Genomic DNA, 52208 nt, shown 5'->3' with positions numbered 1-52208 from the left:
AGTCCTGAGATCTTCAACTTATTTTTGCTCTGCACCACAGCCTTCTGTCAGGCTTCACTGCTTTATCTAACAGTCACCTTTCATTCCAAGACCTGAGACTTTGTGACCCACTCTACAAAGCCTCTTTATTCCTGTATGTCAGGCTTTTGCAGCTCCACTCTTGTAAGCTCCTACCAGACACAAGATTTTACATGAGCATCTTTTGTTTCCAACTCTGTTGAGCATGTTGGATTCACTAGCCCAAACAGAGAACTAGTGAATATTACGAGTACTCACAGTAGCTATGTAACACACATTTGCCTGTTCTTCCTTATTGTGATTAGCATATTTAATAAGCATTCAGTGTACAAATAATAGCCTAAATATGGTTTCTCTCCCACACAATTTGGAAGCTTTTCTCTCCTACAGAGACTATTTTTTCATCTGCATTATACAGATTTTTGTTGTGGATCTCCATTTGTATCAGTAATTCCTGACCTTAACATGAATGATTTTCTCCCTTGAGGAAGCTGACATTCCTCAAGATATAGTTTTTATCTATCACCACGGAAAACTACACATCTCTTATTCTTGCACATTGCCTTAATGTTCTTGACCCTGGGAACACAGAATTGACATAAATATTGGCTCTGACAAGACTAGACCCCTACATATTACTTTCTTATAATCAACCTCTGTGCTACAAGAAAAATACAGTACAGAATCTTGATACAACATGCACAGACCCCAGAGAACTGCATTAAACTTAGCTAACATCTCCAAATGCTGCAAGCCAGAAGTGGTAAATTTTGTTTGTATGTCTTCACAAACATGCTTTATTCCCGTCTCTCTTTTTGCTTCTACACCCAGAGTTTCTTATTATTTGAGATACAATCCCTTCACTGTGCTTCTCTTCACATGCGCTCAGATTTAAACCAGAAATATCTTAACTGCAGCCAGTAGACTCAAGATAGCAGCCGTAGTAGTAATAGTGCAGAGGCCTTTCCTAGTTTTCTAGTTATCCATCAAAATTTTTGCCCCAGTTTTATGGAAGATGGGAAATTGTAGTCTTTATAAACCTCTCTTTTAGAGCCTTCAGAAAAGAGATAAATGAAAATGGAAAAAAAAGAAGTTATTTTAATATGCTAACCATTACAAGACACAAGTCTTTGAACACCACTAGTCCAAAGTAGAATGTCCCAAAAAAGGCATGTTTGGGACATATTATCTATGACAGACATTTAGCATCAAAGAGGGAAGGTATTTTTAAAGAAACATTCTGGAGAAAAGTTTTTGAGTGAATGAGAGAGAGAGAGCAGAAAGGAGGAAGAAAAAGCTGGTTTTCTTCTTTCCTACTAGCTCCATGACAGAAAACATCACACTTTTTGATTGCAATTATAAATCAAATTACCAATTATTTCAGTATCTTGTAAATAATTAAATGAAGATTTTGATCTTGGCAGCCCTGGAGTTCAAACTACCCATTAGGACCCCACCATAGCCTTTTTTCCTTAGTCCAAACTGGTACAAATATGCATATTTTCTCATCCTTTACAACAACCATTCCAGGTAGCTGCCACTCCACACCACACCACTCATGGTTAAGCAGCAGCAATAGCAAATCCAGTCATTCATCAGGCATAGGGCTTTGAATGTCTTGGTATTAAATATAATCAGAAGAACTGTTTTATTGGGGTGAAAAAACCAGAAAAGATGCCATAGCCCAACTGCACAGGCTGAGGACAGCTTGCTTAATGGACTGCTCTGTTTCAATGCAAGACACCATCGTCTTCATTTTATAGTTAAAGAAGCAAAATCAAACACAGAATCTCACTGAAGAAAGAGTAAATCGTTTACACGGCTTGAGAACTGGAACTTAAAGAAATCCTACAGTACTTGGTGAAAAAGACAAGTGAGAGCTGGGCAGGGTGAGCAGAACCTGAAGAGGTGACTGGAAGGGTAGTCCTTGCCCCTTCCCACTTGCTTGGCAATGAACCAGAGCTTCAGGGGCACTGGAATAGGACACATGCAGTGGTGCTGTCATTTAGAACCAGCCCAGGCAATCGGAGGCAATGGATGCAGAGGTAATTGCAGGGAATTATGTTAAATACATATAGGATTATTGTTTGTTTGTTTTTATACCTTCTGTTTTCCAGTCCCATAAGTAAAAACTGGAAACCAAATCCCATCTTTAATTGGATTGGTCTGAAGGTTAAACCTCAAGTCACACTTCAGAAACTCCAGTCTGGTCTTACTGGCAAGCCCTGTATGCTTGGTGAAGCTGAGCATTGTTGAGACAAATAAACCCAAGAAATTAGGATACCCATCCTGCCTGAGGGATGCCTCCTGTCCAGTTACAGAAGTCTGGGAAGGATAAAGGGGCTTGGAACAATACCAAATACCCAAGTATAACTGAATACTACTATATAACTTCTAGTATCTCTTCTTCAAACACCCATGTTTCCTGGCAAAGCTGTCTTCCCTGTCTTTTACAAAGAATCTGACACTTGGATTCACACTTACTGTCTTTACAGACATATCCCAAGTTTCTTTAACGATCCCTATGTCAGTGACTCATACAACATCACGCAGGGAGACAGAGGCGAGGAGAACTGGATGAGGGTTTCCTGAAGCTAAGGATAGTCCTCTAATTATGAGGAGTTTACAGATTAGAAAGCCAGAAAGCAACCTTGTGATTAGCTATTCTCTCTTCCTGCCAAACACACGCTGTAGACGCTGCCTAAATTAATTCCTCTCTGAATTATCAGGAGTTGTCATATTTTTCGGTTCACAGACCTGCTACAAATTTTCCAACAGTAATACAGATTGCTGTAAAGTTTAAGCTTCCTGACAACATGTAGTTTTATCCTAGCTACCATTTGTTATTGCTGGCAGGTAATCCATTAAAACAGGCTGCATTAAAGATATTCTGAAGGAACCGCTGAACTTGATTTAAATGTTAGAGAGCTCACCACAACTTCTGGCAAATTATTTTGACAGCTGATTACCCTCACTTCAATACATAGCCTGGATTTATTTTTTTAACTCTAGTACTCAGTAAACATAATTTATTATTTCCACGATGTATTTGAAGTGTCCAGAATGGTGACTATACATAGGTCACATATATTACTCCAGAGAAGAAGCCCAGATATAAGAAGAAAAAATGTGATTTATGCAGGTTTATATAAATATATATATATATATATATATATATGGAGAAATATAAATTCTAGTGCTTCTACTGCATATGTGGAAATTCAAACACACACTGAAACTTCTTGGTGATGAAAGATTCAATGTATTTCCAATCCAAAAAAAAATTTACACCTAGTAAAGTAAAAAATTAAAATATTAACCATCAATGTGGATAATCTCAAACTTAACCATAATTTCACCAAAAAAATTTCCCAGATCCTAATAAATATTTGTTAATAACAGTGTGAAAACAGAAAGGATATTACCTGAAGGTTTACAGTTTTTGTAACTTCGGCTATTAAATTTTCAGAAAGAACAACGACCACATAAGCAGGTTTCTAGGGAGTGTCTCAGGAATTAGTTGCAGACCCACCGTTACACATAACAAGTCTCAACAAACATAAAATCACTGCTGGAGAAATGTGCAAACTATAGTACCCTGGAAATGCACGATGAGGACAGGAACAGATGGAAGGGATTCATTGGATGGTGCATTTTCAGCCACAGCCCCACTGCATCCAGCTCTCCAGAAGGTGATAGTAGAGGAACAAAGACTTGTCACACTTCCAGCCCAGGGAGATGTAGCCTAGAAAGCACCAGCTGTAAACCATTCACAGAGGGCCTGCTAGAAAGGGTTATGAACCTTGTTCAAAAATGCTAAGGGGGTAGGAAAAGGAGGACAAGAGAAAGATCTGTCATGGTTTTGTGATTTTCAGATGCACAGAGAAAAGTATTCCACTGCTGTAGGGAGCAGTGGCTGCATACTGTTTCACACTGTGAAATAGACAATGAAGTCTCTGGAACCATCTCCACTAACACCAAAAATGTTGGAGTAAAAATGTTGTTGTAAGAATGTGGAAAAATTTCTTACATACACAGATTATAGTAATTTAATTGATGTATTTAAAAAAAAAAAAAAAGTTAGAATTCAATGCAATAAAAAGTACCCAGGTCACTATTCCACTGATAAAGTCATAATCCAGTAAAACTGTAAAAGTGAGAAAAAGTAGCTTGTCTCTTCTACAAGACAGCAGAAAAAAAATATAATCTATACAAATGTATGCAACTCTGGGATTATTTAACAGAGCACGAGGTGTGAGAGAAGCATAGAGTACCACATAAACTTCAGATAAAACCACAAGAGTACTTAGGCAGCTTTGGCTAGGTTTAAAGGTGAAACTCTACTTAAATCACTCTACCCAGAGGCTGAGAGTAAAGAAACTTGTTAACTTCTTTTCAAGTTTAGGTTTCTGACATTTGGTGTTGTTGCACTTACTTTCAATGAACACACATAAGGAAATACATGGCTTAATTACAATTTCTCTTTCTAAAGAAAAGGACATAAAGACTAATAAGCTGTAAATGCTTGGGTTAGGAGAAGTATTAGAACCATTTGAGAGATGAAACAACAATATCAAATATCATTATCCCAACATAAGAATGAGACAACAAAAAAGCTTAGAGTTAAAACTTTACAAATGAGATTAAAAAGCTTGTGGATATGCCTTGAAGACAAAACCAGTGAAAATAATCACCCTCATTGGTCAGGTGACTATTTTTTAGTATGGGTGGATTCACTCTTGCAAACACTCTTGCAAAGGTCAAGCATGGATGCTTCAGTCAAGCTCAAATCACCAACAGCATAGAGACAGCAGCATTAGATTAAATGTTAATTGCCTGTGTAATGCAGAAGGTTATGCTGCATTGCATAATCCTTGTTTACTCTTCAAAACAGGGGAAGGAGTGTGTGAATGCTATCACCTGACTACCTTTTGTTTATTTTTCTGAGATTTTTCTAAGAACAGACAATTGAAAAACCAATCATGTTGTTTCATCTTTCTTTCTCCACACAGTTATGAGAGAAAAAAGTGAAGAGTTTCTTAAGTAGGTCACTCAAGCACAGAATATGTGTAAATAAAGAGGCGTGGATTTTCCCCTTAGCTATCTGGAGAGAAATTTCAGTGATCAGTTCAAATACTGTTTTGTCAGAGATGTGCCAGGAAAAACAGTAAAAATAAATTTAGCAGAAAATACAACAGCAACAACTTCTGAAGTAGTGTTGTTAAGTTTTTAGAAAACACGTAGTAATAAAATAGACTAATTACATTCAATCTTTTACACACAACAGAAGGAGCAAGCTAAGAAAGGATCACAGTGCTAGAACTAGGTGCAGTGCTAATGTACTCTGGGAATGTGTCATAAATCCCAACCTTGGACTTAATTAAGGCTTAAATAAGATTACTTCTGCTGATGCTGTAACTAGTTAAATTATAGAAGTACTACCTAAAGAATTTACAAATTAAATAAATGGAAAGACTGACAGGAAAAAAAAACCATCAGCCTTGTCTACAAGGAGGTAAAGAGATACTGTTCAAAGGCAGACAGAACTAGAAGCATCTGCCCACTCCTGACACCCTCAGCTCCAACTACTGCAGCAGAAGAAAATCTAGCACCTCTCTTTCGGTGCAAACTACTTTTACCTAATGTATATCTACAGTGAAGACAACTTTTAAAACCAGATCTTTCAGCCAGGATATTGACACCCCTTAACATGCCTCCATGTTATATTCCAGAGAGGAAAGGGCAGTATTTGCAGATAAGTTCTTTCTGACTGCTATTTATTAATAGAGTCCATAAGGGAAACAAAATAAAGCGCTTAATCCATACTTATTTTCCATCCTTCTCTCCTTGCACTCACAAACCTCCAGAGCAAGCAGACTTATTTACTGCTCAGATAAAACAATCCTGGCCAATTCAACAAGCATGAAGATAGATACCTGTGACCTCTGGTCCCAGCTAGGCTTTCAGAAGAGACCTTCACAAGTCTGATTTCTGTGCAAAACATGACTCTGCAAGTATAATTCACTGTACCCACTACCAGTAAATAACTGGGGCCCCTTAAGTCCAAGAAAATGGTGGTCATTAGCTAACACAAAACCATTTTATATGTCAGAACTACTGTGGCTCTACCCTGAGTATATTTGTGGCTTTTTCAGACCATCTCTTTTAGGGCTTTTTTCCCAGTCTTCAATGTTTTGTTAGTCTCCATGCCAAAACATGATGAGAACACTAGTTCTGACCGATTTTTAAGTGTGTGTTTGAAATACATGTGTGAAAGTCTGGCAATGCTTTAGTGTTAGATGTGGAGGTACTGTGCTTAAGCTAAACTATCAGAAAGTCATTATTACATATTAGCCAATACAGAAGGTGATGAAAACCACCTCACGAATGAACAAAGACACAAAGACACAAAACCTGTGGATGAAAGCAGAAAGAGAAGAGGATGGGAATGATTTTATAAACATATGTGGATGTTCTTACTTAGAGATGACACAGAACTTCTTTTTTCTTCATGAAAGTTCTAAAAATTTTACTGAAAGAATAAGGAATAATCAGCTTTAATGTACATATTAACAATGTATGAAAGGATTCAGCTGCAAAAGGACTGAGCAAGAAAGAAGCATCAATATGACAACAACCAAAAAAAACTGTATCAGACATCCTGGAAACATGAAGTAAGTACAAACTGTACATCATCAGCTCTCCTAACAGTCATGGTACCATGTTCTGAATTAAATATTACTGTATTTTGATACATTATTATGCATAACTGGCTAATGATTTCTGACTTTACTTGACTAATTATGACCTCGTTTGAACATCGTGCTCACTCTTCCTAGGTGGACAAAAAGATGGTTACACTCAACAAAGGGAGAAGAAATGTTGTCTGTGATACAGTTCACATAAAATATGGCAAACTGGAATACTTTAAGTGGCAGATTTGTGGCTAATTTTAGAATTTACACTTCTCAACCAATCTAGCTATACAGAACTATCATACTCAAACATTTACATATTACCCAAAATCTTCAGAACGGATTCCCAAAAATATATGCATGAATATGTGTTAAATTTTTTCCAATAGAAAAACCTGCATATAAACTCCTAAACCACTGTTAGACCCTTTAAAAGGGACTTTTGGCACAAATAATTTCTTTAGGCTTGGGAATACTATGGCTCCTATTAGAGATGAGTGCTGGGACCCAAGAAGCTGGTACCAGAGGCCTGTCTAGGTGAGTTCTGGTTCTGCCTTTGGTAGAACCTAGATTTGGTCATTTTGAAAAACAGGTATAGGTTAGATAGCCAACAAGCAAAAGCTGATGTGCCTGAATTAGAAGTAGCAGTGTGACATCTAGTGGGCTCTTTTGGGGACAGCAATAGGCTTATTCCTTTTTAGCAACTCACAGATCACAGAACATTCTGAGTTGGAAGGGACACACAAAGATTATCAATTGCAACTCTTAAGTGAATGGCCTGTACAGGGATTGAATTCATGACCCTGGCATTACTAGCACCATGTTGTACCAACTGAGATAATAGGTTTCAAGAAATTGAACAAAAGGAAAAAAGAAACTAATACAAGCAACAAAGACAGCCACACACTATACAGGTGAGGCAAAAATATTTACAAAAGCCAGAGGTGGAGAAATAAGTTTTGTGTTCACTGCTATTGCTTTTAGAATGTATTCAAGTATGACTGACAGGAATTGAAAACATCTCATGTTGGATACTTGGGGATGTGTGTTGCAGTATTTGAGGCATTTTCAACATACATCCCATGCTGCAACAGAAGTATTAACCAAAACAAGCACCAAGAGAAGATATCATGATAAAGAAAGTGACTTTTTCTCCACAGAGTGCAACACACCTCTTTCACTTCCAGTATGCTGAAACTTGGGATTCCCCCAAATGCTAAAAATTGCATTATTGCATCAGGTAGTGGGGCACTTAAAAACACGCAAATAAAACCTAGACTTTATTCTCCTGGAGTTGTTAATTTCCATGTCCCTTCTACTACATGAGTCACATGCAAATCAGCCCAAGACATTTTCCCGGTAATTTGGCCAGTCTCATTGATTATGGAAATTACAGATCAGCAAACAAAAATCAATCTGGTAGTACCACACTGGTGTCAACTCAGCTCAAGCACTAGATGAGGAGAGAATATCTGCCTAAATTCTCAACAAATTTTGGAGCTAAGGATGAGAGCTCAGATGGACATCAGGCACCTAAATGGGTGACAACCATAGAATTCAGACACCTGAAGTATAATTTCTATGCTCTGTATGCCGTTTTTGGTCCCAGAAGTACTGTCCCTGTCCCACCACTAACTAGGACAGCTAACTAACCAGCTATGAGCTAATTTCTCACCTATCACCAGTGGTGGTGGTGCAGAGCACAATGCCTAAATCGTCAGGAATGTCCCTTTTATAGCTGGATACCCATGACACTGCTTTGGAAGAATAAGGCTTCAAAGCAATGCCTTCCCATCTGCACACGGGAGTTTTACAAGCCTTTGCTTACCATCCAGCCCATATAGCGTAATCTTAGCCTTTCAGAAGGTAAAGTAGCATAATATATATTCTGATTTATATTAGAATATATATGCTGACACACAGGATTGCAAAAAGTATTGTACAGAAATAATCAGATGCCTTATTGCTGAACTTGTTCTGTGCTTCAATCCTTTATACACAGTTCATTTACACATTCTGGCTTCTGCCCAGCAAAAACAGAGACCTGAATCCCGACCCCATGTTATTCAACAAAATAATCAGAAGAGCTTGTATGACTTGCTTTGGTTGTTATCAATCTGTTTGAAATTATCCAAGCTCTTGGTATTGAAGGTTTTGAAATAAGATAAGTGGACAGTAAAGGAATAAAATCAGTTAAAAAGTGATATGCAAAGTAAGCAGCATTGTAAATGTCTTTTTCAAGCCACAGGCACAGATCACTGTTATCAGATAACTTTATATTGTAACTATATCTTTAGTTAAAGACCATCTTGGGAGCCATCTGACTGCAACGTACCAGATCTAAGAAATCAATGTCTTTACTGAAAAACTGCATTTCAGCTTTTGCTCTGTAAAGAACTCATGCCTGGGGAATGTACAAACTGTTGTATTTATAATTAAGTGGACGTGGTAAATTGTGTTATTGTATAAATTGTGTTATTGTACTGCATTGAATAAAGGCTGACAGCCTCCAAAAATCTCAATATCAAAACCTCACTAACTGTACCATCCACAATTAAGGTTATCTTGTTTTAGGCCTTCAGTGATACTCTTGCTGATGCCCAGGGAGTGATGAACAACTTCCACAACTCTGAACACAGAAGAAACAAAGAAGGGAATGAGTGTGGAGCAAGACAGTTGGTCACCTCTGAACCATCTATTAAAGAAGTTACAGTTTGGAGGGAAAAGTCTGGAAGGTGGATAAAGTTGAGAAAAACTGAGGTATTTCAAACTAGGTGACTAAAATCTGCAGAAAATTTTGTTCTCCATATTCTCTGTATCTATAAAGTGACAGAAATGCCTTCCCCTTGTCCCCTATCCTTTCAACTACATTACATGATGAATCCAGAAAAAAACTTGGTTATTAAAGGATATCTTGTACAAAATAGTTGGCTGCAGAACTGAGCATAAAGTGTAGTAAATAAAATATGAAAGGGTGGCATCAAAGAGAAAAAAAAAGCAGCAGAACACAGAAACATCATTCCTTTGGTCACAAATTCAGGCATTATATTAGAGACATCTGGTCTGTACTACATTTATTTTTGCACTGTTTAAAATTATGCCTCTTCTCAAGTACTGCAGTTAAAAGGGTGAGGAGATTATTTCTTGGTCTTCCTTAAGTAGTATATGTATTCCAAAATTTTTATCCCCTCAGCTGTGCTAAGTAAACACCTCAAGAAAATGGAACTTTACACTTTAATTCCCTGTCTCCTCCCTAGCTTTATTGCAGTTGTCAGGAAAGTGTGATGCCTGAGCACACCAGCACCAAGCTCCCAGCCACTACACCAGATGGGAATGTGACTGGCAGCACGATCCAGCTGAAGGCTTTCAGTCCAGGGTGACCGAATTCCCACATCATGTGTGAGCTCATGTCAGGGTTAAATGCACCCAGACTTAGAAGGAACAGAAGCAAAGCAGATGGGCAAGCAGAAAGTCTTTGACTTGTCATGGGTTACTGCTAGCCTTGGGTCACCGTGAGGAAGCATGGCACACATAATGAATATGGCTTGTGACCAGAGTTTAAGGCAATAACACTATTGCTGTAGCTCCGTTATGAATTCTTTCTTAAAATCCTACAACAAAGAATCCAGAAAAAGCTATGAAATGAAAACTGTGCACATAATTTTCCTTTTCTAAACAAAATTCTTTTACTTGGGCCTTTTCTTAGGAAAATACATTGAATTATTAAAAAAAAAAAAAAAAAAAAAAAAAAAAAAAAAGAGCAATAGTACTAGCACCCTGTGTTGCTTGACTTCAGTTTTCCCACTAGAGGGATCACACACTCTTTGAGTTCTGCAAAATCAGAAACTATTCTACACAGATTTCTTACTGGAGTGTTTGTAATATGATGAACTTATCAAAACTTAAAAGGTTACCACAGCTCAGTAGCCCTTCAGAAGGCAGATGTGTACTCATTAATCTCCTTGAACAGCCTTCCTTCGCAGCCTTCGTTTTCCTCAGATAAGGAATAAGCAAATGCACCGGTGCAAATAAAATGCCTACCCAACTATCCATTTAAAACACATCCCTTGGTTACATCTGTCTCCTAGCTCTTTTGCTCTTGTATGTTTAAATATAAATAATCTTGCAAATGCTAACAACTGAGTGCAGTGAATTTGGGGCCCTCACTACAAGAAGGACAATGAGGTGCTGGAGCGAGATCAGGGAAGGGCAATGGATGGTGTGGAACATCATCATCTGGAAGAGACGATGAAGGGTCTAGAACACAAGTCTGATGAAGAGCAGCTGAGGGACCTGGGTCATTAGCCTGGAGAAAAGGAGCCTGAAAGGGGACTGCTTGAAAAAAGGTTGTAGTGAGGTGGGAGTCAGTCTCTACTTGCAAGTAACAAAAGAGGAAATGGACTCAAGTTGTGCCAGGGGAGGTCTTTGGATATTTGGAGAAATGTCTTTATTGAAAGCATTGTTGAGCATTGGAAGAGGCTGCCCAAGGAAGTGGCTGAATCACCATGCCTGGGAGTATTAAAAGACATGTAGACGTGGCACTGAGGGACATGGTTTAGTGGTGGGCCTGACAGTGCTGGATTAACAGGAGGTCTCAATGTTCTAAGAGATCTTTTCCAGCCTAAACTCTATGATTTGATGAGTTCCAGGAGTCTCAGTAGAAGTACTGAAAATGGAGGATGGCCAGATATTCATGCTGAGTTAAAGTACAGAAAAACCCTACCCCAAAATTTGAAACACATCTTCCTTTTCTACACAGCTACAGCTGTACAGTTTAGTGTTTTTATCTACCAACTGCTATGAATCATATCTGGTTTCTTCTCACTGAAGCAATCAAAAGTTCTTTCCTATTATTAACAATACATATATACCATTTGACATTTTGTTTACCAATGTGTAACTCTTCAAATCTTTTCACTTATATTCTTTGCCACTTATTTTCAAGCTTTCCAGCATTTAATATTTTTAATTATTTTTAAATATAAGGTCTTATTTTAATTAGGAGGGCTTTTTGCCCAGACATTAATACATGTACTCTAACAAAGTTCAGCACAGAGCCTGCACATGATTATGTCTGGTCAATAAAACTATTTGACCATCACACAGCTTCATATCTATGCACTTAGTTAAATACCCTTGTGAGATAGGTATTTCTTAAGAAAAGAAACTAGACAGTGTCACTACTTTGTTTCTCAGCTGCTTCATAGCTTCAAATATGCTGTTCTGGGTGATAAAGGTATTAAACAATAATTTGTCTTATTTGGCAACTCTATTAAATTACACAGAACACCAGTTTTGTTTGGATGTCATTGTCAATTGTTAGCAGTTATAAGGTGCAATTAGTGCTGAAATAATACAATATATGCCATACAGATAATGTCTGAAAGCCCTGTTTACTGGATGACTTGGAAGCTGAGAAGGGTGACTCACTTTTAACGGAAAGTTCACTATAAATTAGCATAGTTTAACTTTGGTCCTACTCAAATTTACAATGTTCTTCAAAAATTATGTTAATAAACAGAAAAATAAAATGTTATGCTTCCAGATTCCTGACAGCAGGCCATTTACCCTGAAAGGTGTCCATTAGATTTGTTTCAGTCATAGACTCCAGCAACTGATTTCTCATCATCCTGCAACTGAATTAAATAGCTCTCACTAGGAGATATTAGAGGAGATATTAGATATTATAGAGGGAGTTCTATGTTTTGCAAAGTCGCAAGACCAGCTCGGACCAAGCCGTGGCGATTCCGGCCCATGCTGCGCCCTGGGGTATTGGGTGATGAGTGGGAGCAAACCACGGGCTGTACCAGCGAGTGCCGCCAGCCAGGAGGAGGCTGTTGGATCAAAGCTGGTGCTCTTCCAGAGAATCCCGAAACCCAGAGCGGCCCCCGACTGAACACAAAAGGGCTCCCTCGCTTTAGTGGCACACGGGCATTCCTCCAGCTCCTACTCCAGAATTCGGACCTACAGACCCAAAAGAAATCATACAGCCTGTTCTCTGCCTTTGGAAACAGGGACGGGTGGTCAGATTCTGAGGGAAAAGCAACGCTACCAAGAGAGAACACGCGTTCTAGGATACACGATACAGAGACACGAGCTGCTGAGTCTGTGAACCTTGCGGCCTTTTGGTAAATCACGAGTCGGTGATTCTGAAATAATCAGATATCAACTCAGCCGATAAACCGGCGAACACGTCGAGAACTTTCCTGTCGCCTTAGCGCCACAAAACAGCGCTTTCCCAAGAGCGGCAGTCCCGGGATGCGCCGGGGACCGGCTCCACCTCGGCCTCCACCTCGGCTGCCCGCGGCCGCTGGCTCCGGGGAGCAGCCTCCTCCTCCTCCTCTTCTTTCTCCTCAGCGGAGCGGTTCCGTCCACGGGCGCTGCCTCCCGCGGGTGTCTGACAGCTGCTGGCCGGGAGCCGCCGGCCACCTCACCACCCTCAGCGCTCCCCGCCCGCAGCCCGCACTGACAGACCCAGTCCCGCCCCGCGGTGCGGGCGGGCCCGAGGCCTGTGCCGGGAAATGCCGCCGCGGGGCCACGGGCCTGTACCACCGTGCCGGAGGGGGAACTCGGAGGGCAGGAGATCGGAGGGGGTGGTCCCTCAGCTCCCGACGGCACCGGCTGGCACCGCCCGCTGCCTGGTGACGGAAGGTCGCCGCTTGCCCCGCCCGGGAGCTGGTGGGACGCGGGCTCCGGGAAGCGCCGGGGCTGGAAGTCGCCGCCCTCCCTCCGTATCCGGGTGGTTGCTCCCGGGCGCAGCCGGACCGCCGGAGCCGGTGCCAGGCGAGAATGGCGTATCCCGGGCAGCCGGCGGCCGGCGGGTTCTACCAGGGCGGGGTGAGTGGGGCTGGGGCCCGCGGGGGGACGTGGCCGGGGACGGCGGTGGATGTGGCCGGGGCCCCGCGGGGGATGTGGCCGGGGGCCCGCAGGGGATGTGGCCGGGGACAGCGGTGGATCCGGGTGAGGCGGGGCCTGCCCGGTCTCCGGCACCGCTCCCGCCGGGAGGGGCCGCAGGCGCCAGCTCGGGGCCGCGCCGACGGGAGAAGGGAGGGAAGAGGCAAATCCCCCGCAGCGGCTGTGGGGGGAAAGTCAGTGCTGAGGCTATTATTAAGTGACTTTCACTTAAGAATCAGTTTTATTTAAGGATTTTCACACTTGATGAATATTCTTCCATGTATTTGCCCTAGACATCTGTTTCGCTCAACTTTCCTAAAGTGGAAAAAACAATTTGCAGTGCCTTGGTATTTCTTCAGCATGCGGTTTCCTGCTAGGGGTAGAATAAAATGAAACCGTGGTGAGATAGACCAGGCTATATCTAGAACAGTCCATTGCTCCTATGCAAGATTTTACACTGATCTGCTTACATTACAATACATTAGTATATCGGTACTGAAATTTAGAATTGGTTTGGGTTTTTTTTTTCATGAGGAGTTTTAGTTTTGGTTGATTTCGTTATTTTAATTTTTTTTTTTTGGTGCAGTGTGTACATAAAAATGTAAGTCAATACGTATAGATCCTTAACTGAATGATTCATTTTAAATTCATTTTCTTTTTGATTTCCAAAGTATGGAGGGGCTCCAGGAGGACCAGCATTCCCTGGACAAGCTCAGGATCCTTTGTATGGTTATTTTGCTGCAGTAGGAGGGCAGGTAAACTTATAAAATGTTATTTACTTCTTGGATTTATTTTTTTTTTCCTGGGGAATATGCTCTGCTTTTGGAAGGAGGAATGCCTAGTATTTGCAGTGAGGAAAACTGATGTTTCTAGTTAAAGAAAACCCAAATGCATAATTGTTTTACTTAGCTCACTTGCTATATATAGCTATATTGGTCTGTGTTATAGTTGCATCCATACAAGAGCTATACATTTTGAATAATGCTGTTAGTTTCTGTATATGTAAATACATACATACATATACAAACATAGGCATGTATGCCTCAATTTCCTGTATAGGTATATACAGGGAATATATAGATGCTTGAAGTTTTGTCATGGAATTGTGACTCAGCTCTGGGCTGGTGAATGCTGCCAGGTTTAGGAGAAGGAAAAGAGAAACTGTAGAAAGCATGGGCTGTGGAAATGGCCTGTCTAAGAGCAGGAAATGCTAATAGGAAAGAGGTCATTACGTGATCTTAATAGACTCAAAGATGGAAAAGCAATTATGGGTTGTGCCATCATCTGGGTTTACTGGTAACAGAGAGTAATTATTCTTCTAGAGGAAAGGCATTCACAGCTTTTTTTTTTCCTTCCCTGTCATTCTGCACTGCATTTTTAATTTCTTCCTGTAATTTTGTGGTATATATTGTTTTTGTATGATTGTGTATGTTGTTAGAAGTTAGTGCTGTTTGGACTGTATTAGAGTTTAGGAGCAGTTAAGTTAGGTTTATTGAGTTGAAGGTCCTTGTTTGTTGGCCATATTACAGCTATTTATTGCACACTTGCAGGGTGTGTGCAGATCTAAAATTCTGCTCTTGGATATGTTATCCTCAAGTAGATACAACCACAACATGAAAATTTGAATTCATCAATATTAGCAGATGTTCAGATTCCCACCATAACTTGGATTAGTTTTGTTCTCTTTGTCACTCTTGAATTAATAATGCATCTTGCAGTCTATATCTTACTTCCTTCTAACTGCTTATGAAAATATTTAGACTGTGTGTTTTTCTAGTAAAGGACAACACTGGAATGACCTCTGTGTAGTGAGGCCTTTCTGAGAAGGTGGAGCCCAGAGCTGAGTTCTGCTGAATGTACTGACAATTTGTCTGCCAGCTGAGATGCCTCTACGTGCAGGTGCCACCTGGATGTGCGCCAGGAATCAGCAGTGGAGCCAGTAACTGATGCTGGAAAAATGAATAAGCTCCTATTGTAAAGAGAAAGGGAGGTAGCAGCAAACAGGATATGGCGCTGTGGAGAAGAGGTGGCAGGAGCTGGATCTCAGCTAAAAGTAGACCATGCCCAGGTTTCTCAAGTGAGGCATGGATACTGGAAGCTGGGGAACCAGTGGATTGATGGGTTTGATCAAGTTAGCACTTAAGAATACTTAAGTTATGCTAATACTTAAGTTATACTAAAATGCTTTCTGCTTGTAGAAATCATTCCTTACTGAAATTAACTCAGTAGCTTTTGAAGTTATCCTTAGAATCTGAGGTGTCTTTTTCTGGTACCAGTGGCTGTGCAGAAGCCAAAACCCTGTAAGGAAACAGTACAATATAACAGATAAATTATCAGTTGCTTTTATGGCCATCCATGCAACTCTGTAAAAGGCTGCATCTCAGTTACCTATATGTACTTATTTTAAAATTAGTACATTTTGGTTATGGTTTGCTGCTCTCTGTGTTGTTTTTATGCCTATATAATATATAATGTTCTCTCTGAGCTTTCTTTGAAGCAGTTTACAACAGGGATCTTGTCTTTGACTTGATGAATTAGTTTCCTTTGTTTACAGAAGAAAGTCAAAAGTATTGTTTCAAATCTATATTCAATTGAGTCTGTCTTTGTAGGAAGTAGTAGTTTATTTTTTAGCCTGTTTGCAAAGCCTATATGCGTTGTCTAGTTTAACCTGCTTATGTTCTACTAAAAAAAGAAACAACAAAGACAAGCATCTTTTTGGTAATGTTAATCTTGATTACAGTCATGCTTCTCTATCTTCTCTATTTTAAAGTTATGCAGTTCCTATCTTTATTTCAGAAGGTATAGAGCTATTGAACAGATTAGTTACTTAATATTAGTGGCTATTTCAAAGCTCTTTCTTTTTCCCCCATGTGAATAAAAAGTATTAAATACATCTATATTACTAGAGTGATGGAGTAGATTGGAAGCAAATTTGAGTTTAGCTGTCATTAACTTTACCTAGAATCAAAACATTGTTGCCCTTTTTTTCAGATCTTGTCAAGTATTATTTAACATAGAACTACTATTTGTCTTATAAACAATGATACTTAATATCTGAAAGTTACCAGGCTGTGCTGTTCACACCTTTTCATTAGTAGCATATTTCTGTTCTTAAAAAAAAAAGAGCTTTCAAAAGTGGGTTTAAATGCATTAGGGCAAACATAACATAACATTCTGTAACAAACAGAATCACAGAACATGCTGAGTTGGAAGGAACCCACAAGGATCATTGAGTCCAACTCCAGACCCACTAAAGATACCCCAAGAGTCACACCAAATGCCCAAGTGTGTTCTTGAACTCTGTCAGGATTGGTGCTGTGATCACTTCACTGGCTCAGCCACTCTATGGGCAAAAATCCTTTTCCTTATATCCAACCTAAACTCCCGTGCCTTGACTTCTCATCTTCTAATGCTCTACAGAAGTGTCATGATTTTTTATGTCTACAGACATAATGTTCCATTCCTGAATGAGATTAAATTGAACTCTGTGTGAACCAAACTTCATGTTGGGGATGTGAGGAATAAAACTTAGAATTCCACCTCCACTTCTGGCAGCTCTTTGCTTTCTATGAATTGGCAGTTGTTTTCACCATTTGGCTCTGAGCAAGATTTGTTGGAAATGAGGCATTTTCCAAGCTATGTGGATTGGTATATTTTCTGAGTTTGTTTAGTTTTTCTTTCAAAGTTTATTGCTTTCTACATTTGCTTGTTCTGCTAGCAACTTAATGTTAAAAAAACACCAGGAATTTTTATATGTGTGAGTTACGAGGATGTCTTGAAAAGGATAACTAATTGAATACCACTGGAAAGGGAGTGGGTACTGGGAATAAGCAGCCTGGGAGAGGGTATTAATAGCTGATACATCTTCTGTTATCGAAAGGATGGACAAATAGATGCTGATGAGCTACAGAGATGTCTCACCCAGTCAGGGATTGCAGGAGCATATAAACGTAAGTTAATGATTTAAATAAACAAGCAAATCTAAAGCACACTAATTCTTCTTCCCATTACTAGAAAACACGTGTAGTTGTGCCTTCTGCAGAGCTGGGGTTTTTCCTTTGCATGGCAAATGGGTTTCCTTTCCATCTCTTGGACATGTGAATTCTCTGTATTCAGTTCTGTGTGCCAAGGACTTGCCTTCTCAGCCTCCTTAGTTCCCCACTCTGCTGGGCTGTGGAGTTGAAGTGGTTTGTTTTGTAATGGACAGACAGTTCTTAAAAAGGTGCTTTGCTTTGGTTTGAACTGAGCTTTGATACTGACCAAAATCTGTGGCAGGACTCCTCTGCTGGGATACCTCCTGTTTGCAGCTTCTGTGAGTGAAACTGGCTTCCTCAAGTGGTGTCTTTTGGGGGGAACGTAAAAGATTACTTTGAAACCCAAAATGGTTGTGAATTAAGAGCAAGTTAATTTTAAATATAACTTGAATTGCCTCTAAATTGTCTACTGTCAGTTTTTCTAACAAATAATGGCTCTTACTTGGATCAAAAATATGGTATGGCTGTATATGGGGGGAACCAATTACATAATAGTTTATATATTATAATATATAATCAGTATATAATTTAAATTTATAATAAATCTGAAATTGTATGTTTAGATAAAACTGAAGATTATGCTGTTAACATAATTTATTTTCCCTTTTTCTAATTTTAACAGCTTTTAACTTAGAGACTTGCAGACTTATGATCTCAATGCTGGATGTATCCTTTCATATGAAAAGTAAACATTTTTGCATTATGTAAGCAAAGATGAGACAGCGCCAAACATTTGGGAAATGCTTTTAGTTTCCATTCAGCCTTCATGTGATCAGTTTTGTGATCATTGTGATTGGGAAGCTACAAAACTCCATTCTCACTAATTTTAACAAATTAAGAAATAATAAATAAATTAGGCTCTTGGTGACCAATCATTTTACAGCAAGTGGTATCCCTCTAACCCTGGGGAACTGTTTCTTTATAGAATGTATGAAGAGTCACGTCTGGTGGCCCAGAATAAAATATTGTGCAAATAATTTATTGTGATTTTCAAATAGGACAACTTTCAAATTTCTCATCCTTCCTAATGAATTTAAAGCACTTGTAGTACACAGCCTGAATACAACCTAAGTCCCGCTAAATCCTGTTCCATGAATGAATCATGTTTGAGTGTCTAATGGAACTGTATATGGCCTTCAGCAGTGGGACCTGTGGAAGACTTAGGTATACTGTGTAAGGTTGGTATATTTGGAGTTTTTTAAGCCAAAACTTAAAATGAAAGCTGTCCTGCTTAAAAAGAAAAAAGCAGAAATTAAACTGGAAGGGCTCTTAGCTCATCTTGAACAAACCACTTAGAGTACAAGAGAACTGATATTACAACAATTTATTCTTTGGCATCTATTTTTATTTCAGCTATGTATTTAATTGGTTACAATTATGTAGCAGCAGGTAAAACAGTAGTGTGTCAATTAAAGTAGAATTCACAAAGAGAAAATGGCTTTAGCAGGTTTCACTGGGAAGAAGTGGGGAGAGCAGGTTCTCTGAGGTTCTCTGACCTTAGGTTTTGGGTATGATTACCTCCATCTGTGCTGGGGCATGCTTTAGTTAGTTTTCTACAAGATAAATTAATAATAGTAAAATTGTATTAATATTGGCTGTCAAGTAAGAGTTTTTAACTACAGAGAGATGCCTTTTTTGATTTTTGTTTGTCACTTATTGTTGGAGGTTTTGTTTCGTTAAGAAATGTTTGTCTTAGCTTTGAAATCAGAGGGATATGTCTGGCACACTGGGATTTAATGAGTTTAAAGAACTCTGGGCCGTGGTCAATGGCTGGAAGCAACACTTTGTAAGTTTTGACAGTGATGGAAGTGGCACAGTGGATCGTCAGGAACTGGAGAAAGCCTTGATGGCTATGGGTAAGTTGTGAAGTGTTCTTGCCTCTGACACTGACTTACACCATTTCCCAGTTATCATCCTGCAGTAACTAACACATGATATTTCCAGTGAAAACATCTTGAATTCTGTTAACTTACCTGCCTTTTCAAAGTAAGACTTTTTATTTTCAAATAGGATTTAGACTGAGCCCACAGGCTGTGACTGCAATCACAAAGCGATACAGCACTCAAGGAAAGATTGCATTTGATGATTACATTGCCTGCTGTGTCAAACTCCGAGCTCTCACTGGTATGCTGGATTATAGCCTTGCTACTGTCATCCCCATAATTTATTTTTATTTAATAAAACCTGATTGTTCACTTATCTCAAGTTCAGCTTTGGTGTACTACGAAAGAGGTTTCTATCAGTAGTCTACAGACAACTATAGATCAGTATTATTTAAATTCCCATGAAAAAAAGGACTTTATACTAATGCAGGGTTTACTTGAGAGACTGGAAGAGTTATGTTACCAATATTGGGGGAACTTTGTTTATTAATAGAATATAAAGGATTGTATATGATAAATAACAAAACTTTTGAATGGGAAATTAAGTCTTGGAATGAATTGCAGTATTCTCCATCATGTTCTCCTTCATGGGATTTGGGGAATTTTAGTAAAGTACTATACACTTTTAAAAAATTGTTTATTTGTAGTTCTTCTTACCTGGTTTCTGTTTTCTTAATGAATTCTTGCAGAATGCTTTAGAAGAAGGGATGCAACTCAGCAGGGTTTTGTGAACTTCCACTATGATGATGTAAGTAAATTTTAAGGAATCTATTAAAACTCCAGGGTAAAACAAAAGAAAAACTTACAACAATCAGTAATGATTTGAGTTTGTGTCTATCCTTCCTACACATACAGTGAGAACCCAGAAGTTCTGGGGCTTGTTGAGTATTGTCTTGAAAATCTTTTGTGTATTTTACAGAGTTCTATAAAATGTTTACTTTTCTCTGAACTTCTCACCAGCATGGTTCAAGAAGATCCAGGAAGCTACATCACTTGCTAGTATTTTTTTTTTTTTTTTTTTTTTTCATTTTCTATTTTAAAGCTTGGTAGGCATTTTTCCTGGGCAAGGTTGGTAGGAACAGACATGAATCACACTGTCAGACTTGTGGGTCTTGGCTTTCTAGCAACACCTGTGCAGCAAAAAGAGAACACTAAAATGAAGTCATCCTGGATTTGGGTGTTTTGGGGTTTGGTTGGGGTTTTTTTTGGAGCAGGGAGTGAGGAGGACCATGCGTGATAATTTTTATTTTTGTTGTTTTCATTAAGGAGATGCTTTGCTTCAATTAAGTATTTGCTTATTTTCATATGTATTTTAAAGCTTTACTATTCATGGGCTGAATTTCTTTACAGAGAAGTGTAGCAACAATGAGTATTGTAGGAGAAAAAGTAAAATCTCGTTCTCTACCATACATCTAATAAGTGGTTATTCTCTTTTCAGTTCATACAGTGTGTTATGAGCATCTAAATCAAAAGGAAGCAAGCTGTGGATGATCATGATTTAATCAAAAGGAAACAAGCTGTGGATGATCATGATTTAACATTCCAGTATGTGTTTTACTTTGCCAAGTCCTCCAATGATTGTGTATCTCAATATTGGGAATTGCGTATTTTATGAAGGTATCACTTTACACACATTTTTTTAGTCTTGATAATGAATATAAACTACTTATGTACTGTTGTCTTTAACTTCCAATCTGTGATTATTAAAGATGCTTTTATTTTCATAAACCTGCAATTCACTATCTATAACTCAGATCTCTCAAATGGTAAGATTTTCAGTCCTGTGTCTCCTTTTTTCCCATGATTCACTAAAATCATTTTCTGGAGTGCAACTTACCTTTTTCTGACTTAAACAGTAACATGTGTATGACTTCAGAGGATACGTATTTTCTTGTCTTTGACAACATAAGACAGATGTACAAACTGAAAGGGTTTTTGGTATGGTCATTTTGCACTGGTCTGTTTGAACATCAGTAAGTTTTGGTTACTTACTTCATCAGCTTTTTTGGAGATGAAGCCTGTGACACTATGCACTGAGTGTAAGAAGTTTTAGAACTTTTTGTAAGCAGGGATGCAACAAAACATAGCAGAGAACTCTTCAAGCCTTGTGCTTTGGTACAGGGGGCTTTGTTCCTGTAAGATTCTTGTTTTGTTTGTGTCACTACATAAAATGCTTTTAAACATACAAAAGCTGTTCTGTGTCAGTTTGTGCATCAACTGTCCCTTCACAGGCAGACAGACTTCAGTTACATGTAAGTGAATGTTTTTATCTCCTCCACTTTAACACCTAGCAAGTGGCCTTCAACTAACACATAAGGGCCAAAACCCACTTGGAGAAAATTCTTGCTAGGTTACTCTTTCAGATCACAGCAGTTGTTACCAATGAAGAGAGAAACAGGCAAGGTTTACTTGTCTGAGGCTCTTCGGGGGAAAAAATGGGATTTTTGTTTGGTGGGGGTTTTCTTGTTGCTTTTGCTGTAGGGATTTTTGAGGGGAAGATGGACATTGTATGGAAAGAGAGAGCAGCACAACTATGCATAGGAAGTACAAACTTTTTTTCCAATGAAGTAAGTTAATGAAACTTTTGTTAATTTTGATCACTTCTGCATACCACAGAGGAATGATATATGTTGTTTTGATGCTTGTGAATATAATGCCAGAAGAATACTAAAAGAAATGTATTTCTTAAATAAGTACATTAGGGCAATTTTGGGGAGGAACCTTTGCATTAAGGAATGAAAGCAAAACTATACATATGTGCATATATATATAAACACACATGCATACACATCATTGGACAAACAAGAGTTCCTCAGAGCAGGAATCTCACTCAAAGCTACTGTATTATACCCTGCTTTGCTTAGGAGATGTCTATTAAATCCAGGTCCTTAGTTTCTAGGCTGTAAATTCAAAGCGGGCTGGTTTTCCCTAAAGAAGCAACTTGTACTTACTGCTTAAATTTAGAATCCTTTGGATATTGCTTATAGTTTCATTTCAGAAGCTAGTTCTCTTTCTACCCTCATAATGAATTTCAAAGGCATGGACAGCATTATTCATCCACATTCTGATAATACATTGTTCCATTGCACGTAAAGTTGGGAAACAGATAGAATACTACCAAAAGTATTTCTAATGGAATGGCCAAAATTCATACAGGTTTGTCTGAGTGTAGCAGCCAACATCAGTTCTGCTGCAGTTCAAAACTTTGACAGCTGAGGAGGTTAATAAGAGTATGAAAAAAAGGCTGTTCTTCCTATAGGGGTTGAATAGACTATTTTGTATAAATATAGTGCTCATCCTTACACTTAATTTCACCCTAAAAATAGTAAGAGATCTTTACGAAAATGTTCATTACCCACACATCTTTACTTCGGCTTAGTGTGTTTCTGGTCTCATAGTGGCTTTGCTGGGATAGAATTAATTTTCTTTATAGCAGCCCAAAGGTTCAGATTTGTAACTAATCAGCATCAATAACACAGCAGTGTTTCAGCTGTTGCTGGGCAGTGCTTGCCCAGCATCAGGGTCTTCTCGGTTCTCACTCTGCAATCATAGTAAGTAGGCTGAGTGTAGGCAAGAGGCTGGGAAGGAATTCAGTGAGGACAGCTGACTCAAGTGGGCCAAAGGACTCAAGATCCAAGGACCCAAAACTCAAGTCTTGCTCAGTTTTTTTCCCCAGGCTGAATTGGTATTTTGGCACCAGCCAGCTACTGGCCAGTGAAATGCTTCAGGAAAACAGTGTGAACCAATATGGTTTTCTTCAGAGATCTTGTAAACAGAAACCAGAGTAAACTGGGAAAAAAAATAGTTCCAAAGCCAGGAGAAAATTCTGGCTTCCTTAAGAAAAAATAGCTTTTTGTTTTACATCAGCATTTCAAAAATCCAGTGTATTCACATGGAATGATGAGATACATCAGCTTTCAAGTTTAGGGAGAAACTAAGCTAACACATAAAGATGCTGAGGAGTTACTACAGAATTTGCTGTCATAGCTAAAAAAAGCCATCTGACTGCTTTGTGAAATTTGCTTCCCCATTAGGAGTAGATTCAGTGGACAGATTGAATATGCAAGTCACCTGCTTTAGAGAAAGTTATTTTCAGAATTAATGGTTGCTCTTTCCTGCAAGGCTGAGAAGAAAACTTACGTGACACCAAGTGAGGTGATTGCTCTCGACCTTTGAGCCAACCACCGGGCACAGTTTCAAAAAGGTATTTTTCCTAGGTTGCCCTCAAGCATGCAAACTAAGGAATAGTAATTTTAGATTTGCTTTGAGAACAGTTAAGCTCCTAAGACAAAGAATTGAGGAACTCACTGGATCATTTTCAACCTTGGAATTTGAAAAATATTTATATTCTACTATTAGCCTTTTCCTGTGCACACAACATCTTTATTTTATAAAGATCTATAAAAAAGAAAGTGCTAAATACGACTTAAGAACAAAATACACACAACAGTCTTTGTCATTGAAAGTCACTTTACTGATGTTACAATATGTTAGTAACATTGAAAACCACAGGCATTTGTATTAAATACTCTTGTAGAAGTGAATACTGTGACGCTGTTATTATTAAAAGTGAGCAGGAATTTAGAACCCCAAATTACAATGATTTCATTTTATAAAAAGCAACCTTTTGTTTCGCTACATGAAAGCCAGATTCATTCAACAGCCCAATGCCTGTAATGTTTATGACAGAAATATCACACTCAAAGCTAGAAAGTCTTAAACTGCAATGCTTCATTTTGATGTTTGTCAAAATCTTACGCTTTTATTACATCAGGTGTGATTTTTAAAGGATTTTAACTAGCAAAGACAATGATATGATGCAAATCATTGTTTTTGCCAATACTAGCCCAGCCACAGTGGTGAAATACAATTATACTTGCCTCTCTCAATAATGGCTAGTATGAGTGAAAAAATAGCTTTTTTTTTACAGCAATGCCCAAGTTAAGCATCAGCACAAAATGAAGGTGGCAGAGCCAGTTGGTATATACCACCCCAAAAGCTTTGCTGAAAGAACTGGTCATACAGTAAATAGTGTTTTCTCAGCAGATTAAAAATTCTGTAATGCTTTGCTATTCTGAAAAAAATACTTTGCATTTATGCAACAATAAAAATAATTACTGTATTCTATATAAAACATTACCTATTGTAATATATTTTTATCCTTAAGAAAAGAAAAATCAGATTATATATTCACAGTTTGAGTATGTTCTGGACTGTATTTCCAAGTGTATAGTATGCAGAGTCTACATAGACAGTGAGCAGGAGTTCTTGTACCAATAATCAAACTAAATCAGCGTTTGCTGTTCTACAGAGCCTTACAATATTGCATGATTAGCTGCTCGCACCACTCTACTTACAAGGTCAATCAGGCCTATATACAGAATTTCTAACATGGTTGTAAAAATAGACTCTCCATGCTAAAGTTAGAATATATAAGGTCTTAAGGCCTCATGTTGATTTTTTTAAACAAAAGCTTTATTTTTTTTATTCAGAGGAATACAGAAACAGAAAACTAAAAGCTTGTTGCTTTGACATTTTATGCTCTAGTAATTAAAAACTGTGTTGACACCATTTACTTCTCCCTTAGAGAACATGTTTTTTTTTAACTGCTCTGTGCTTATTTTCCCAAATTTTTCTCATCTCATTCTGAGTTATATGTCAATTATGGCCCATCTTAAGTATCAGAAGTTTTTAAACAGTTTAAAGCTGGTTTAGCTGAAGAGATTTTGAAACTGGTATAGACTGGATTATAAAGAGCTAGACCTGCCAGACCTGGCTAGGTGAGACAATTTGGAAGCCAGGTACAGTGTGTCAAGTGTGAGTAATATCTGTGTTCTGAATTTATTTTTACTGCTTGTTTTTCTTACTTGGCTGAGATAACTTAGGAATGTTGACTGTTGTAGTGCTTTTCTCCAAATACTAGCAGAAAACTGTTGTGGAATGACAAGATACCATGTGCCAGGTACACAAGATGCTGTTTCCAAAGCTGCAGTCTACATCAGCGTCCATACTTGAGACACCAGAAATTGTTTCCATAAGCTGACTTAGAAAATACTCAAGTCAGAGCAGATTTTTAGCACAGATGACAGAAACTATTACTTCCTTTCCTGTTTCTGATAAAATCATGCTTAAGAGAGTCCTGTCTCTATTGTAGCTATGTTTACACAATTAATTTCACAGTTTCTTTTTTTTTTTTTTTTTTGCCTTATTAGGATAATAGTTACGTGCACACAGGAACCTCACTCCACTGTGCAGACATGGGGCCACAACCTGCACATATTTTTGCAGTTTATTCAAATTTGTTTTGAGGAATCACAGAATATTCTGAGGAGGGGACCCACAAGGATGATCAAGCCCAACTCTTAAGTGAATGGCCCATATGGGGATTGAACCCTTGACCCCAGTGTTACTAACACCGTGCTCCAACCAACTGAGCACATCAAATGTGATCAAAGCCCAATCCCATGTTGCTGATAATGTTGTATGATTTGGAAGCCATGCAAATAGTGGGTCATCAGCTCATCCATTCTAGGTATTCAGTGGAGACTGAAATAAACGAAATAAAATTTGCCTCTTAAAAAATGAGGCAAATAACATCATATTGTGATTGAAAACAGTGGTTCAAACAGTCCACTGTTATCCCATGACACTGATACTGAATTTAGAGAAAGAAACGGATGATCTTCAGATTTGGAGCAAGAGAAACAGGAAACAGCTCAACTGTTAGGTTCCCAAACTTGGTGATTAAAGAGGCTTAGCCTTCAACAATTGCTACAAGGTGTGAGAGACACAGTAAAGCTGAGTCACCAAGTGGTTTTTGCAGTAGTATTCTGGTTTAACCACAAGTAACTAAGCCCCAAAACAGCCGCTTGCTCAGTCCTCACCCCCAGTGGGATGGGCCAAGAGAATTGGAAAGGTAGAAGTGAGAAAACTCATGGGTTGACATAAGAACAGTTCAGTAATTAAATTTAAACAATTGTAGTAATAATAAAAAAAAAAAATGAAAAGGGAATTAACAGAGAGAAATAAAACCCAAAAAGACAAGACTTGCATTTCATAAATGCAAATGAAAATAATTGCTCACCATCAATAGACCAGTGCTCAGCCAGTCCCTGAGCTGCAGTTCTTCACTGCCAACCTTCCCCCTGGATTGGTGCTGAGCATGGCATCATATGGTTTAGAATATCCCTTGGGTCTGCTGTCCAACTCTTTATGCACCCCAAGCCCAATTGCTGGCGGGGCATGTGAGGCACAGAAGAGGCTCATGGCAAGCACTGCTCAGCAATAACTAAAAAATTCCCTGTATTATCAACACTGTTTTCAGCACAAATCCTAACCACAGCCTCATACCAGCTACTGTAAAGGAAATTAACTCATCCCCAGGCAAAACCAGTGGAAAATCCATGAGACATGAGGCATCATCACCTGATTATAGCATAAGCAAAAGATCAAAGAATCATTAAATGGTCTGGGTTGGAAAATACCATAAAGATCATCTCATTCCAACCCCCTGCCATGGGCAGGACTTTCTACTAGACCAGGTTGTTCAGAGCCCCATCCAGCCTGGCCTTGAATTTTTCCAGGGATAGAGGATCCACAGCTTCTCTGGTCAACCTGTGCAAGTGTCCCACCACCCTCACAGTAAAGAATTTCTTACTGATATCTCTTCTAAACCTACTATTATTAACTGCATTGAAAAGACCCTATCCACAGTGGGAAAAGGTGACCAACTTAGCAGTTTTCTGATGTCAGCCAACTCACAGAAGCTGTTAGTGGATAAATGTTTCCATTGAAACATTTATGAAAATGATGAAAGCATTCATGAAAATACTTTTCAGTAAGAGTGAAGAGGGGATTGAAGAGAACAGGAGCTCACTGAGTTTTACACTGGAATGTGATAATTTTGCTTACAACTAGGTAAGGGATTTGATGACAGAGCAAGTCCTAAGGGCTAACTGAAGAGCATATCCTTTAGGGTTATGGAGTCTCATCCTTCTTTCACATTACATTAAATCCATGAATCAATTAATTTATAAAGTTACAGAAAATTTAGTCAGAAGTTATAGAATATGCATGTTTATAATAGTGTGCGTACCCATTCTTAGCTCTGGTTTTGAAAAGAGTCGTATCGACAAGACCAATCAGTCCAAACCAGCAATAGGGATTTGAGTAAGAGATTTCAGTACATTAACTACGGACACAATTTCTTTCTGATTTTAGTTCAGGCTATACCTCAAAGGTCCACTTGTTCAATAGCACAATCAAAATTATTTCATGGGCACATGAACTCAGCAGGTTCAGTATCTCATAAATCATTTGGAATAAGCCATCTTCAAAGTCAAGTCACACTTCAGGTGACTGGCAAGTTGTGACTTCAGTTCACACTTTAAGCAAAGACAGGCTGTATAAAATGATCAATCTTCTTGAATCTAGTTACTTAAATATAATAAAACTATATGTAAATTATCAGTCACAGCCATCTCTGGTATATTGCCTGAGATTATTAAATTTCTTAAGTCAACAAATCCAGAATTAGTAGGTAAATCTTTACTTGTTAAACTGTGGCATCATTGTGCAGCGTTATTTTTAGATACAATCTCAATTTTCCAGTCTCCATCAGTTAGTCATATTAATTTTATTATAAATTACACAGGATTCTTCTCCCACATTGAAATACATAAAGGTAACTTAAGTATATCTCATCCTGCCTGTCCTATGCTCATGTAAACAATTAGTTCTAGTTGAGAATTGATAGCTTCCTCTCTTCAACAGGCATCTACAGCATAGTTGGCAATAACTATTTATTTCATTTATTAAAATAAAACCAAAATAATTGCATGAGTCTCAATGAGTCAAAATGACTGAACTATATTAGTGACAAGTACTCTATTTTAGTCTGGATGAGGTATTATGCAGCAGTTTATATTGCTATTGCCAGTGTAACTACCTACAGTGGATAAAAATATTTGCAATCTTCAAGGTTATTAATCTGTCAGCTTTCCAACACACCACATTTTAAAGTAGGAAATGACAGCTTGTAAGCAAACAACTCCTCTGTCCAACCTCTACTGGTTTGGGATGCTCACACAGCCCTGCCAGTTCAGGTCTCCCAAGTTACCAATCTGATGCAAAGTTCTCTGCAGAAGAATTTTGCAAAAACACAAGTCCTGTGATATTCTCACTCTAGACCACCAAAGTGAAAATCAACATTTATTCAACTTAAACTTTGTGCTCATAACTAGACTTCCAGTCACTACATATCTCCAAATGTAAAGGTGACTGTTAAAGGTACACTACACACATGAGTATCATCATATGCTACAAATTAATTATACCAAAACAAAAGAAGCTGGAAGTACATACTACATTGAAAATACAGTCAGGAGGGCCATTTGTTTGCAAAACATGAAGCCATGAACATAGCAGAAAGAGCCAGTATGTTATATCCAGTTCTGTCTGCCAAATCTTGCTGCTTCTTGGTAAGGCAAAATAGAAAGAAAAGAATAAACAGTGGTAAACGTAAGACATGCACAGAAATCTAATGAGATTATTCAAAACAATATGCCAGTTTGTATCCAAAGAAATACTATAAAAGGCACAAGATGAACAGTCCAGTTACTAAAGACAAGATATGAATATGGAGGGAAAACCGGCTTCCAGGCGACAGAGTAATACATCGACGATCAGGTTATCATAATATCCTAATGTGGGTGAACCTCTTGAGGGTCCTGCTCAAAGTCCAGTGAAATCAACAAAGACATATTGATTTCAAGTTATGGCTCAGACCCTAATTTCATAAGCTACATGCTATCAATTTGCTTTAATCCAGATAGATACCCTCAAAGTAAATATTTGCAAAAGATATTCTTCAGTGCAGATTGATATATTTACCTTTCACAAAAATGCTGAATCTTACCCTAAACCAGTTACAAGTGACTGTCTCCTTCCAGATGGTCAGTCTGCACCCACTTATGCTCACTTATATTTGTCTTTTTCCAAATACTTACCAGAACCTATTGACTGTGCAGGAAAATCATTTGAATGCCAAGGCCAATATTTTGTAATCCAACATACAGCCTAATCATAAAATATAATGCTTCTAAAAATCTTACATATTTTACAGCTGCCAACATCTTTAAACATTTCTTAATTTAATCTTACATATATCTGACTTTATTGAGACGTAAAAGTTAAAAAAATACATTAAAAGGCTGCAAGTGTTGGGTTCACTTACTAAAGGAAATACATGAAAGAGGTAGAAGATTCAGAAACACCATAGATGTTCCCATTACAATAATATCTAATTAATCATACAGCTGTTGGTTAGGGTGTTCAACTGCACCACAAGGTTGGGTGTTTTATTCTGCTATTCTGCGAAACTACCTGAAGCTAAGAAGTAGTCAGTTTTGGAAAACTAGAGAATTATAAACTGATTTAATATGGTCCAGTTTCTTAATAACTGAAAATTCCCAGTCAGAAGGCATTTGCTTTATAACAACTTTGCTTAGAAGTCTCAGGTGTTAGAAATATAACCATCAACTTATACACAAGATTAACATGGTAAAGAGTTGTTCCCCCCCAACCCATTATTTTTAAGCTAAATTCACTTGTGCTCAGTTTAATGCCCCAAAAAATTGTCAAGGGGGCTTCAGGGGCAACAAGCATAGCATTCAAGCACATGGTAAAAGCAATTCCAGTAACAAATTAAAATTGAAAGACAGCAACGAAACTGGCCACTTGCCCAGCATTGTTATTATCTAGTGCAGCAAAATTGTTATGCTTCTCATAAACCTATGCCTTGCCATCTAAAACAGTGTCTGAAATGCTCTATCAAAAATACACAGCAACTCTCACAGACAGACTTCACATCACCACATCCTGAATTGACCACTTAAGAGTATTCCCAAATGTTCAGTAAGTTTGGGCTGCACATGACTTAAAGACTCTGTTGTCTGCCAAATCATTCTTGATTACACCTGTGAGAGGATACAGTGGTTATCTTGCTAAACATGGGATTTTGGCTGGTTCCTCTTATGATGATTTAAGACAAAGTGCTGCTGTACTGGTTTCTGCAGTCTACTGTACAACTGAGATTGTCAAGACAATATAAGATGCTGAAAAGGTTGTATAGATTTTGGTCAAACACCAGTTTCTGAGAGACACAGTTTTACAGTAGTGTACTTTCTGTAATTCCAAGGATATCTGCTCATAATATTAGAAAATCTGAAGTGTGATGATGTTAGTCATGACTGTTTCTTTAGGCATTTGGCAAAATACACATACGTATAACAGCTATTTTTGACATTATTGAATTGTTTACATATATACAATCTGTATACTGAGATTATAAACATGTAAGGTAAAAAAAAGATATCTTTGTTTGTTTGCTGTTTGTTGTCAAATAGGTACCTTTCAAAGCTTGAAATCCTGTCACAAAAAAAAAAATCCTATATTTCTTATTCCTGCATGCTAGTCTCTACTACAGTATGTTGTTTTTCCCTTACATGTAGAAAGTAAAGAACACAAGGTTCATGCATACAGCATACAAGTTTACATCAGCTGGGCTCTCCATGAGGCATGTTCCCAGTTCCACTATGGTCTGACTCAGGATTGCAGTAAACCAGAGAAAAACCTCTCTTACACAGAACTGGCAAATGGACTGCAGCTGGGATTCTATGTCACCATGCGGAACAGCCTTGTCACATCTGGGCTAATTATTCTCTGTCAAATGTTACGGTTTTGGTGGTTCATCAAATCCATAAAATACAAGTTAACAAAAAATAGAAAGAAAAAAAAAAAAAGACTGTTTTTTCCTTTCCATGTGAGGAGGTTATCACTGCAATATCATGGGCATCTCTGTTGATCTTTCGAATTGTCTGAAGAGAAGATGAATGTGCAGTGACTCAGTGATGCTGAGTTTCTATAAAATCCAAAGTAAACAGTTCTGATGTGACCCCAGGAAAACAGTGCAGCTAGATGGATGTCTCCCATAGCTGGAGAGGGGGAAAATGAACACAAACACACGTTGAACACCAAAATAAAACAGGCTGTCACCCAAACAGTGCAAGGAGCTTGTTTGGAGAACTGCATCTACACCACCTGGGTCACCAGATCTCCTCCCAGCCTCTGGTGGGTATCTCTTCACCAAGTGAGCAGACTGAAGCATGTCAGCACAACTTGCAGTTGGCATAGTAAATGCCCATGGCTGGGAGTTCAGTTTTCTTTTTGAAGGAGAAATTTCAATAAAGCATCAAACTTGAACTAGACAACTTTTACCTTAGAGTTACGCTAATATTAGTGTAGAGATAACTTCCCATTTTCATCTATCTGCCTAACTCTGCTCAGAGCAGCATGACTTTCCGCTGTGGATTTGAGCTGCTGCCAAAGCAGCTCCAGGGCTGAGACACGTCAGTACAGCCCAGGATCCAAGCTGCCTTGAGAGACCCTGTGCTGCACCTCACACAATCTTCTGCCCCGAGCAGCACTGGGGGAGCAGCTTTCAAGTTCCCTCGGCAACACCCCATTCCTTTTTTCTTCAAAAAAAAAAAGGACAGAAAACAGCGATGAGAATCTCATCAGCATCAGCAACATGAACCAAGGGTATTGCAAGTAAAGCTCCTAAACTTCAGGACTTTTTTTCTTATTCAAATACCTGCTATGTTTGAATTGATACAAAGGAAACAAAATCCTTTTGGAACAGATGGAAATCTCTCTGTATGGAGCATTACTATCCACCACACATTCCAGCAGCTTCTGGTCACTCTAGGGGGGACCAGGTCACACAGCAGTGAAGTTCCTCCAGGCATGCAAGCCCTCCACACACTCCATAACTGGAACTTTTTACATTTCCATAAAGCTGGAAAGCAGCCATCCCCACAGCCTGAATAAGAGCTGCTGGGACAAGGGATAAGAAAGGAGAGGCAAACACACCACTTGCTCCAGGGCTGCCTGTACTCTGAAGCCCAAAGGCTTTCCAGGGCACATTTTCAGCTTGAAATGAGAAGAGTAGTGAAATCTGGGCTCCAGGGCAGCTTTAAGAGCAACCTGAAAAGCTGCCTATAAACACAGTTGTCGAGCCTTTATTGCTGCCAGAGGCTCAGCAGCTTCAGAAGTTCAGGGTGCAAAGGAAGTGCCACTCCAGCTTTCCTTGTTGGTCAAAGGTGTTAATCTGCCACAGTTTCCTTTTGAAAAACTACCAATAAATCAAGCCCCTAGTGAAATGCAGAGAGAAGAGGGACACATACCCTGGCACTTTGCCTGTTGACTTTTTTCTCTTCATCAGGAAGTGGTGGCATCGGGTAAGGGTATTTTCTGCTGGAAGCAATAGATCCAGTGGATGAAGATGGAGACTTTGCAGGAGACAGTGTCCTGAGATGTTGAAACACACAAAATAAATGTGATGTCTTTGCATTCTAGCACTGCAACAGCAACTGCCATTACTCTGAAGCTTGGTTCAGAGCCATGTAAATAGCTTATTATTAGCTCAATATCAGGGGGATAAAATTGCTTGATCAGTAGTCTTATAATTTCATTATATGAATAAAGGTATTTAGAGATTTCAGGAACACTGGAAGAAAAATAAATGCTACTTCTTATTAGAATTGTATAACAAAAATGATTTCTTAAACTGTTTTATATGGTACTGTAATTAATCATTATAAAATTATTAAAAACAAATCTGCAGTTGAATAAATACAGATCTAAAAGATAAACATGGCATTATAAAGCCTAAATAGAATCAGTAATTGTATAAATACAAGCTGAACAAATGTCTTCTCCCAGTGACTAAATGGCAATTATGTGTCTTTATGCATATCTTACACATCTCCTAAATTACAAACATAGCAAATAAATGTATTATTTTTGTAACATTAATTTACACAAATGCATGCATTTGGAGGCCAAACTGTTAGTTGTGAAGTAACAAAGGCATATACAAAGTGCTAATAACAAATTGTTATACATGCAAGCATCATACAGTGCATATTGTTCCAGCCAAAGAAAGAGTCTGATGAGAATATACAAAAATGGACTGATTAGTCAATGGCAATCAGCATTTCTGTACAAGGTGAGTAGAGTAAGCAGGAGCAAGTAAATGTTTGTATCACATGAAAGGCATTCTTTTCATGTCAATAAGGCAACAGCACATTATTGACTGAAATTTTATACCCAAGAAAAACTCTTATGCTTCTGTTTTGAGATTCTGCACTTTTCCCACTTGAGAGGTTCCTATCAGGCTCAAATCTGGGCAGAGTAAAATGAAAAAAAAAGGCCTCAAAGTAGAAAAACTGAGCTATCCTGGCTGCCTTGTCCTCTTGCACTGACCAAGAGCATTTACCACAGGAGGCCTCTTAATACCGAAGGCACATCACTCGGCCCTCCCTGAGCACTGCTATCTAGTATCTTCTGATTTAATGTGTCCCTGAAGATAGAAAGTTTCCATAACAATAAGTGAAATTTATTTACCTTTAAATAACTGTACTTTTATTTTGGACTACTGTATCATTTTGTTGTGTCTGTAGCTCCCTACAACAGCACATTCTCTTGCCTCCCATACAGACAATGACTGATGGTAGCCACAAGCAACAAGGTGTCAATGGAAATTATATGATGAGAGCTCCTTAGTCTGGCTCATGATCCTCTAATGCCTCATGTGGTAGCCTCTAAGTTCAACAGCGCTTAAAAGATTTACATTGGTACAATTATCCAAACTTGGAAGCATACATCTTCAGTACCTGCACACTATCACCCATTGAGATGAACTGGACATACACCAATGTTTTCAGGGAAAAAACCCTCAAACAGTTACTGCTGTATAAAACAAGGTTTCCGTATGTCCGACATCATGGATCTAGGCACCAAACTGTGCATGCAAGAAAACAGGTTAATTTAAAAAAAAAAATTCCAGTGAAAGGTTGTCAACAGTGCCCTGCTGCTCACTATCCATACAAGTCCTCTCATTTCTGCCTCCACTTGGACTAATATGGATCACTAATAAACTATTTGTGGATCTAGAATGAAGAATATAAGGAGAAGAGAGAGAAGAAGGAAAAGGGGAAAAATAAGAAGAGCAGATTTTACATATTAATAGTAATCCAATTCTTCATAAATTTTGCCCCATTGCTGCAGTAGAATTTTAAATTTTAGTTTTAAAATTTGTAACAACGCATTTGGAGATCAGAAACAAGGAGCTGGGCTAGTGGAATCTGACTTGGCAAGTCCTATCAGAAAGCCCTATAAGGTAGCACAGCCAGGGAGTGGCTCAGAATGAAGGCATCTCCCATCTCTTTCACCACACCAGGCACAACACTCCCAACACACCACAGGCTCTTCACATTTTAGATATTCTTAAGAGAAGGCCACAGTGAGAGGAAAAGCCACAGCCAATCTTCCTGTCCATCCATCTGAGCAGGTGATCCTGGAAGGAGTAATAATGCCCCAAAGGATGGGAAATCTTGAGTACTTTCCCTGCACAAGCAGGTCCTCTGACCAGGATCCCTAATGGAGCCTTTTTATCCAGGAAACTTTTCACCATAACTCAAACACAATGCTGCCTTTTCCAAAGATTTTGAAGGCCAAGCCTCCAGTGTAGCTGCCTACATATCCTTCTCAATCCCCCTTTGCACTGCCTGCTCGCCTGTAGTTTGCACATCTGAGGTGAGCTTTGCTGCTCAGCTGCAGCTGCAACACTGCAGCCATTACATCAAGAATGCAGTTGCACACTTAGAGAAATGACCTTGCCCTCCCCTCATAGGGCCTCACCACTTATTTTTGCTATCGAGTTACATGCTGGTTTTTGTCATCTTTAGTGCCAACTACTGAGACTGTGAACATACATGGCTCAGCATATGCTCACAGATCTTACAGTGTGTCTTCTGTGATAAACATTGTTTGAGGTGGTTTGGTCACCTTTTAGGTTGTGCCCTGCAATTGTGTATGTGCTGTGTATCCCAGATTTACATATACTTTAAATGAGAAAGGTCATGCCTGGCTCTTTCTCATTTATAGGATGGAGAGACAGCATTCAGGGACACTTGCAGGTAATGCTGGGGTTAAAGGTAGGAAAACTTGGCAGTTTTGGTCAAGGGTGGGATCCACTCAGCTTTCACTAGGGTTTCAGTTCTCCTGCAATCAAATCCATTAGCTTTCATGCCAAATGTTGCTTCCAGCTGAAACTTACACAAGAAACCAGTACACACCACAACAGAGATTCAGAGGTTTTACTGCCAATCCCAAATGAAGCCATGCACCTCACCTGCAAAAATTCTAATTTTTGACCAGAAAGCAAGACAGAGTGGCCACTTTGTGTCTTTCTTTCCTGAAAGCTAAAACTAAGAGTGTGTGGAGACCATTCTGTGATTCACAACAAACACTGTGGCACCAGGAAGACATCTGGAAGCAGTCCCTGCAGACTTGGGCTACCTGCTCAGCCTCCTGTCCCTAAACAGCAAACGTTGGCCCACAAGAAACATGCAAAATGTGTCACTCGGTCACACAACTAAACATCTTGCAATTTGGAGTGTTATTTTAGCTGAACTCAAAGCAGGTGGTCTCTACAGATCTGAACTGTTCATGATCTGTGAGTAATTCTCTTTTGCAGACCTAGAAATAATGTAGTGAAATTCAATTAACATTCAACCTGGTGAAAGCATTTCAAACCCAAATATAGACCCTATCAGCCTAATCTTTTAGGCTGAATAATGACCTAATGAATAATGATGAATAATTTGTATGACATCATCAGCCTAAATCCTACATTATGAAGTTAGGATCTTCTAAAAAGATGGGTGTGGCTAAATATTTTAAAGTAAGTTCCTTTTAAAAGCTACAATGTGCACACATGTCCTCAGAAAGAGCAGCAGCAGAGGGGAGAGGAGGCTCATGGAGGAGCTGCAGAAGAGACAATGGTTATGGCTTGAGCTGTCACTTGGAGCAGTGAACTATGCCTCAGAAGCAGGCACTCACATGCTTCAAAGAGCTCCTCTCCCTAACTCTTGAAACAAAATCCTGATCCTACTGACATCAGTAGGCATTTTTTCATTGTCTGCCACCAATAACAGTATTTTGCTTTGGCTGTAATATGGAAGAGGCTAGTTTGTTTCTTTTTTACTTTGAGCACAGTCTAGAGCTGCCTCAGGAAGAGCAACTTTGCAAGGGCTGGTGATGGTTCTGGTCTCTGCTGGATGCTCACAAAGGAAGGTAATGGAGGTGGTCAGCTGAAGAGGAACTGAGAAAAATCAAGGACATAAAAACATTAGAAATAGGAGGGAAATGACAGCCTACTGTCTCCTCCTTCCATGCCCCTTCTCGATGCCCTTCTGATATGGAACAGCTGTTTTCCTTCTGCTTATGTGCTCTGAGTCTCCGTCTAAAAAAAATCCTTTGTTTGTAAACTACTTTTGTATTTAAATAGAACTCATAAAATATAACTTACTGTAAATACTTGCATTAAATCAAATGTAGGCAGCTCAATAAGGTGCCTTCTAGTCTTTTTTGTTTATAATTATCTACAGAAATGCCATGTTTGGGGCTTCTGGCAGTTTGTTTCCTGATTCCATCATGGCTCCATCAAGTCTTTCAGATTCAGTGAGAATTCTGAGTAATCCATACCCATATTTCACAAGGCTAGCCTGTGCAGTAGACATTGTAATTGGCAGCAACCAGAATAAGCAGTCTTCACACAGTCTTTATGAAGCACATTTATAAAATAACGTCCCTTACGGCAAAACTAAAATCAGGGAGAGGCTTCCTGCCTGATTTTGTTGCTGAGGTTATGTGCTAATAGCCTGGCATTCAACATCAAAATCTAGATTAGTCTTTGAGCAGGAAAATGAGTTTTCTTCACGGATCTTATTTTCTTACAGATAAGACTCCGACACCTAGGAGTTTTCTGGAGCCAGAGATACCAGCTACTATTATTATTATCATTAATAAAAAGTAATTATATAGAAATACCCATCAGATTTGTAGATTAGAAAATAATTTACTAGGAAATAGGTGTTAGAGAGACAAATTATGATTTGTACAGGGTTTTTCAAGTAGATGGAGGAAATCTTGGTGATAACTAATATCTCTATTTTTTGAAAATTTGAAATATTCTTAGCAAATGTTTTTGCTATTTTTCATCATTTTATTTCAACTCTTCCTACAACAGCATCAGTCATTACCATATTATTCCTAAAGCTACATAGGGAAACAAGCAAAACAGCAGTATTACTTTCAGGACACATTTAAAAGAACAGAGAAATCAAAGATGATTAGTGACATGAATATTACTCAGCTAAATATCTGGTGTAAATGTCTTTTCCTTTCTGACCCATAAAATATAGTACCAGCTGGACAGTCTGACTTCAGCCTGTTTTATCAAGTAAGATCTGTTTTGTTCTGTTTGTGAATCACTTCACAGGCCCAGGCTCAAACCCAACCAGAAGATGTTCTAACACACCATTCTAAAGAATAGTCTTTTCCTGTCCATGCTATCATTAAGCAAAATTGCATCTGATTTTTGTGGAGAAACTGTTAGTTCAACCTCTTGTAAACCCACAGCAACTCATCTCAGGAGACCTGATCTTCCATAATGTGTCTGCAGAATACTTCCCCATGATTACCTGATTTAATTAGGACAATACAGATTTCTAAATTTATTCTAGTTGCTCTCTGATTTCCAAAGGTAACTGCTGGAGGCAGTGATTAGTAAGCTTCTATGGTGCAAAAAAATTGATTTATGGTTCATCTCTGCTGATAAATACCTTTAAAACTCACATGGGTCAGCTTAATCCTCATCTACATGCCAAAAATGCTTGGTTTATCTCAAATACAATTAGAAATGTGACTCATTCAGTGTAACAGCTGAATACCCTCAGGGGCAGGGTACACTCCCATCAATTTAATCTAGTTACTAAAAATATACTGATATTAAAAATGAAAACCAAATTATGAGTATGCAAACAGATTTTTAAACATATTTAACCTAACCATTTAAAGTAACCTATTTTAAAATAGTGCTATCTTCATATTCCATCAATGTCTTTGTTTATGGCTACCAGAAGCTTCTGATATAAAAACCCTGAAAGACAGCCATGGGGTTATGTTATGGTGGGCAACTCTTGACCTTGCCTGAACAATAAAGGTCAAAAAGTTATTTTTAGAAACAGTTTTGGTAACAAAACATACCTCACTTCTTATGTGAGTTTGCCTAATTTCAGCTTCCAGTGACCTTTGGTCATTATCTGTCTTAGTTTACTAATCTAAAGGACCTCCCACACTCAGAGATTTTGCTCTATATGCAGTGATGTGGACTTCATGATCAGGTAGGTGTTCAGCTGCTCCATTAAACTGAATAGCCTGAGGCTCTGCAGTCCTTTCTGTATTTTTTCTGGGCTTAAATCTCCTCAGTTCTGGAAGGCGCCTGCTGAACTGCAGACACTAGACCTGGACCCTGTATCCTGGTGCTGAAACAACCAGACTCACAATTCTCCCTGACAGAATGTCCAAGAACCAAGAGACCTGTCTGATACCAACTGGCACAATCACAACAACATCCTGTAAGCCTTGGATTCTGGCACTGGGGATATCTTCTCACTTTTCAGGACCGAGATCAGGACTGACAGGCTAAAGTTTACTCATTTTTCGTATTTGTTTATAGGAAAACTTTTCTGCAGCTTACTCTGTCTGTGATTTATGAGGTGTTGAAAACAAACCGAAATGGGTTTATAAAGTAACAATTTCATGGTGTTTCAAGACTTTGGGACATTTTTAGTTCTAAAAATGACTAAATTCCTACTCTGCCATTTAATGTCTGCCTGTTGCACTATTATTAGGTCTACTTGTGTAGAAAAATTAAGATTCTATTTACTTGTTCTTACCATCCTTCACTGTTTTGGCTGAAGATTTTGCTTATTATTTTGATTTGTGTTTCTGTAACTACCTTCATTTTTGATATGTCAGCTTACAGCTTCATGGATTTTGTTCACATGTTATTTGTCATAAATTGTCTTCCATTCTCTCCTATGCTGGCTTATTTTTTTCAGTTGATGCAGATATCTGTCTCAGCTGTGGGACAGTGTCTTTTGGGAATCTACTGCAACATTCTCAGTCTCTTGACTCATGTCCAGCAGGGGCCCAGCCTCATGCATGCTTTTTCTCTGTAACTTGGAATGTATCAGATAATGCACACTTTTCCCTTTCAAAAACAAGTGATATTGCTGGTTGAACCCTACCTCACTTGTAACAGATTAATTAGCCGTTTGAAAATTAGAGCACAGAGTATATTCTCATACATTTAGTTTTCCAATTCCAATACATAAATGTTTTCATTGCAGGCTGAGGGTAAAATATCACTACTTTTTATATTTTTTTCATTTAAATTTTAGTATGCACTATATAAGACAGTAGGTAGAGTCAATGTGTTACGAAACCACTTGCTTCAGTAAATTAACATTCTATTTAAATTAATACTACTTTATTAGTGATAAATATGTCTCATGCCCATATAACACTATTTGGCATAAAATGATGAGAAAGCTACTACAAGCTATAGATGATGGTGGGAATGCATGCACTACACACACCCTTTTCAATGGCTTCATTAAAACATTCAGAAAAAATAATTGTAAATTGCACATGAAGCCAAAAACAGACATCAAAATGCAGCAAAAGAAGAGGGGCCCTTTGCACCTAAGTAACTTGTATTGATTTATACAAGGTAGGAGTCCCAAGATATTTGTATATGCTGGAACAGCTCTAAAAAATGAGAATTATAGAATTAATTTACAAAATACCTAAAGTATGGTCCTTCTGTGTTTTTATTCACATCTTCTACCCACTTAGCTACATTATATTCTCTTTTGAACCATGGGTTTAAATACCTGCAGAAAGCAATGGAAGGAACAGAGAAAGCAGAAGAACAAGAATAGAAAATCTGAGAACACACAGCACAAGCTTAGCAAGGATGTCTTCATCCCCAAAATGCAAGTGAATATGGCAAATAAATCAGTATGGATTTGGGTGAGGACTAGGCAATGTGTACAACTGCATGAGAAAATCTGACCTACAACAAGACTCATATGTTTGATTAATCTGGAAACTCTTTGGGATACATCATTCATTTAATGCCTTAAGGGTAAAATTCACTCCTATGCAGAGGGCCAGCATTAAGCTCATGGTTTGAACTCCCTCATGATGTCAAAACAAGGATGAAGGGGCATTTTGGCATGAATCATGAAGTTTGCTTACCAAATAAATACTTTTACACCCATCTAGATAAATTGCAAGATAATAGCTAAAGAAGCACAGGACTCGACCCTTTTTACAGGAATGAATTTCAGCCTCATTGCGTTAAAAGGTTTGAATTCTTTGCCACTATAGTGACAATTTTTACACTTACAGGCAAACAACCCTCTGATTTTTCAATGTTCATTTAGTTTGGCTTTAATGGAGGTGGGCTGCAGAGTTATCTCACATTTTACAGAAGCAATACTGACACCAAAATCACACTTTTTAGGAAAAAAACTCTGAGTTGTATACTCATATTAGTTACATTAAAATTATGAAATAAATATGATGCTTAATTATCTGACAACAGATTACCCGGGAAGAAGGAAATTTTTGCAATAAATTTTTCCCACCAACAAGATAAGCAAATTCCTCCCCCTCTGTCTCATTAACAAAAAAGGGCGATGCAAAAAATAGGAGTCTGCCTGAACCAATTTAAAGTTTGTTCTTGTTACATATGAATGGCAACAATCAAATGATTATTTGTGATCACCATCTTTATAAAAGAGAAACTAGCACAATGAAATAGGAAACAAATTTTAACCAAGGAAAATGGGAAAGAAAATTCCTCTTTGAGTTATTTTTGATACTTCTGGTCCAATTCTTGCCACCCTTATTTATGGGAGTGATTGCAATGACCTCACACATGAGAACAGGCCTTGCAAGGGATTGTTCAGATGAATAAAAGTTGGGCCAAATCATGTCATTCAACCCCCTCCACATTTTAAACATTGATGACAACAAAAGCAGCAGCACTTTTTCAACTTCTTTTGCTCCTTTTTTGCTCTGGAACGTCTCTTCCCCGCCCCGCGCAAGCACAGCCACAGCTCTCAGAAAGTACTCGCCCTCAGCCATAAGTGCTTCTAAGTAGCTTCCTCAGCTCGCTTATTTATCAGGAATCGGGAGTGCTTTATGCTTTCCATCTTGGGGTCTTAGAGAAAAAAAAGGTCAAAAGCAGTAGCGCAGCAAAACAGAGGAACCACAAGTGAAGCAACAGGCTGATGCCAGCGTCACCAGGAGCCAATAAACTTCTGCTTTAGCTTTAATTGTACATTTTCTTGTACTCGCTGCAATTCTTCAAACCTGCATTTTTTCATTTGAAAGTGTCTTTTGGTAACCATGAAACACTCCCAATCTGGCTTCCTGGATTAGAAAACTGTAAGATGCTATCAAAGCATGCAATTGTTGCACAACCATGTTGCAGGGTTTCCTGGATCTGGGTGTATTACAGACCATCATTCACCACCTCAATCCATCTGTTACAAAAAGGTTAAACTCAAGTTACTGCAGACCACTACATGAAACCATTGGAAAGCCCTCAGGCTAATCTTTCTGGCCACATGTTCATTAGTAATGGCCAGAATCCATATTTCCTTTGAGTGAGAAATTCTGCTTTGAAACAGGGTGTCCTTACGCATAAGCCTAGAGCTAGACCCAACAGCTCAACTTGGCTCATAGCGCAACATGCAACAAGGCAAAAGACCTGGGCTCAAGAGTACTTGTACTCCTCAGGCTGGCGAGGAGGAAGGGTAGCTAGCGCTGCATCAGCAGGAGCACCTCCAAGCAGTCACGGTGTTTTGCCACAGTGAAACTATCGTATACTAGGGAAGGGACTTTTCACAGGATAAAACGGCAGCCCAGAATGCAGGGGCAGGTGAGACTGACCTGTGATCCCGACTCCCTGTTTGGGGGGGGTCAGAACCCCCTGGGCTTATGCCTTGGGCAGGGATTTGGTGGGCGAGAGAAAGCCCAGGCTCAGATGCATGGGTTACCCGGCTGCAAAAAGACAATATATAATAGAAAGTCTAAACCAAAGATGTTCGTATCAGTTACAACAACGAGGAAGACAAATGCTTATAGGAAAAGCAGTGCAAATTAACAAAGGTCTGAATTGCTATCTGTTCCTGGGACCTGTTTTAACACAAGCTCCCAATTAAACTGTCAACTTATTCAGAAAACTCTCATCATTCCTGGATAACTCTAATTGATTTTAATAGAGAACTATTTATCGGGCCATTTCATCAGCCATGTTTCTGAAAAAGCATTTGGCCTGTTGGCATTCCTTCCACATGTAATGAACCATCTGCCTTTAGTAAAGAATAATTATTTTGTTATAAAACATCCAAAACCAATTTAAAATGTCCCAAAATATCTTTAGCAGTCTCCTCAGAGCTCCATGCTTAGCATAAGCCTTGTTCATGTATGTTAGGTCCAAGGGTCATGCTAAGGTGTGAGCAGGACTTTTTCCAGGAGCTACCCAAAGTGTTTGCAACTCTGTCAGTGCTGCTCATGAGGCCTGCAGACTTCAAACCTTGCTCAGTCCTTAAGAAATTTTATTTAAATGATTATTTGATGTTTGGCTGTATATAAAAAAAGTATGTGCATAATGCATGCAGTTACTGCAGACTCATGCATGCAAGTATCTTTGTAGGCAACCACACCAGTGTGCTTCTGCTAAAAAAAAAAACTGAATTCTGAACAAGGTATGGCATTAATAAATCAAATTTATAATGGCTAACTACAGTCTACTAATTACAGGAGACCAACACTGTTATCCTTTTTCTTCCATCTCAACAAGTATGCTTTATTGGACTCCTAAGGGCCACACAGGTGGACTTTCTAAATACTGCTTCAGAACAGATTTCAGTATTATTCTGTATATCCCAAACAAGGTAGAAAGGTAAATTGGTCTGGGAAAAGCCTCCACGTATTCTGCAGCATCCTCAAAACAGCTGGTGTTGCTTTTTTTAATTTTTTTTCCCCTAAATGACTAAATGCTGGTCACAGTTAGATCATTCTCAGTTCATTTTCTCTCCTTGCAAAACAAGCTGTCCCTCTAACCAGAGAGATAATTGCCCTCTAATAGCCCTGGCAATTCTCTCCATTCCCCACTGAACTGACACAGCATGTGGATCTTTCAGTGGGAGCTCTCTCTCCAGCTGGTGACAGGACTGCCAAGGAGACTCGGACAAGCCTTTCAGACCCCATCAGGAAAAACAGTATTTTCCTGCCTGGCAGGCCTCTCCCAGGAACACACACACTGTGCTTCATCCCTGAAAGGTTGCTGCATGGCCCTTGGGAAGTACCAGCCTCCTCCCTGTAGCATCAGGGCTGCTGCTGGGTTGAGAGACCACCGTAACAAGCAGCAAGAAGGAAAGCAGAGAATTAGGCGGAAATTCAGGGGCACCGTTAAAATAGAAACAAATACACAGGGGAAAAAGATTTCCAACTCACAGTATCTCTGTCTGTCTACTTATTTAGTGCTCCAAAGTTCTTAGAGCAAATCTCATTTGTATTTGGCATTTTGGCCAGACTAATTCTTATTTTATAAATAATAAATTTTGATTTTATAATAAAATGGTTATTTTATGCAAGGAGGAAAGAAAATGAGAAAAATAACGTTTCAGTAAGAGTTTATCAGCACAAAGAGCACAGAGACTCTTGAGATAAACTCCTCCAAGGGCTAAAATTTCTGATTCCATGATGCCATTTTGACCATGCAATGTTATAATTGCAATGTGCATCGAAGTATTATTTCTGTAATTTTTAACATAGGGGTTTATCTATGAACCCTACTCACCTGAAGACAGTGCACTGTAGGTGAAAAAAAAGTTTCAGTACAAACTCAAAATCCCCAAATCAAAGAAAATGGGGCCCAGAGAGCAGTTAGCATTATTAGCTTCCAGCAGGGTTGATACCAAGGCCATTTGCCCATCAAGGTGCAAAGTTAGTAGTCATGATATGGGGAAGGACACTGTCACTGCCATCATGGTCAAAGAAGGGGACATTCATGTGGGGTACAACAGCAGGCTAGTGATTTTGACAAGCCCAGAGGTTTCCAGCCATTCACCGCCCATTCATTCACAAGAGGGGCCTGAACCAAGAGGTTTAAGTGCATAAGAAAGGCTCTTTCAGTGTGGGGAGCACTGTACACATGGGCTCTTTGGGAAATGTAACCAATAAATCAATAAGCCAGCAACTCAAAACTGTAGTGGAAAAGTCTGGGGATCAGTCACTTGGTAGAGATTTTGATTACCCATTTATCAAAGGGCTTACTCAAGACTGGCTTTTTCAGGCTTACAATGGCAAACTTCAAGGTACTCTCAAAGCAGATGCCTCTCCTAAGATCTCCAGGAAGGTATGCAGAGATACAAATCTCTAACTCTGCAATGGTCCAACCCAAGGTGAAGACAAGGGTAGGAAACAGGTTATCAGAAACTCAGTATTGAACCAGGATACACTCAGCAATGGCAGTTTACTGTAGACAAAAGCCTGCAGTGATGGTGCAGGCTGCCACCATCACTGGGAATTGCTATGGGAACGACTGTGAGGAAGCCTACATAAAAAAAGAAAATTAATAGTTAATTTTTAAAGAATACATAAAAAGAGGTTGAATTACATTATCCAAACCATTTACAAGATTATCAGTCAACAACCAGAATAGGCCACAGAGCAAAAATGCAGCTGTCTGCTTTTCAGTACTCTTAATTTCCATCTACAAAACACAAATATGAAAACTCTACTTTTTGGCTTTGCTTTTTTAAATTCAGACTTACTCAGTTGAATTAGACCGTGGCCTAAATCTTTTGCCTCTGACTTTCTTTCTGTTTCCTCCTATATTACCTGAAAGAAATCAAAGGACAAAGACAGTAAAACAACTTGAAACTCACCTGCCCCATGCCAAACTGTATATTCTTTTTGCATCCATAGCAAAAGAGTTGCTACCTTTAACTTTAACCATTTAAATTTGACAATTCTGTTCCTCTTGATTTACCTCACACACTTAGGTTATCTTCCTCTACTTTTTGCTGCAACTGTGCAGAGCAAAAAAACTCCTTTATTTCAGCTGTTATTTGGCAAAATCACTACACTTCAAGAAGAACACTAAACACTGCCTGATAAAATCACAGAAGCTGGCAACAGTGAATATATTTCTTGTTTTTTATGTTAGCTCACACTGGAGGGAAAAATTACATGTAATTTCTTTGTGACAAAGCACAGTGCAAAAAAGGCACTTATGCAGGGTGCTGCTAAATCCTAATTCCAAGTTAATAACAATTAGCATAATTTTAAGGAGTCATGCTGCTGTCCTAAAATCAGCTAAAGTTTCAGCAGAGCAGCAATGGTCCAGAGGCTGGTTTCCACTGTGGCCAGCACAGTGGTTCACACTTACCTTGCCAAGAATTACTCCTAGGCCTCCCATTTTCACAAATGTCTGAAATATGTTTTGTGTCTGGGATCCTTTCACTCCAGGAATGAGATAATCCATTTGACCTGGAATAGGAGGGCTCAGATGTGGTTATTGTTAAGGGTATTGTCTCACATCAATGTTAGCTCAGTGGTTCGGTCACATTCCCGAGGCCAGTGACAAAACATAGCCTAAGGTCTGTCTGCACTAGCAGAGCATCCAGGATTTCTGATTAAACCCTGCAGTTACACCTTGCAGCTGTCCCTGCAGTGGTTCCATGTGCCCATGTTCAAGAGCTAGGCATCAGTACTGCTTTCTTTCTTGTCTGCTGTGGAATGCACGAACAGTGGCGCACACCAGATTTCCTTTGGATTTGCAGCTCTGCCCCAGTTCCTAAATGGAAGATGCTCTTACAACTGTGCTCATTTCAAGGCTTTTTCATCTCACAGTCAAGCACATCCCGCCTGCAGGCTGCCCACTCCCTCCTTATGCTGCTGCAGGAAAGCCAGGACAGCTTCCCTCACCCCACTGCTACCAGACTCAGGGGCTCAGGAGTGTGTGACAAGCATCCTCCCACACAGAGCTGGTAGTCCCAGGAGAGAGGTAACTCTGCCTCATTTTTTTCTAATTTTGAACATTTATATTTTATCAGCCAATTGCTGCAGTATATACTTCTAATGCTAAACTGAAAGCCAAAAATAGTCTTTTTATCTAGGTGCTTGGTGCAAACTGTTTTTTCTTTTCTCTTGTATTGCCTCTAAGAGCCAGAGATGTATATGGTGATGTCCAACTTGGGGTTTTGCAACAGGCTGCCTCCTGTTGAACAAGAGCTGCTGCTCAGCTGTTTGCCATGTGATCTACAATTATTTCCAAAAGAGAAGAGGAAGTTGAAAAATTCATAATAGATGGCTTACTTATTACAAAGTCTTGCTTCAAGAAACTATTTTTGTAGTTTTTAAGTCTGGATACTTGCATTTTTCAGTCTCTGCTTTCCTTGGAGGCATCTGAGAGATGCTCTTCAGTTTCTAGAAGCTCAGGCTAATCACAGCAACACTGAAGTAAGCCCAGGGTTTCATTAATTCAACCTTAATCACATCATGAAAGGTCTGAGAAACAACAGATTCACTGACAGATTTTCAAACATTTCCTCCTCCTAAAAGTCCCTTTCAGGTTCAGGAGTATCTTGCTATATAATGTTTTTTGTCTTTGCTATTTCAAAATAGCAAGAGTTATCATTAAGTTATGTATTAATCCTTGAACATCCTCTGAATACCAACTAATACTTCATAGTGCTTTCCAGCATGGAGAAGCCCAGGCAGCCCAGTCACTCTAACATCTCCCAAGAGATGCCATCCATACCGGCACAGAGAGGAAATCAAAACCAGCTCAGAAGGTAGGAGGTAGCACTCTGGGAATTCAAACGGAAGGACTATGTCAGCTGTATCACAATGTTAATGGAATATTTGTCAGACTTACTTTTTCAGACTTGACAGTGGCACAACATACCTGAACTGGTGGTGGGAACAACAAAACTCTCTAGTACAGACAGACCTTAGAAACCATTAGCTTTTTGGAACAAATAATAAAGAGAGACATATGAATTAAATGAAGTATGGAAAGAAACACAGATATTGTGTGAAAGAAGAAACACATTAAATTACAGTAATTAAAAAAAAACCTTTTTAAAATCGGTATTTAAACCTGATAGACAAAGCTGTGAAAACTTGCTTTCCCAAGACTTTTTTCCAAAATTTTAACCAAATTAAAAAAGATTCTCCAACACAAGAACCCACATATCTAAACAGCTGAATTTAAAAATTAGAGATAATGAAGTAATCAATCCTGGAGTTTTCCTAATAACTTAGTCCTTAGAACAAACTGAATGAAGTTGTATATAAGATCAAGCTGCTATACCAAAATAGCAAATGTCACTACATATGTGTCCCCTGCATACATTTCTCTTTACTTTCATTGAAACAATCGCAAAGAAAATGGCTTCATCAACTGCACAGTTGTAGGCTGCTTAGTGAAACAAGAATTGAGAATTGCAATTTCCCATGAAGCAGTTCATGACTGTCAATTCCCCTAGGACACAGTGCTTCTCATAAATTGTTTTACAGTTCTAGCTGGAGATTTTCATATAAAGAATCGTTAACTGCAGAGGAACAGTGAGCATCATGATCTTAGCAATTACAAATGGCTCTCAATGCTTTTAAATGAATCTTCCCTTTTAAAATGTTGGATATTTTAGGTAACTGGAACCAATAACAGACTTAGTGAAATCTGATCAAGGGCAAAATCTAATTCTTTCTAATCTAATGACAGCAAGCAGAAAACGACAGAAAGTCTTTGTAGAATTATTTTCTAAGATAACACTTGGCGACCATTTAGTATACTAGTCTAGTAAATGGAATAAAATGCAATCACTATCATCTTTAAGAAGAGAGAGCAGAAGTCTAAGTCAACACGCTGGATTAATGACACTGACAAATAAAGATATAAAAATAACATTTATATTGATATTGAACATTTTATGTTTATAACTATTATTGAAGCAAGACAATGTTCCTTTTCTTTGATTACATGACCATGATTAAAAAAAGCTGTTGGCGTTTTATTTAAATTTTTTTCAGCAATTATTATTACAGTCTACTTGAAATCAACTCTCAAGCAGGGATATTATGAAAATTTTATTAAACAAAAATTGCTTTACAATTAAAATTTTTTTATTCTGGCCTAATCATACTAATTAGCAACTAAGACACAGGAGAAAAATCAGTAATCAAAGCAAAAAGGATACTATTTCAAACATTCCACAAAGAAAGAAGAAAGAGTCAAACCTGCTGCAAAACAATGAAATGTTCTGACTAATGGAATAATGGGTGATGGAACAGGTAGAAATCTGAAAATGCGACAGAAAAGCAGACCTCTTCTTAGAACTAGATGCAGAGTTTGTGCTGACTCCAGGAGGCATGTCGCTATAAAAAGAGTCGGCCTCTCCCGGCTTTTTAACATAATCTCCCTGGGGTATTTGTCTGAAGTGTAATAAACATTGTAGAGTCAGAAAACATGACAGGAACTAGAACGCACACAAACATGCACGAACATTAGTTTAGAAGAAAGAGGTAAGGATAGCAATCCTTGAGAAAACCTGTTAACCACACACAATTATTAATAAATAATTCAACCATCTGAGAGAAAACACCCACACACTTCTGTTATGTGCAGAAAAGTAGATTATGTGGTTTTGGAAAGGGAGAACAAGGAACTGGTTAACTGGTTAACTCCGGTGACAATTTTCAAAGTGAACAGTTGGTGATTCTTGAGACACTGGATAACCAGTCCAGACATTTCAAATACCTCATCACGCTGGTTGCAAATAGCACCCTCAGATGCAGCACCAGTACTGAGCCTAAGCTGTATACATGCCTGCACCAAAGAGGAGCTCAGGAAAAGTGAATGCTCTTTTTCTTCTGAGATAGATGTTTCCCATTTAACTTTTGTGATCATGATTTAATTCAAAAGTAGCAACCTGTTGAGTTGTTTAAATCTCTGGAGGACAAAACCTACAGTTTATTAACTGATTTCTTGTGTAAGGGAACTAACACCACTGTCAGAGATTCTCAGCTACTCCTGATTACCACAGTAGTAGACTCCGTCTGCCAAGATACGCAAAAGTGATGTAACAGTTTATCCTTTTCCAGAACTCAGTTACGGTGCATAAAACTATCTGTGCATTAGAAAGTTCTAATCAAGTTATGCAAAGCTTTTGCAGATGGTGAATTCATCGCCAGCAGAGAATACCTGCCATGCAAATATTCCAGTTATAGTTCCACCAGGTTTAAAAATCCTCCCAAGTACATGTAGTTCCTTTGACAGTTGACTGTTTCATAATATCAGCATCAGTATTTATTCAGCCTCATACTTTCCAAGATGTTTTTGCCACAGTCTGCCCCTATTAAGATGCACATTTATCAGGCTGATTCACATTCAGATTGTGTCCAACTACAGACCTAAACTGGGACCTCTCCGTTCCATATCTGTATTTCTAATGCTTCTGAAGTATGTGAAGTATACAACTATATGGCACACAAATCATTAGTGCAATGCAGTACTTCCACATTTCATCTTCTAACACCTCCCAAGTCTCAGTTCTTGTCCCATTCCTCAGCTGCCACATGGGTGTGTTCAGAGTTGGCTCAGTGTGGGCAGCTCTGCTCCCCAGGGTTCCTCTAGCACACTGCTCTCTTGCTACTTCATCAGAAATAACTTCTCCCATGTAGCTGTGCCCTTTAAAGCCACACTATCCCAGCTGGCAGAATCCTTGCTAATTGGCTCTTCTTACCACTTTCAGTTTACTTGATTCAGTACCAAGTATCATCCTTATGTCATGCTCAAAAATACTATAATGGCTTGTTATTGTTATTTAAGGAGCAACCATATTTTCCTTTAAAAAAAGGGACAGTCTGGACAGTCTGGTGGGTATCTGTTCTTCCATTTATGGAGCACTCCTTGTACTCATCCAAAATTATTCTATTTAGAAGTCAGCCTAGACAATTTCATTTCATGCATGAAGGAGATTTACACAATAAATATCTTTCTCATCTTTAAAATGAGGGAGTCCTCCATTACTTGCAGAACCCACAGCTTACACTGGTTTCCACTCTGCCTGCGCTCTCAGACACAGCTGCAGACTGGCTGCACACTCAAAGCTCTCTGGCCATAAAGCAATTTCTGGAGAGATGAAGATATCTGAAGAAGTTATATTCTCTAATATTCCAGTGCAAACATACATGGGTTGGACTCTGTTTCGAGGTTTTGTCTGCTCTGTCCTCAGCCAATACTGAAACCTCCACAGTAGAATGACTTGATGGCCATGTTAGTCTCCATGCATAGATACATCAGTTTCCACTAAGCAGCACCAAACCCTTCAATTCTGCCTTCCTTGTGCTGGGTGGCATTCCCTACCCACCAGCCTCTGCATAAGGCTTCAATAGCGTTGCCTTTTACATGTTACTGCACCTGTGGCCTACCTGACCCTGTAGCACACAACCAGCACTTGACTGTGCTTTTCCACTTTTTACAAATATTTTGAGCCTGGCAGAGAAAGCGCTACACAAAGGGAAATGGAGAACAAGCACAACGGGTAGCAGCAACAAACAAAGCAGCAGCTTGGACCAGAAGGCAATGATACAGGCAGAAAACAGGGGAATTTGAGAAATCCTCTTCTCTGTTGGGGACTGGGAGAGGAAGGAGCCAACTCCTTCCCACAAGACCCATCTGCCAGGCAGATGCCTGATCAAAGGGAGGTGGTCTTCCAGGAGCCAAACTAAAGTCACTAGGGAAGTAGTTTCTTTTTGGCCACAAGCTTGAAATGGTGAAAGCTCAGCCCTGTGCTGAAGCCAGTACTGTGCTTTAGCTATGAATCAATCAAACAGGGTGGCGGGAAAGAACGGGCTCTTTGTCCATACAGCAATTTAATTGCATTGTATTTTTAACTGCAAAGAAGCTCCAGGAATTAATTTGTCTCAAAAGGCTCCTGAACATCATGTTAATATTAATTATTCAGTTCTTAGCCTCCCAAGAATACTTTCATCACTAATAGCCAATTTTCAGTCTCTCTTATTGGAAATATTCTCCTGTTTTCCTAAATAAAACCATCTATTGCAGAAGTATAAAAAACATTATTTTTGCTACTGACTCCAGTGAAATCAGGATTTCAAGCAATGCATTATAGAATATTGATTTCATATATTATTTAAAATATGATAACCCATCTCAATATTTTCTTTGTAGCATGTAAATGAGCAAAATTGATTAAAAGCTATTTTCAGAGACTTCTAGAATACATTCTACTACTTTTATCACATACCTCTGTCTTCTGTAGTTTCTTTCCATATAAACAGAAGAGAAAGGAAGAAGAATAAGTTTTCAGTATGCAGGTACACATGGTCAATAAGACCAAAAAAATGTAACAATAAAAGCACTGTATACAGAATGAAATTTTTGCTCAAAGTATTTTACTTTGAAAAATCATTTCTGAAATAAGCATATTTACAAATATACTACATCAGAATAAACAAGAAAAATACATTCATGTTGATGGCTCGTCAGCACTGAGTGTAAGGAGCAGTTTATGATGGCTTAAAGCTTGTTCACTGTGAAGCTGCTAGTGAGAGGTGCACTCTTGTCCTGAACCTCCAAAAATTAATCTCACTGGCTA

At 38.8% G+C, this 52208-nt stretch overlaps 2 protein-coding genes across 3 annotated transcripts; one reads left to right on the top strand and one right to left on the bottom strand.

The window, feature by feature from the left end:
• Nucleotides 1–13350: 13350 nt before the first annotated feature.
• LOC131574330 (sorcin) lies at nt 13351–21714 on the top strand. Its single transcript, XM_058828770.1, has 8 exons — nt 13351–13550; nt 14279–14362; nt 17488–17557; nt 18264–18307; nt 19350–19497; nt 19652–19765; nt 20214–20272; nt 20963–21714. The coding sequence occupies exons 1-8, from the start codon at nt 13503–13505 to the stop codon at nt 20987–20989; spliced, it is 594 nt and encodes a 197-aa protein (XP_058684753.1). The 5' UTR covers nt 13351–13502; the 3' UTR covers nt 20990–21714.
• A 3077-nt stretch (nt 21715–24791) lies between these two features.
• Nucleotides 24792–51875, bottom strand: LOC131574329 (disintegrin and metalloproteinase domain-containing protein 22-like). 2 transcript variants are annotated; one of them, XR_009276464.1, is made up of 5 exons: nt 51858–51875; nt 45971–46071; nt 45354–45420; nt 32769–32892; nt 24792–31517 (listed from the first exon to the last, which is right to left on the bottom strand). XR_009276464.1 is itself a non-coding variant. In XM_058828769.1 (5 exons), the coding sequence occupies exons 1-5, from the start codon at nt 48957–48959 to the stop codon at nt 31497–31499; spliced, it is 447 nt and encodes a 148-aa protein (XP_058684752.1). In that variant the 5' UTR covers nt 48960–49484; the 3' UTR covers nt 24792–31496. The 2 variants fall into 2 exon arrangements, 1 of the variants encoding a protein (XP_058684752.1); XM_058828769.1 differs by lacking the exon at nt 51858–51875 and adding an exon at nt 48826–49484.
• Between the last annotated feature and the right edge of the window lie 333 nt (nt 51876–52208).

The sequence above is a fragment of the Poecile atricapillus genome, unplaced genomic scaffold (genome assembly GCF_030490865.1).
Source record: "Poecile atricapillus isolate bPoeAtr1 unplaced genomic scaffold, bPoeAtr1.hap1 scaffold_249, whole genome shotgun sequence".
NCBI classification, from domain to species: Eukaryota; Metazoa; Chordata; class Aves; order Passeriformes; family Paridae; genus Poecile; species Poecile atricapillus.
This window is presented reverse-complemented; position numbering and strand designations above follow the sequence as displayed.

Coding starts and splice junctions, on each gene's coding strand:
- LOC131574330 (XM_058828770.1), top strand. CDS start 13,503: ATGGCGTATCCCGGGCAGCCGGCGGCCGGCGGGTTCTACCAGGGCGGG. Junction 19,766..20,213: donor CAAACTCCGAGCTCTCACTG/GTATGCTGGATT, acceptor GAATTCTTGCAG/AATGCTTTAGAAGAAGGGAT. Junction 20,273..20,962: donor TGAACTTCCACTATGATGAT/GTAAGTAAATTT, acceptor TTCTCTTTTCAG/TTCATACAGTGTGTTATGAG.
- LOC131574329 (XM_058828769.1), bottom strand. CDS start 48,959: ATGCCTCCTGGAGTCAGCACAAACTCTGCATCTAGTTCTAAGAAGAGG. Junction 46,072..48,825: donor ATTTCATTGTTTTGCAGCAG/GTTTGACTCTTT, acceptor CTCCTATTCCAG/GTCAAATGGATTATCTCATT. Junction 32,893..45,353: donor CCACGGTCTAATTCAACTGA/GTAAGTCTGAAT, acceptor TCAACATCTCAG/GACACTGTCTCCTGCAAAGT.